This window comes from Bidens hawaiensis, unplaced genomic scaffold, assembly GCF_021521415.1.
Source record: "Bidens hawaiensis isolate Kalapana, Puna unplaced genomic scaffold, B.hawaiensis_p1.1 tig00047699_1, whole genome shotgun sequence".
Taxonomy (NCBI): Eukaryota; Viridiplantae; Streptophyta; class Magnoliopsida; order Asterales; family Asteraceae; genus Bidens; species Bidens hawaiensis.
Window position 1 is genome coordinate 3,948 of NW_027498543.1, and position 72,089 is coordinate 76,036.

Genomic DNA, 72,089 nt, shown 5'->3' on the forward strand with positions numbered 1-72,089 from the left:
TAAAACGATTTAAGTTGAACGCTTTATTTGGTATTATTTTAAATTTATACATATTTTCATTTTATTTTAAAATGCTTACTTAAAATGTTTAAGTAACAAATACAACATTCTAAAATTTTTAAAATGGTTATTTAATTCAGTTCCTTTTTATATAAGGAGAACACTTTATTTGGGTAAAGTCATTTTAAAACGATTTAAGTTGAACGCTTTATTTGGTATTATTTTAAATTTACACATATTTTATTATATTTTAACATGCTTATTTAAAACGGTTAAGTTGGATCGTTTTATTTGTTACTAGCTTTTAGCCCGTGTGTTACACATGTTTATTTAGTTTTTTTCTTTAATATTATTGTGAATATATATTTATTTATATTAGTGAGATTGCATATTTCAACAAAAAAATCTCTTTGTATACGACTTGTTTAACTGATGCTAACAGTTCTACCCTTTCAAAGTTTAACGGTCGATCGAAAAAAAAATACTACTTGAGAAAATAGCAGGGAGGTTCCTTACAATTAATTATACACATTTGAGTAAGGTTAACATCTACCTTCGGAAGTCGTCAAATGCATTCCAGAATGATAAGTTGTCGTTGACCGAAACAACAAGGGTAATACAAAACCGTGTAATATACACCAGATAAAGTACAAAGGGACAAATATGTAAGTTTATTAACTAAACAAACTTCCGTACAAACAATACTGCACTTGGTTTTAGGTGTTACAGTTATTCAAGTACACTCAAATACACTGTTAGACTTGTTTGTCATTGTAGACCTTAAAAAAACTAACCATGCAGAATGTTAACAGTTTTTGACCACATCACTTTCTTTATGCGACTCCTCATCCTCTGCTTTAGCGTCATCATCCTCACCCTGAAACACATGATTCAATATTATAAATAACTTAAATATGAAGGGTAAAATAGTAATGTTGATGTCACTGATGATGTAGCTTTGGCTGCTCAAAATGTTACCTTCTCGCTATAAAATACGAAAATAACTAAATATAAACTAAGTTCTATAATAATAATACTATCAAAATTAAATACTTTCCTTTCTCAAATTTAAAAGCATTTACTTGTCATATACCACAGGTAATCCGAATTCCAAAGAATCTGTAGTGACATTAAGTGGGTCCGTATAGTTTTATAGCTCTATGCAGATCTTTCAGATGTTGCCGCTTAGCTTCGATTTTTATTCCTATAATAAGCATTCCATTAAACCTTAAATTTGTTCAAACTTAGTAACAAAATTCAAATATTAAAATTTCTAGTCTTGGAAACAGAATATCAAATGTCTTCTATCAAACTTACACTTCAAAATTTCAAGTTTACCCTTAGAATGATATGAGTTGTTTTCAGTAAGTTGAGTATTTGCATCTGTTAATAAACGTAATTTGTTTTAATAAGTAATCCAAACAGTCCCTAGATGTTTTTTCTCTAAGTTGTGGTCATGTTGATGACAGCTAAAGGTTTTCCTATGTGAAATGTCCAAAATACCCTTTTTATCAAGAGTATCAAAAAGTATCTTAGCCCATAACATACCAGATTCATGAAGGGGAGCAACATAATCGTAGCTTGTAGCAACAAACGGGATATCCACGGTCCATCCAAAATTAGTTCCTCCATGATACTGTCAAAATACAAAGTATATTAACTTTTATGCAATATTAATTAACTTAGCAATTGAATACAAAGTTTTTAAATATCTATAAACAACTGCATCTCCATACTTAGTGAACCATTAAACTTGATTCATTCTTTCTTTTTAAACATAAATCAACCAAATAAAAACAAAAATAGATAAAATTTGGGGTGACAATCTTGACCCAAACCCTTTCAAATGAGTCAATTTGAGCTGTTTTAAAAATTAAATGAGTTGGTTTGGGTAAAAGATTTTAACTAAATGGGTCAAAATGAGTCATTTGAAATTATATCCTTTTTATTTTCAGGTCAAAATGGGTCGACAAGTTCAAAAAAATGGGTCAATGTGGGTTAGTGTCCTAAGGAATATGACACGTTTTGGATCAGAACGGGTTTTTGTACAACACAGGTTTCGACACGAAACGGGTTCGGTTCAGGTTTCAAGCCAACACGAGTTTTCACACGGGACGAGTTGGGTTTTGGTTTCTTTTGATTTTTTTTGGTCGATTCCGGACTCGTTTTTGTCCATTTTTCAGTTTCGTTTTTGTTCGGTTTGAATTCTTTTAGTTTCGTTTTTAATTGATTTTTTCGATTTCGATTGATGTGGTTCGGTTTTGGCTTTTTGTTTCATTTTCATCGATTTTTTCGATTTCGGACCGATTCTTGGTGGGTCTTTTTTTTTTTTTATGAAACGAGGACAACGTAAGAAACATTTTAGTGTTTTTACTTTTTTTGTTTATGATTTATATTTTGAGTTATAATTTTTTTATTATTATTTTTGATTATTTATTTGAGGGTTTTTGTTCTTAATAGAAAACCCCTAAAAAAATTCAAAAAAAATAATAAAAAAATCATAACTTAAAATATAAATAGAAAACAAAAAATCTAAAAAAACTAAAATGTTTCCGCCTTTATTCTCGTTCACAAAAAAAAAATCAAAACCCGGTCCGACCCTAACCTATTCCGACCCAAACCAAAACAACCCTTTTTTTAATTGCCTGTTCTGACCCAAACTCGTTTTGACCTTTTTTAATCTTGTACACAGCCGCACACAACTTGACCTTTTTTAATCTTGTCTCCAATCTGGAAAATACTTCTCTGTCACCTGTTAAACAAACCCCTGGCCCTCTTGTCAGTGATAAAACTTATTCCTATAGTTGCACCATCTTTTTCCTGTTGCACTTATCATTGATAAACCTCCAAATCCAATCAAGTTCAACCATAAGTTTAGAAACATAATCCACCAAAAGAAAAGGAATTATAGTTTTTATCGTTGAATATGAGAGGTCATTATTTGTAATTAGATGAGTAAGGCATCTTTAGTGAGCTTATACACAAAAATAAGAAAATTCTCAAAAACACTATAATACGATGCAAATACCTATATAGTTGATTGTTAAACCGATATTACACAAATAGAAAAGAAGAACATCCGAGGTTGCAAACGTTAAAATGATAACATTATTACATAACAAATGACATATAACAACACGACCCTTAAACGGCAACCTAGACACATCAATTAACAATCGAGAGCCATCAATTAACATAAAATTATTTCGGCCACAATAGTCACACATATATACAACAAACCTTAAACGGTAACCTATACACCATAACAGTAGACTGTAGACAGAATGATCAGGACTTCCTAATGCACAAAGCCACTAACTAACTAATTACCAAAACAGAGACAAACATTGACCTATATTAAGAAACATAGGCTGCGATCAAACCTCAACAAATAAAAATGCCCCTTACAGCAAAAAAAAATTATATATGAAACAATCAAGCGCTTATTATAACAATCATAGTACCTTAGTAATTGTCCTGCTGTCTACCTTAATCGCAACACCTGCAACAACAATTGAAAGGCAAGAGACAATTAACATAAAACTAATGAAATAGTAATAAATAAATCAGAGACGAACCGGGATCACCAGATTTTACCGTTACATCGGGTAAAGTTACCTCAATTTCATTAACCAACTTCCACGACATAGAGGTGGAGAAGGGACGGACGGAGGTTTTGATGAGAGGGAGTCTGATATAAGATATGATGGGTATTTGATTTTACGGTTTCACAAATAATAAAGAGAGTTATTTGAGATGTTATGACCCGTGTAATAGCCATTCGGGTCAAATCGGGCTAAATCAATGAGAACTCTTTATTTATAAATGAAGTAATCTGGTTAGAATGACACATAGGATTTTATGGTAGGCAATCTACTATTATAATAAACAAAAATATTGATTGAATCACAAACCTCTTAATTGGTCTAATAGTTTGCCAAGTGGCACTCTCATGTATTAACCTATAATTTCTAATTAAATTTATTAATTTATAACTAAAATTTAATTAAGATTTAAAACATTTCTTATATAGTCTTATCATTATCACATCCATTCTTTATCTAGCTTTATCGGGGATTACAACTAAGGGAGTTTGATTCATATTATAAAGTCATGTTCAGGGTACCACCCCTTTTATTGATTATGATTGTCCAAATGACTTATTTACTCTTCTCACAAACCTGAAGTATATTGACTCTTGGTTTATATTTTGTTCCAAGTTGCGTGCAATAGATCCCCTTTGTCAATGACAAATTTGGATGTACCATGATAAAAACATGGTCAGAAACATTTAGTGAGTTGGGTAGAAACCAATTGATCAGATTATTCTAGGTTATTTAGACAAAAAAAAACCTTATTTACAAGATCAAAAACATAAGCGGGTTAGGTAGAAGGTCAAAATGACTAATTTCGTATGGACCGGTTGGAACCAGAACACTCCTTGTCCAGTATTTTGATTAACAATATGGGTGTCATATATGAATACAAAAGCCTTATTATTTTGAAATCGAGCTGAAATGAATTTAGCCAATCTTTCTTTCCTTTTTTTTTCTCTCTTTCGATCTATTTGACTGATTATGAATGTTAAAATCGAACTAAATGAATGAGACAAGTGTTAGGTATTAAATCATGCTTAGTTTGGTTATTTTTTGTTGTGAATTGCATGTAATAGTAGAAGCAATAATTGGGCATCAGATGGCCTCATCAATGGTTAAGAAAACTAACAATTAGTTCAAATAAAAAAATTGTATATGCTTTGTTGCTATACAACGTATGGTTTGTTAATGTTTCAGTAAAACTATATCAATTTATTTGTATATATAAAACTCGCAACTTATTTGTAATTTTAGTGATTTATGAACTTTTCATTTTTCATTATTATATGTAATACGTAAGTTTAATCATATAACGTATTTAAAAAGATTTATCAATTATACCGTTTTTATTGTCCAACCCGTGTAATACACAGGTTCCTAACCTAGTTATATAGATAGTTCGATACTAATTTTTAAACCGGTTTAAGTTTGGGTGTTTTATTTGTATTCAATTCTTGTTAGGGTTTTATGAGTCATCATCAAACACAAACAGCTGGCATAGCCCCCTTCTCTCTGCTTTCCCCTATGGGAACGCCAATATTTCAAAAACAAGAGATAAGACTTTATTTGTTTTGTGTTTTATTATTATGTAATTATGCAAATCTCATATATGAATACTTATAAGAGATGGATAAAACAAACAATCATTATTCTATTTTTATCTTAAAATTGTCCGTCCTTTTTTTTCTGTTTATGATTTATGATCTTAGTTTATTTTTTATTTGTATTGTAATGAAAAATTGAATTAATTGTTTTTTTTTCTTTTTTTAAAATTTTCTAACCGATTTATTGTTGTTCAATTTTAATTTTTCAAACCATTTGAATCTCTTTGGAATTTCAAATTGTTTGTGGTTTCACTAATTTTACGGTTATTTTTAAACATTAATTCCTTCACTTGTATGGAGGAATATGATTGTTGAAATCCAATAGAATGGATGAGGATTTAATTCCAAATGCAATTCATTCATGGAAACCAAATATTGTTTCTATGGGAATTTAATCAAAATGTAATTTTTACTCCGCAACCAAACCACCTTGATATGGTATATTATTATGTTTTTGACCCGGTCCAAAAAGTCTAGTGTTTGGTTGTAAATAATATATGTGTATTTGTAACTGTTTTTTGTTTATGTAAATTTTCAGATGGACCGTAGTCATTGGATGTACAATATCGGACATTTTCACCCTAACTATTTGAGCGGCATGCAAAGTTTTCTTAAGATTGCTGAAGATGACCATGTGACAAAAGGAAATGAATCCATTCCGTGTCCATGTATGGAATGCAAAAATTTTACCGAATTTGAGGAAGTAAAAGTTATCCAGCATCATTTGATTACAAATTACTTTATGTATAATTATACTTGTTGGTTAAAACATGGGGAATCAATTGCTAATCGTAGCACAACGTCGACTAATTTTGTTGGTAATAATAATGAGAGAAAGAATGATCCTTATATTTGTGATGATGATAATGAGAATTCAGATGATGGTGATGATTATGATGATGATGATCGTAATGAAAATTCAGTTGGTGATGATGATAATGAGATTTCAGATTGTGATGATGATAATGAGAATTTAGATGGTGATGAGAATAATGAGATTTTAGATGGTGAAGACGACCATTTAAATGAGAATAATGATAATTTAAAGGACATGCTCGATGATTTGGAAAATAATATTGATCATAATGATCAAGAAAAACTACAAGTATTTGTTGATTCAGAAAAACCAGTATATGCAGGTTGTGAGAACTTTTCTAAACTTGGTGCCGTGTTGAAACTATTTAACTTAAAGGCAAACTACAATGGAGCGATACAAGTTTTACAAGTTTATCAGACTTTTTGCATGCTTTGCTTCTGAAAGACAATGAGTTACATGTTTCCTTATACCAAGCTAAAAAGTTGATGTGTCCAATGGGATTGAAAGTTAAAAGAATACATGCATGTCCAAATGATTGTATGCTATTCAGAAACGAGTATGAGAAAAGTCATAAATGTGTTACATGTGGTGCATCAAGGTACACGTGTAAAAATGAAATCGACAAATACGATGACGATGTTATGAAAAATGGACCACCGGCTAAATTATTATGGTATTTCCCCATTATAGCAAGACTTAAACGTTTATTTGCTAATGCTAAATAATCGAAATTATTGCGTTGGCATGCCGAGGAGCGTAAAAATGATGGAAAGTTAAGGCATGTGGCGGATTCACCTCAGTGGAGAAATATTAATTATAAATTTCAGTATTTTGATGGTGAGATTAGAAATATATGATTTGGTCTTAATTCTGACGGTATAAATCGTTTTGGAACCATTTGTAGTCGTCATAGTACTTGGCCAGTTCTTTTGTGCATCTATAATCTTCCACCATGGTTATGCATGAAACAAAAATACATAATGATGTCGTTGTTAATTCAGGGTCTAAAACAACCCGGTAATGACATTGATGTGTATTTATCGCCTTTGATTGATGACATAAAAACTCTATGGAATACAGGTGTAAATGCTTATGATGCCTATAAAAAGGAGAACTTTAGGTTGAGAGCAATGATTTTTTGCACCATAAGTGATTTTCAGCATATGGAAATTTGTCAGGATATAGTACGAAAGGGTATAAAGCATGCCCAATATGTGAAAATGAAACAAGTTCGATACGGTTAAAAAATTGCAATGAAATTGTGTATATGGGACATCGAAGATTTCTTCTGATCCATCATCGTTATCTAAGAATAACGTTAGGAGAAGTTTTGATGCATGGGAACGAGTTAAAGATATAAATATTATTCTGGGTAAAATAACTCGTACTGAGAAAGAAGTCGGAATTTGGAAAAAGAGATCAATTTTTTGGGATTTACCTTATTGGAGAAGTCTACAGGTTCGACATTGCCTAGATGTTATGCATATTGAAAAAAAATGTTTGTGATAGCTTATTAGGCTTATTATTAAACATTCCCGGGAAAACTAAAGATGGGATTGAAGTCCGAAAAGACTTGAAAGAAATGGGTATACGTGAAGAGCTTGCCCCCGTTGAGAGAAACAATCGTATTTATTTGCCGCGAGCATGTTACTATGTCAAAAGAAGAACAAAGAAAATTTTGTAAGTGTTTACATGATATTAAAGTTCCATCTAGCTATTTTGCAAACAATTAAAGGTTGGTGTCAACTAAAGAATGTAAACTACTTGGTATGAAATCTCAAGATTGTCATGTTTTGATGACCCATATGATTCCTATTGCAATTCGTGGATTATTACCAGAGAACATTCGATATAAAATCACAAAACTTTGCTTGTTTTTTAACAAGATTTACTCAAAGGTTATTGATCCTGAGGAGTATAGAAGGACAATTTATTCAGTGGCCTAGAAAAGCACTAAAGGTATAATTATTTATATAAAAACTATTCATATATTACTTTATGTATTGTTATATTAATAATTTTTAATAATGTATAGCTCTTAAACATTGATTACATCAACAATCAGTCAGCCAACATCAACAATCACCCCATCATTTGGAGTATTATGTGCCAGCACCGATAATTGTTTTCTTTTATTCCTATTTAGTTGAAATAAAAATAACTTTTCGAGAATGTTGCTTGATGAAGGACACATGGAATTTCAAGAAGTAAACGATCAAGGGAGTTTTATGGATTTGGTAATCAAATTTTTCTATAATATATATATATATATATACTAGTAGGTGCCCGCGCGATGCGGCGGAAACGACAATCTACAACATCGTACTTGTTTTCTATTGGTTGATATCGGTTATGTTTTTTACGGTATCGATTGGGTTCTTTCGAATATGTCGAGTTATAAAAAAGAGAAAGGAACTCGCACGTAGCGGCTATGATGCGAGCTATGATATCATACTAAAAACTTGTGTCACCAGCTGTAAATTACATGAGGTTGTTTGTGTAACTTAACGGTAGATAATTAAAACTGAATAGGATAAGAATATATGGTTTTGAGAAAAAAAATTATAACTTGTTCTAATCGCTATCCAACATATAATTATCTAATGCTACTTAGTGCATGGTCTTTCTTAAATTAAATAGAGTATCTCAATTCTCAACATGTAACCAAAGGCAACATGGAAGGAAGGAGGTTGGACATGTAAACAAATGAGATTATATAACTTTTCATATGCTTAATATTAATTATTTTCATTCAGCATCAAATAAACATTTAAAAGTCACTTATTTGACAATGAACAACCTAAACCGAGAAAACAAACTCGAAGAACAAAAAAAAAAGTTTCATTTTTTTAAATCCAAAATCTGATTAACCCATCATAAATGTGGTCTGTATTTGGATAGTATAAAGTTTACATTATATAAAACTTGATTAACCTATCATATTCCAATTTACTAACACCAAAATCTGAACCTGCACTGTCGCATGTCCGTTCGTTCGTCTGAGCTGTCAAAAGTCGGTTTCGCCTCTGCAACCGTCGCCGCAGGTCTCTATATCACCGGAACCCTCGATTACCACTGCTTTAAGCACCAGAAGATATGGAATCTAGCTTGAGCTTGTCACTGTGGATAGAGAGAGAGAGAGAATCAGTGATGATGGTTTTAAGCAGAATGCACAAATCAATGTTTAAATATCTAGAAAAAAAGAATCTTTTTAAGCACTCGTCACATCTTAATAAAAATAAACCGTGTTCTGGTCAATAGTCGTGGATATAACCTACAAGATTGTGATGGGAGGAAAGATTGCCTGATAAATACCCTCCATAAGTTTTCCCCAAAATCCAGCATCCTAGTTAAATTGTACCGTTTGCAGCTTGATGAAAGCCACATTATCTTTCACCATGGTACTGTTTCGGTTAAACTTCCCGTTCTTCCACATTATCTTTCACTCGTCTGTTAGTATATTTAACAAACTTTCATCTAACAATAATAATATAAAATATATATACTCATAGAAGAAATAGATAATACATGAATTCAGATTATTAATGTGCTAGACTATTTAATATGTACAATAGAATCTTAAAAAGAAAGTGGTTTAAGTCACCTAAAGGGTATTTTCAATCTGAACCACCCTTTTAAATTCATCATCTTAAAAACTAAGATTACTATTGTAATAATGTAGGATATTAAATCTTATTCAATGCATTAACTACGTAGCCGTTTATAATAACGAATGAACATAAACGAACCTGACGTTTGTTAAGATAAAAAGTAATCATAAGGTGATAAAATGGCTACTTCAAATGAACCCTCAGCCCAAATAACCATTGGTTAAAATAAGAAATATTTTTTGGTTAAGAACATACGATTTTAGATAAAATAAAAAAAAAGAAACATAAACAAGTGGCACATATATGAATCTTCGTCAATATTTTGATAATAATTTTGACCATACTAAGTTTATACCCAACTTTCCCACCCACCCACTTGGCCACTTCAGAAATGAGTATTTAAAGAAAATTCACCTTTTTAGCTTTCTGTTATTTGCTGGCAGCCTCTTCCTTCACACATCGTCGTCGTTCACAGATGCCTATTACCAAAAGAAAATTAAAAATTTACACTTGTGAACTTTATTTGACAAAAATGTCTTCTTCACTCTTTTTGTTTAAAATAAACTGCATTTTTGCTAAATCTTTATCCAAAACAAATAACCATCTCATACTCCCCCAGTGTCATTCCCATCATGTGTCTGTTCACAAAAATGTAAAAATGTAAATTTAAAAAATAGCCTCGTATTATGTTAAACTTCTTGCACAATAACATTATCCATATAAGAAAAGCATTAAAACAACAGTTTTACATAATAAAAAAAACTAAAGTTGATCAAGTTTCAATTATCAACACACAAATAAACTTGAAAGTCAAAGTTGCAGCTGACTTTTAAAGTTAAAGAAGACCAGTACATAGATGTGATTCAAAGGAACAAGGGCAATAATAGAATTCTTTTATTTCGTGAAGGTTTTTAATCCAATTAATCAATTGTTCAGCAAATTAATTGGTTATGGTTTCGTTTCGGGTTCTATTTTTTCATGTTGGTTTTGTTTACTGATACAAGTTGAATGCATATAGACTCGCCAAAAAATAAGATGAACTTAAAAGCCAATCAAAAACTGTGTCATACCAACAAAAATGTAAATATATAAATAAAAACAATATACCTATACCTTATACGACATATCAGTGAGCTACTCGAAATCAGCCCACTAAAAAATCAAATTGAGCCAAGCATAAAAGAGCTCATACCCAAACTTCTCGTCCAAGTCCAAACCGATTCGCGAGCCTAAACGAGCTTTATATATATATATATATTCTTTAAACATTTATATAATAACTATAATTATATACATACTCGTCAATTGAAGATCCTATAATTTGTAACCCTTTAGTCAGTTTATCCATTTCACCAAGCTAGAATAAAGATTTTGATCCAGCTTAATGTTGGTATCAAGTTTTTTATTTTATATAATTTTTGCTCCAACATGCATGTAAAAACCTTATAATTAACTTAGTATTATCATTTTTGTTTAGTTGACTTATAGATTATAAGGTAAATAATCACATTTTGGGCAACCAATCGCACCCTCTGAAAATCCAATAACTTCGTATGTAAAAAAGAAGAAGATTGCACTGACTTGAATAAGAATAATAATTTCAAGAATTATATCATTAATTAATAGCATTATATCAAAGATCTTAAAAGAAAGATGCATGTTTAGTACAAGTAACATGTTAACAAACCTGATTAATATCTTGTGCCATGGATTTAAGTGTATCTAAATCAATAGCTGAATAATCAGAACATATCTGCTTCATTCTTCTCATTTCTAAACTGGCTTGATTCTTCACTTTGCTGGAAGAATTCATCAAATCATCCGTCTATGAAGTTCATGCATCACAGGAAGTGTATCAACACGCACATACCACAGTTTCATAACATCTGCAACATATTAAATCCAAATCCCAAATCTAGAACATCATAGAACATAAAAAAAAGTAAATAAAACTAAAGAACTTAGAACACAAACCATAAATCAGATATTTAGCCATCAAATTTTTCTATACATTTTACTCCCTTTTTCACTACAATCTTTGCAACAGCAAACTGTAACGGACCTTCCCAGAGGATGAGATACTTTTCTGCATCCCCTATTAGAGATACATCCTACCAAGTGTTGAAATCACAATAATCAATATACAGAAAATGTATTCGGCTATATGTTCTACTTGCATCCAATGACAACACTAATATCAATACAATAATCAACTACAAAACTTGAAAAACTATAACAAAAGGTTATGGTACCTGCCGAAAAAGGATGTCATTAATAATTGAAGAAACGTGGATCGGCTCACTGGTAGACGATCAACTTTCCTCGGGTATGAGTATGCTATATCACCGATGGTTCTCCGGAGTATGAATTCTTCCACCTACAAAACGAGCAGCACCGTGAACTTACCCTCAGAAAGGGACAGAGGGGTCCTCTTTGGGGTAACCCTCCGGTGTGAGAATAAGAGATTGTAGGAGAAGATAATAATAATCTGAGAGTGAGTAAGGATTTAGAGTGTATTTTCTTGCTTACCTCCCCTTGTGGAGGTGGTGTGGTATTTATAGTGCTAGGGTTTCCAATGATTGGGCTCAGATCCCATTAGGGCCTTTTTGGCCTCCTCCTATTGCTTCGCGCCACGTGTCCTTAGGACACCTGGTGCTTTTTCATTGATTATTCTCTGACCAAGGTATTTCACCTGACCCATGTGCAATCACGTGGTAGCACATGGGCTTTGCTGAGTAGTCCACCTTTCATTGGCAGCTGTCAACATCAGCATATTCTTTATTCCTTAAAGGATACCTTCTGGAAGGTTGTTTGATGAGCACAATCAGGGTTGTCCTTATCCTGATTTGGATAAGGACGAGGTTGATTATGTGCATGTGTGATATGCGCCTATCCTGAGGATGCGCGAGGTCTTCTCTTTATTCTCACGCGCAGATGTTTCATGCGCAGATGTGATATGCGCAAGCATATGTAATATGCGTGAGCATACGCGCAGATGTGATATGCGTGAGCATATATGATGCGTGAGCATGTGATATGCGCCACGCGCAGATGCGCCACGCGCAGATGTGATATGCGTGAGCATATATGGTGCGTGAGCATGTGATACGCGTGAGCATATGTGATGCGTGAGCATATGTGATGCGTGAGCATATGTGATATGCGTGAGCATATGTGATATGCGCCATGCGCATAGGTTTTGGCTTTGTGCCTTCATGACGTCTTGATTTCAAGCCTCTTGTCTATATTTTGTGGGTTGACCCGCCCCGCTCGATGTTAAGGCGGGTGCATACCTCTTCAAGCCCTCCCAGTCTAATGTGTGTCTTGTCTCGCGCGAGCGAGGGAAGATAGATATTAGACTTAATAGTTTGCTCTTTTAATAGGGTTTGTCCTTTCTTTTTTATTTCTCATCGTTGCGCGAAATTCTATCCTTTTGGTTGAAATGAATCGTCCATGTACGTGGTTGGTTGGTGCTGACATGCGTCAAAGATGGAGACATGTGTCAGACTTTTCGTGTGCTCGAGGTGCTACAGTTGCCTTTCATGTCCCCTCACACAGTGTCAGGAACACGTGTCGCGCTCGTGTTGGCCTGCACCTGCGAGTGGGGGCGCGTGAACTCTGATCAGTACCTGTTTCGTTCCCTTTCATGTCCCCTCACACAGTGTCAGGAACACGTGTCGCGCTCGTGTTGGCCTGCACCTGCGAGTGGGGGCGCGTGAACTCTGATCAGTACCTGTTTCTTTCTCTCTCCTGGGCCTATAAAAGCAAGCCTTTTGAGTTGTTATTCTTCATCTTCATTGTTATTTCAGAGCTTTTTCCTTCCTTCCATTTTCATTCCGATTAAGAGCCTGTCTTTTGCTTCCAGATTTCCGTTCTTGAAGTAACCGCTATTTGATTCACAGTTGTATGTCTGATAACCCAGACACCACAATTTCCCCCAGCAAACGCCGTGTAAAATCATTAGTCATGTCCACTTTGAAGAAGACCGGCAAGGGAAAACGGGCTGCCGAGGCCTCGTCGGAGGAGGTGGGGAAGGGCAAAACAGTGAAAAGATGGAATGAGATTCCCTGCAAACTGAAACAGTCTGATTTCGACAGTCTCATCGCCTCTCAGGGTTTTCTCCCTGAGTACGGCTGTATGCTCCCGGCGGCCGGGCAAACGGCGGCAGATCCGCCCACCGGCTATATCTCCTTATACTGCCATTTTTTCACTCACTGTAAACTTCGTCTCCCGATGACAAGGTTTATGGGTGCGCTGCTTCAATTTCATGGGATTCACATATCCCAAGTCCATCCTTTTGGACTTGTGCGCATGACTCATTTTGAGTTCATGTGCAAAGCTCAGCGCGAGGAGCCCACCCCTCGGCACTTTCAATATTTTTATAAGCCAAAAATCCAAGATTCTTGGTTCTCATTCATTCCTCGCAGTCAGAAGGTCAAGTGCTGCACTGTTTCCTTCAAAAGCCTTCATGACTGGTCTGAGAAATTTTTTTATATTAAGGTTGGTGTGGTTCCCATCCGCATGACCATGCGCGCGATCACTTCTGCGCCCGCGGATGAGAATGTTCTTAAAAACCCAACTGGCGCATGGGTTAATAAGTTGACTGCTGAACCATCCCCCGCCAAGAATATTTGCGAGGAGGCGCTGGCGGGGGTTGGTATGAGCAGGAGGTGGACCGACAGCGCGACTGAGCCTGTTATCCAAGTTGATGGCTTATGTGAGTTATTAGCTCATTGCATTATTTCTGCGCGAATATAATTCGTTTTGCTGATATCATTTGTCTTGTATTATGCAGTCAGCAAGGAATACGTCCACGCCGCCTATGATGAGTATATGGAGGGTGGCTCTGTCGCGCTGGGCGCTGGGGAAGTTGGTTTCCCCGATCGCTTCGATGATATGTTCATCCTTGTTGATTTGGGATTTTGCTTTGACAGCGATGCGCCTGGTAAGCCTTTGTACTTATGCTTATGCCTTTAGAATACCAAATTTGGTTAACATTTCTGTTGCACGTATTGTAGATGCGCTCGAGAACTATGAGCTGGAGCTCGCGGAAGAAGAGGTGGAGGAAGAAGCTGAGGCGCCACAACTCAAGCGCAAAGCTAAAGGCAAAACTGGCGCAGGGGCCAGTAAAAAACAGAAGAAAAATGATGCCCCTGTTGCTCAGGATCCTCCTACTCAAGCGAAGGGACTTGAGAAAACCAAGGAGTTTACCTCCAAGTTTTCCTTGTCTTCTTTGCCTCGAGGTGTGGGCAGTCCTCCTGTCCACACGAGGTATGGTGCCGCCACCTCATCTCTTCGCGCGGCAGACAAGGGAAGCGGCGCTGCGCCTGCTGTTTCCTCTTCTCCAACAGGTATACTTTGTTTATATTTTGTAGTTTTATGAGCGTGATTCCGATAGAATTATTAATGAATCTTTGCTCGCTCAAATGTTTGTAGAGCCGGCGACCTTGGTGGATCAACCTCAAGCGCAGCAAGGTACCGAGGCTGCGCCGAAGGTTGCTTTGAAGTCCCCTGTTTTACCCTCGAAAAGGGGGAAAATGGACTTCATGGCGATGTTCAACTCGCGGACGGCGGTGCGCCAAGGTATATATTGCGCTTTGATTTTCTGACTTTTTTCTTTTAGATCAAGTCATGAATCATTTCTCTTTGTTGGTTTTTTCATAGGAATTATAGCTGGCACACAAGCTGCTGGCGGCACTGCTGGCGCCGGCGCCGACGCCGTTAGCTCTGCTCCTGCTCCGACAAGCACTGAATCTCCTCTTATTGGGATTACTAAGGAGCAGGAGACTATTTTACGCGCTGATCTCGCAGCGTCGAGACCTCCCTCACCTCCTCCTGCGCGCAGCCCTCCTCGCGAGACTGGTTTTGATTTTTCAAAGTCGCAGGAGAAAAGACTTGTTACAGAGGATGATGAGGAGGTCAATTTTGAAGACTCCGATGGCGGCCCCGCAAGCCCTGTAGCGCCACGAGATTTCGTGGCGCAGCCTTCTCGTGGGGCTGGCGCTGACTTTTCTGCTTGCTCTCCGCAGGTATAAGTTCGTTTTGCTCCGCTGTGCGGACTTCCATATTAGTGTTTAGATGACTAAAACGTTGCTTTGTGTTTGCAGGAAGCCGATCACATATACCGCCCGAGATGGAATATTACTGAGGATAGCTCATTTCAATCCATGGGCGTGTGTGAAGACTTCTGGGCTCACTCTGTGCCTCCAGCTGAAAGGAGGTTTCAGGAGGACCGCGCCCGCGTGGACTTGCTCAACGACCATCTTTTTGCTGGGTCTGCGTTCTTTGCTGCCTCCCAAGAGCTTCGCAATGATTATATAAAAGTGCGTGATGCTCTTGTGGAGGCCAAGCAAGAGGCTAAGGTTTCTGCTTGGAATCTTTCTGACGCTCGAGAGAGAGCTGAGAAACTCCAAGCAGAGCTCAGCGAGAATCGAGCAAGTGCCAACGCTGCCTTTGTGAAGCGCGGGCATGAGCTGCAGGCTGCGCGGGAGAAGCTGCAGGCGGCAGAGGCGGATGCAGCCATGTACGCGCGGCGAGCGCGCGATTTGGAGCTAGAGGCAGAGGCGCGTGATCAAACTCTTGTGCAGGCTATCACTGACAAATCTTTATTAGAGAGTGAGGTTGCGTGCCTGAAGAAAGAGCTTGAGGCCGGGCGGGCAGAGAAGGATGAAGCCCTGGCGGCAGCAACGTCTGGCCAAGAAGAGCTCGATGCTGCGCGAGCGGAAAGGAATGAGGCCTTGGCGGCAGCAGCGTCCGACAGAGAAGAGCTAAAACAGACCAAGGAAACTGTTGAGTTGTTAAACTCTCAGATTCCTGCTCTTGAGACGTCTGTTTCCTCCCTCGCGCAGGATCGCCAATGGCTAGTCTCACAGGGTATGACTCGTTGCGCTTATGCGATGAAATACTCAGACGAGTTTCAGACCCTTGTGATGGATTGCAACGCTGCGTCGCGCTTGGTGGGTCGAGCTGAGGGGTTTAAGGATGGCTGTGAATATAGCATGCTGAAGAAGAACCCATCCGACTACCCTTATCAGCTCGACGTTGTCTGCGCTGACATGGCCGAGGTGGGGGAGAAGTATTTGAATACTCCCATTCCCATCCTTGAGCAGGTATTTTAACCTTAATGAGTTTACCTTGACTTATTTTCCTAGTCTTTTGTACTCATACTTTTCCTTATGACTTGCAGATAGCCTCGCTTGCTGACCAGCCCGATCTCGGCGCGCTAAAGAAATTACTTGACGAGTGTGAAGGGGCTGGTGGCAGCGATGATGGCGCGGGCAATGCTGCCTCTGCTAGCGGCTCTGGCGTGGCCAAAGGACCCGCTCCTGACACTATCGTGATAGAAGACGACTCCATTCAAGACGAACAGCTTGATTATGGTAAGTTTGGAGATGCGAGGAGCGGGCTGCGCCAGATGCTGAGGGAGGGGGTAATGATGAGGACAATGAAGAGGCTGATGTTGATATAGAGACTTGAGAAGCCCTTCATGTTTTTTTTTTGTTTGTAGTTTTTATCTCATCATTTTGTAAATTTGTAAACTTCTATGTTTTGGAATGAAATTTTATTTTTTCCTTATTCGCATCTTGTGCATTCCCAATTCATCTCTTTATATTGCATGTGTTTGCTTGTTTAATATAAGATATGCTTGCACGTTGAAGTTTGAACAAGGTTGTAAGGAAATTATTTTACTTAATCCTTGTCATATTTCAAGTGATTTTGCAATATCCTGACTATGCTGACACGTGCCTTGGTGTTTCATTATTCCTTTTTTGCGCGACGTTATCGCGCATTTGTTATAGGGAATTATGAATGAGTTTTTTAGCCTTTACGTGTCAGTATGTGTTACTCTGATATCCATTACAATCCCATGCGCGACCTCGACCTGAGACCTTAACAACTATGTTTTGGCATGTGCTTTGCCTTAGCTGTGCTTAGGTATTTCTATGGTCTAGCTGCGCAGCATGTAGGATGGATGTTGTGAGTAATTTGAGCTAAGGCTCATATTATTGGGCTAAGGCCCTGAGCTAAGGCTCATATTATTGGGCTAAGGCCCTGACGTTTTAGAGTTAAGACTCGTTAACGCGTTTGAGCTTGGAGCTCGCACATGTATGTTTTACTTCGTTTTATTTTTAGTTTTTGATGTCAATACAATGTTGTCATATTGCTCAAAATTAATAAAGGGAAGTGTGAAACATGTATGCAAAAGGTAATAGAACACACATTAAGAGAAAATAGCGCGTATCATTATTCATAATGGCTTAAAAAGCCTTAATTACAAACTTGACAATTTTTACATGAAACATTTTCTAAGCTGTGCTGCGTTCCATGCGCGTGGGATCTTCTTTCCATTCAAATCTTTTAAAGCGTATGCGCCTTTTCCCAATTCTTCCGAGACTTGATAAGGTCCCTCCCAATTGGGGGACATCTTTCCCGAGGGTATCGCGCGGCTAGCTTCATTGTTCTGAAGGACAAAATCATTCTTCTTGAAGTGGCATTCTTTTACGCGCTGATTGTAATATTTTTCTAGTTTTTTCTTGTATTTGGCTTCACTGATGATAGCCGCCTCTCTGCGCCCTTCAAGTAAGTTGAGATCCAACCTCCTTTCGCGCTCGTTATCTATCTTACTCATCATGAGCACTCTATGGGATGAGCATCCAATTTCTGCTGGAATCATAGCTTCCGTTCCATAGGTTAGGCTGAACGGGGATTCGCCATTGCTGGTTTTCCTTAATGTCCTGTGCGCCCACAGGACATTAGGTAGCTCCTCAACCCATGAATGGGATTCTCCCTCCAACCTTTTCTTCAGCCCATTCAGCAAGCTTTGGTTCGCGCGCTCCACTTGGCCATTCCCTTGAGGGTGGTATACTGAAGTGAAGACTTGGTTGATGCACAATTCTTTGAGCCAACTGATTATCTTCCTGTCAGTGAATTGTTTGCCATTGTCGCTCACAATTTCCATTGGCAGGCCAAAACGGCATATGATGTGGCTCCAGATAAATTGCTTCCTTGCCTCGGCCGTGATTTTTGCTAGTGGCTTGGCTTCAACCCATTTTGTGAAATAGTCTACTGCCACTACCAAAAACTTTACTCGCCCCTGCGCTTGTGGTAAGGGACCCACAATATCGATTGCCCATTTGTGGAAAGGCCATGCGGAGGTCACTGGAATCAAGTTGTTTTTTGGCCGCATGGTGTTTGGCGCATAGCTCTGACACGCTTTGCATTTTTGGATCTCTTTTAACGCGTCCAAGTACATGCCTGGCCAATAGTAACATGCGTTCATTGCCTTGGCAACCACCATGCGCGGGCCAGCATGTATTCCACAGATTCCTTCGTGTATCTCTCTGATCACATAGCTTGCCTCCTCGGCATCTAGGCATTTCATGAGCGGTCCAAGATAAGAGCGTCGATATAACGTACCATCAAGCAGTTCGTAGTTCTGCGACTTGTGTCTTATCTTCCTCGCCTGTGCGCGATCGTCCGGTACCTTTCCCTCCTTCAAGAATTCCATTAATGGAGTTATCCATGATGAAGGTGTCGTATGAATTACAAGGACAGACTTCGCTCCCACCGACGGGTTGCTCATTACTTCCACCCTGACATCTTTGCCAAAGTGATCGAAGCTAGTTGATGCCATCTTGCTCAGCGCGTCGGCAGACTTGTTTTCACTGCGCGGAATATGTATGATTCTGAAGAAGTCAAATTGCTCGGTGAGTTTCTTCGCCTGCTCTAAATACAGAGGCATAGTGTTCTCCTTGGCATCATAAAGGCCATTGACCTGTGCTGCTACCAAGTATGAATCAACATGGGCCTCTAGCTTTTTAATTCCGAACTTGTGCGCGATGCGCAGACCAGCCAGCAGGGCTTCATACTCAGCTTCATTGTTGGTGCTCTTGAAATCCAACCTGATTGCGTAAGTATACTCATGATTTTTTGGATCCACCAGTTTGAGGCCTGCGCCAGACCCTTCGTTGTTTGAAGCTCCATCAGTGAATAATCTCCAAACATTTTCTTCATTATTTGCTTGCGGAGGGTCTATCTCGTGCTGAGCCTCTTCAATTTTTCCTTCACGGATTTCTGCGATGAAATCGGCTAAGACTTGTCCCTTGATTGCTGGACGAGGCTTATAGGCGATCGTGTGCTCTCCTAATTCCAGCGCACATTTTGTCAGCCTTCCTGAGAGCGCGGGACGCCGCAAGACTTGCTGGATGTTGTAATCAGTCAGGACTTCAATGGGATGACCATTGAAATATCTATGAAGCTTGCGCGACGCGTGTGTTAGTGATAAAACTAACTTTTCCATGATGGAGTAGCGCGTCTCAGGATCTGTCAGCACCCGACTCACATTATAGATTGGTGTTTGGATTCCCTTGCGATCCACCAACAACACTGCGCCAATGGCGCGCTCTCCTGCTGACAGGTACAACGTTAAAGTTTCACCGGGAAGTGGAGCTGTGAGCGCAGGCAGATTTATCAGACATTCTTTTATCTCACTGAAAGCTTGCTTGGCCTCGGGCGTCCACTTGAATTGGCTTTTCTTTAGGCAATTTCTCAATGTGTTGACGAATGGGGTAGATTTGCTTGCATGGTTCGCTAGGAACCTGTTAATTGATACCAATCTACCATTCAACTTTTGAACTTCCTTCATGGTGGATGGTGAGGGCATGTCAAGGATAGCCTCCACCTTTTCTGGGTTCACCTTGAAACCATCCTTGGTGACCATTACACCAAGAAATTTCCCTTCTTCTACGCCGAATGTGCATTTGCTCGGGTTGAGCTTCATGTTTACTTCCTTTAGGCGCCAAAGGGTTTCTTCGATGTCTTTGAGCATTTGTTTTTCCTCCCTGCTTTTAATCACCAAATCATCCACGTAGACTTCTAAGTTTCTTCCAATTTGCTCGTTGAAAACCGCATCCATGAGTCTTTGGTAAGTGGCTCCTGCATTCTTCAAACCAAAGGGCATTTTTGTGTAACAGAAAACACCCTTGTCAGTTCTGAAGGCAGTCTTGTCCTCATCTTGTGGTGCCATTTGAATTTGGTGATAGCCCTTATAGGCGTCCAGGAAACATTTGAGCTTAAATGGCGCCACAGAGTCCACCTTCGCGTCAATGTTTGGGAGGGGGTAACAATCTTTTGGACATGCTTTGTTGAGGTCCTTGAAATCAATGCACATCCTCCATGACCCGTTGCTCTTCTTTACCATCACAGGATTGGCTACCCATGTTTGGTATCGTATTGGGCGGATGATATTTGCGCGCAGTAGATCTTCTACTTGCTCATTCATGGCCTTTGCCTTCTCATCCCCCATGACTCTCTTCTTTTGAGCAATTGGCTCTACAGACTTGAACGTGTTGAGAGAATGTTGCGCCAGGTCTCGCGGAACCCCAGTCATATCAGAATATTGCCACGCGAAGACCGACATATACGTTGTGAGCAATCTTTTCATTCTCAACCTTGTGTCGTCTGATATCGTAGCTCCAATTGTGATTGTTTGCTCTGGGAATTTTGGGTTGAGAATCCATTCCTCTGGCGCGTTGTTTGCCATTGGAAGTTTCATTCTCCCTTCCCGCGGTATACTTGTCACTGCGCACAAATGATCTCGGTATACAAATGTTACACCTGTTGGTGTTGGGAACCCCAACGCGCCGTGCGCTGGTGACGGTATGGCATTGAATTGGGCAATCGTCCCTCTACCCAAGATCATATTATGGCATGAAGTGGTGGGCAAGACCAAGAAGTTGACAATTTCACCTCGCTTGTGTTTCTCATCCCCCATAGTTAGTTCAAATTGTATCTGACCTAGGGGGTGAATAATTTCATTTGAGACACCCGAGATTGGTGCATTCACAATTTCAAGCCTTGCTTGGTCTGCTGGATCCAACTTTCTGAAACATTGCTCATACATGATGTCTGATTCACTTCCGGTGTCCACCAGGACTTTTGACACCTCATAATGAGCAATGTGTGTAGTGATGACTAGAGGACTGCTGATAGACGGGCCTCCTCTGATTCTTGGGAAGATTACCTGTTGCTCGCGCCAATCTCCTAGGACTTGCGCGCTTCTCTTTTTCGATCTTTGCCCTTGCCTTCCTCCCTCGGCTACACAGATTCTTTTGAACTTTTTGCTGGCTGAGGCTCCATCTGGTTGTTCATTCTCTGGTCTTGGGTTTTTCACCAGGTGTGCCAACTTGCCTGATTTCACATCTCTTTCAATCGCATCCTTCAAATGGTGGCATGCATCGGTGTTGTGCCCTGTGGACTTGTGAAACTCACAATACTTGCCACTGTTTGGTGGTCCCTTATGGAGTAATGGCTTGGGGCTTTTAAACTGGACATTCTCCGTGCTTAACACTTGCGAAGGCGTTTTGGTGAGGGGAGTCCATATTCTTGGTAGAGGTCTGTTAGGCTCTCTGCCGCCTTCCCTCTTGTCACCCTCTCCGCGATTACGAATGTCTTTTTGGGGCTGGGGTGAACTTGGTTGCGCTTGCTTTTCTGCGGGAGAATAGCTGGTTTGTTGCAACCTGGACCATACGGAGTTTTGTTTGCCCCTCCGTTCATTGTTGCGTGGTGCTTATGTTTGATGCCCTCTATCTCTTGCTCTATCTTGGGCAATTTGTTTTTCATTTCGCGCGAAGACTCGCGATGCTTCCATTAGCTTAGCCCAAGTGGTTGGCATGCCATCTCTGCTCACGAGAGCTCTGCGGAGTTGATCACTGCGCGCACCTTGTATAAAGGCCACGCGCAAGAGTTGCTCAGTGATACCCCCAATTGCAAGAGATTCTTGATTGAAACGGGTTATGTAGTCTTCAATGGTTTCATCATTCCTGCGTACGCAGTGCATGATGTCATCGGGGTCGCGCGTGTGTCTGCGCTGCTGTACAAAGTGAGCCTGGAACTTCTCCAATAGCTCTTCGAACCCATCGATTTGTCCAGTCGGCAAGCTTTCGAACCAGACACGCGCCGCGCCCGTGAGGCAGCGAGCAAACATGTGACACCATGTTGGCATCGTCCAGCTTTCTAGGTTTCCAGTGTTGTAAAAACCTTGTAAAAATCGTCTGGATCTGTTGTGCCATCGTATTTGCCGAAACCACTTGGCATCTTGGTTTTATGTTGAATGGGAGCCTTCGCGATGCGCTCAGTGAATTTTGAATGCTTCACCAAGATGGCTGACCTGTATGGTGTGGTTACGTCCACTTGCCCTCTCACCGGTGGGTTGTACGGTGTGTATAGATCCATATCGGCTTTGGCTCCAGGCGCTATGTTCATGTGCGCGCGGAGCTGTGAGCCTCCGGCATGAGTATCTCGCGTCTTCCTCATGCTGTGCACTTCTTCATCACTAAAATCAGCGTGTTCAGTGTGAACAGAGTGACCATCTTCCGGCGCGCGCGCCCTTTTTGTTGTTCATTGAATGGTTTGCTTATCAAATGCGAGCCTTTGTGTTAAGTCGGCTAACTTTTTGTGTTTGACCAGCTCATTGTATTTGTCCATTAAACGTCGTTGTTCGTTTATGAGCCATTCTTTAGGGTCATTGGTTTCAACTTCTGGACCCATTGGTCCTTTTTGTTTTGCACCAGTCAGATTTTGGAACGTGAGATCGTCTGGAGGAGTTTCAGTCTGGCTATGAGGAGTTGTGATGAAGGGATGGTTACTGGTGGTGCGCGCAGAATCACGCGGCACCCTCAGAAACTGCTGTCCCTCATTAACATCCTCAAGCTCATTATCCTCCAGAACTTGATCGCTGTTTCGAACACCAGAAACCATGGTGAAGATTTTCAGAGAGAACTGATGAGATAGTGGTTTTGTTGCCGTTGTAACAGGTGATGGCGCCAATGAAGAAACGTGGATCGGCTCACTGGTAGACGATCAACTTTCCTCGGGTATGAGTATGCTATATCACCGATGGTTCTCCGGAGTATGAATTCTTCCACCTACAAAACGAGCAGCACCGTGAACTTACCCCTCAGAAAGGGACAGAGGGGTCCTCTTTGGGGTAACCCTCCGGTGTGAGAATAAGAGATTGTAGGAGAAGATAATAATAATCTGAGAGTGAGTAAGGATTTAGAGTGTATTTTCTTGCTTACCTCCCCTTGTGGAGGTGGTGTGGTATTTATAGTGCTAGGGTTTCCAATGATTGGGCTCAGATCCCATTAGGGCCTTTTTGGCCTCCTCCTATTGCTTCGCGCCACGTGTCCTTAGGACACCTGGTGCTTTTTCATTGATTATTCTCTGACCAAGGTATTTCACCTGACCCATGTGCAATCACGTGGTAGCACATGGGTTTTGCTGAGTTGTCCACCTTTCATTGGCAGCTGTCAACATCAGCATATTCTTTATTCCTTAAAGGATACCTTCTGGAAGGTTGTTTGATGAGCACAATCAGGGTTGTCCTTATCCTGATTTGGATAAGGACGAGGTTGATTATGTGCATGTGTGATATGCGCCTATCCTGAGGATGCGCGAGGTCTTCTCTTTATTCTCACGCGCAGATGTTTCATGCGCAGATGTGATATGCGCAAGCATATGTAATATGCGTGAGCATATGTGATATGCGCCACGCGCAGATGCGCCACGCGCAGATGTGATATGCGTGAGCATGTGATATGCGCCACGCGCAGATGCGCCACGCGCAGATGTGATATGCGTGAGCATATATGGTGCGTGAGCATGTGATACGCGTGAGCATATGTGATATGCGTGAGCATATGTGATATGCGCCATGCGCATAGGTTTTGGCTTTGTGCCTTCATGACGTCTTGATTTCAAGCCTCTTGTCTATATTTTGTGGGTTGACCCGCCCCGCTCGATGTTAAGGCGGGTGCATACCTCTTCAATAATTAAGTACATTAACTCCTCTTGTCTTTACCACAAAAAAACTAATAATTTAGTTTTTATCAAATGTTTAAATCACATGTTATAATGGCCATATATGTTTTAGAAGTCTTACCTTCCATTTGCTGTTTTAAGACATGAGCAATCTCCATTACATCCGCAATCTAGCACAATTTATTCATATTATTATAATGTATAAATAAATGAAAATAACCAATAGCCCTAACCTCATTTTTAAACTTCTAAAGCAGTGTGGATTATAAACTCTCTCGGTACTTGAAACCCTAGCAATAAACTTTTCAGGACTTCCAACAAAACGGATGAGATCTAGCAATTTAGGGCTAAAAATCATCATACATAGACAACAAAAGATTACATGAGAGGGATGACTTGCAACGTGCCTATTTAACTCTCAGCCTCATCGGGTTTTTCGCCTGGATACTATTAATTATATCACCATGTAATGCCAGAACCACCATCGCGATTGCTTACCTCGCCGGTATTTTACCAGTTGTCGTCAACCTCCCGACATAGAATTAGCCTATCAATTTCTTCTCTAGATCTACTTTACCTTTTATCTAGAAAGAGAGTGCATTTGAATTTTCGCCTCAGATGAGATACAGAAAAAAAAGAAGGATGTTTGGTTTAAATTTTTAATTGGATCAGGGTTGATCAACAGAAGGCAGGTGTTTTGGAAGGGGATTCAAGGCTTTATGGCTTGCACACTGTGTTATAAGTGTTGTAAAACTCTTATTTTTAAGAGTTTTGGTCAAATGACTGTTTTGCCCTTCTTATATGTATTTTAATATAGTATATATGGTCTGTTAATGTTACTTGTTATTGTAGTTGACTAAGGAGTGCCCGATATAAATGACTCATGAGCATGTTATTAATCCTAAAGCTACTAAGTCTCTTTCTGATTCTAAAGCTAGTGAGGCTATTTTTGACCATGAAGCTAGTGAGTTTGTTTCTCATTCTAAAGCCACTGAAAATGTGTCGGATCCTGAAGATAATGATGTTGTGCCTTGTTTTAAAAGAATGGCTACACTTTTGGAAATGACAAAGTCAAGAACTCCAAAAATATATGGGTAGTAGAAAAGTTGATGAATTTATCTAACCAAGACATCTAAAAAAAATCACTTCACCTAGTGGGATGTATATGGAAAGTTATACTGAGGATGTTGAAGTAGAGTCAATGATGCAATTCTGTGCCAATGATTGGGTAGAATTGAGTGTTATGAGTTGGTATACTATGTAAGTTTGATTTTTTCATTTTGTCAATTATAATTATTTTTTTGATAAATGAGTGGTATTAACCTTACATAAAATTTTTTCCTTTTTTTAATTTCAGGTTTTTATTTGCAATCAAAGGACATAAAACACCATACTTCAATCCCTGGATAATCTAATTTGGTGTCTGCCATAGTAATGGTAACTATGTCATCGATTATATTAAAAAGATCATGAATCATCATAAGGATTGACGCTATTTTATGGAATCGTATTTTGCCGGGCACTATACTTTTTATTTGTTAATGATCTTGTTTTGTTCATTTATTTTAATACTAAAACATGATTTTTCATCAAAACTTTTATTTATGCGGGGGTCATTGGACGTTAATTGTGATCTTTCACAATCCCAAAAATCATAAATTCTATGGATACATTATTGACTCAATTAAAAAAGGGAAAAATGTTGAGTCTTACTATATTACTAAATTAATTGAAAAGGCTACGGGAGAGAGCATTAAATGGAAAATGGTTGATGTATGTTTACGATTTATCTTTCTTGTGGTATTTGTTTCTTTCTATATTTTATTTAAATAACTATTTGTTAATTCAATGTTTTTAGTGGCATCAACTATCTGACGGGTGGGAATGTGGATACTATGTAATGAAGGCCATGCATGATATTGTAATTCGTTGCAAAGAGAAATCGTGAGTATATTTTATAAACTTCTATCACATACACACACACACACATTCTCTCTCTTCTATACTAATAATAAGCTAACTTTTGTCTATTTTAGATAATGCATACTACAAGGGCCCTAAGTCAATATGAAATTGACCAATTTGCTGAAGATACATTAGAGAAATTTATGAAACTATTAACCTCGATTGATTTTGGCTATACTTTTGTCAAGGTTTTGAGCATGAAAGGGTAAGCTTCTTTCTTTATTCTTTATTTGTTCGCAATCAATATTATTAGTATAGTAGTTGTCTTTGGTACATTTATATTTAACAAAAGAAAAGATTGAGAATTTATGTGTAATTTGTATATAACGAAGGAAAAGATTGAGAATTTATGTGTAATTTGGAAGATAAAAAAATGTAACATTTGACTTTCAAAAGTCAAAGTGAACTTCATTTATGTAAGCTTTTATTAACATATGTAATGGTTTATTTTTGAGTTGATTATAGTGTTAATAAAGTATGTTCATGTTTCTATTTTTATTTTCAGGAATAGGTATATAATGGGCTCCACATCAGGTCAGTTATTTAAAGTTTAACTTTAAGCTTTTATTATTTTTAAGTATTAATGTTAAAAATGTTTCTCTTTTTTTTTTAACTTTCATTTTGTGTAGTTATGGTTGGGATTTTACATTCATTCAAGGATAGAAGTGTCTTCATTGATTCAGCTATTAGCAATTCTTACCGGTTCATATGGTCTCACCAAAGCTGCTCTTGTTTGTGATCACAATGTTGAACTATGAACTATGTAGAAACATTAGATGGTTAATGATGTTTAATGTTTTGGTTATGGATTGTTTTCTTGATGTAGAAACATCATATGGTTACTGATGTATGAATTTTGGTTACTGCTTTATAATATATTGGTTTAAATATTCTGCTGTAGACGTTGTATTTGTTAATTGTAGATTGTAGGACTGGCCGACGTATTTGATAAGTGTGTTGTTTATATACAAACCGATGTATTTGTTGATATTAAGAAAGCGCTGTATTTGATAACATTAGACCCGTTGTATTTGATAACATTGATAATAATTAAGCCGCAACGAATAAATGTTGTTTGGTTGGATATCTGAATAACTGTGCAGAATGACCATTTTACCCATATGAACTATTAGTAAATAGTCGATTTGAACATGCAATCTTCCGAATATTCGACGGCCTATAAAACTTCTTTTTAGCAATCTAAGAATTATAAACTTTAGGATAATATTAATAAATAATAAAATACACTACATTAAATAAATTTAACAGTGTATATAAATTCTTTTTATCGATCCAACCCATATTATATAATTAGAACAATATCAAATAGTAATAGTATAATAGAAGATTTATTAAAATTTAGTCTAAATTAAAAATAATAAAAATAAACTTGTAAAATGATATAAAAAAATTTAATGTTCTTTTATTAATAAAAATCAAATTGCCGTTTAAAAAGAGTTAACACACATCAAATACCAATGCTTGATGCAATCCATCAAATACTAGGTTGTCCATCACCTCCTCCTTCATATTATAATTGTTATACCTAATTAAAAAAGAATTGCTTCGTTTCTTCATCGCCAGAGAAATAAAGAAACCTTCATATGATCTCATATCGTTGACAGCGTGCGACGGTGGTTGATATGTGGTGGTTGATGACGTGCGACAGTGGTGTTCGACGACATGCGACAGTTGTGGATATTTGGTGGCGGTCGACAGTGTGAAGCTTGGTGAAAAACAACAACAAAGAATGAGAGGGGAAATGTATATTAGCGTAAAGGGAATGTGTGTACACTGAACAATTCAGTAACATTTTGGAGCTGAACCATTAGAGGGGTGCTGAACCATTAAGATGTGGTGTGTAAGTCAACCAAATAATCTGGATCAGACCGAATCAGACCCTGACCTCTGAATGATTTCATTCAGACCCAAACAAACAACCCCTTAAAATGGTGGAAAGGGCTAAGATAGTTGTCCTAGACAACATACTCATGAAGGTGTGAGTGTTATGAGAGAGGAAGAAGTTTAGTGGTTAAATAATTTGTTTAATATTATCTTTAAAATCGAAAAAATGCCATATTAGTGAAAGACTAGTTTCGTAGTTCCCCTCTGTAATAACAAGGAAAAGATGCCCAATGTCGTTGGAACTCTAAGGGTATTAAGTTGCTAAGTTATACTATAAAATTATTGGAAAGAGTAAACGACATTAGAATTGCACAAAGTCGTCAAAAGCAATTCTGTGATGCATTTAGGATCATTTGCATAGAGCGATGGGGACATAAATGAGATGTAGTCCACTGAATTCAAAAAGACTGGTATAGGTGATAAAAAACATCAAGGGTATTGTGAGGTAGGAGTTATAGAGATAAGGACCCTAAGGTGGAAGTGTGGTGAAGAAACACTAAGTGACCCTGGGCAGATTACGGATAATCTGGGGGTTAAGTAATGTTTCCCACGAGGATGAGGTCCAGCAAAGAAAGTTGTTCTTCAGGTGACCTGCAAAATAGACACCGTAAGCTCGTCACTGAGAAGGGGGGGTTCCTCCTTGTGACCACCCTCCGGCGTGAGAATCAGACTAGATTGCTCTGAATATAAGTGTATATTAAGAGATTGCTAGAGAAGATAAGATAATGAGATATCAGATGATGTCCTTACCATTCCAAGGTGTTGGAGTATTTATAGCCGAAGGTAGGTTTCCTAGAAGGTACAGCCGGCTGAATAGTATTCCTGTTCTACCAACAATGGGCTACGCACAAGCCATGCTGGTTGGTGGATAGGCTGCGGCCGACAGTGACAAGGTCGGCTGTATGCTGTTCCTTTACTGCCGGCTATGCACTGTTCCACCAACTGTAGGCTGCGCACGTCCCATAGTAAGGGTTGGTGAGTAGGCAGCGGCTAATAGTGACAAACAGTACTAGAGGGTGCTCCTCCTCGTACTGTTGTCGGTGAGCTGTCACCCTGTGATTGGTTCATGGGCTGTTCTGGTCAGATCGTCTGTTTTGCCCATACCTTGGTAGGTATAGTACAAAAGATCTTCCAGAAGCATACGTACTGGCTCGTTTGGCCGGGAGTATTCCCGCCTTGCTCATTCCTTCAGGTGACTACTGAAGTAGCAAGAGTTAGCGCCTTGTGCGTGTAGCCTTGCTATCAGTGCGGGTAGCCTTCCCTGATGGCTTGTATCCGCAACTGCGGGAACAGGCGGGGTACTTCACCATTGGGAGGCTTTCCCTGCGGGTACAGCTGGCGTACTGCGCGTAAGGTCTTCTCTGAGCATGGTGGGTCATGCGGAAGCAGTTGTTCGTTGCGCAGACGTCCCTGTTCAAGGTGAGTCTTGCGGGTCCAACTGGGCTCTGCTGGGACCTACCTCTTCAAGTCCCCCCAGTCCAATGTTCTTCTCATGAATTATTAATAAGTGAGGTGAACTTTTGGACTAGCAAGGGGTTTTGAAAAGGGCTTTTAGTTTTAAGGTTTTCCGTGGGGATTCTTCCCGCGGTTTTCCTAATGTCACGCAGAAATTCCCGACTTTTCTGCTTGATCTTTGGGTATGAAGCGGGTAGGTCTGTAACCTCCTCGCAAATCAGGAGCGTTGAGTCCCACTTGTGTGGATTCTCTATGGGGTTTTGGTAGTTTTCAACATAGTGATCAATTATGTTAAAACCACCAATTCCATCTTGGAGTTTCAAACAATATAGTTCTCGACGTTCCCGCCATGCGGGGATGTTATTCCCGTTTCCGCAAGCATGGCCCAGAAAATCCTTCTTGGTTTGAATTCCCTGCGGAGTGCTAAGTATGTGAAGGGTTTTGCCTTGACACTGTACCCGCACTCGTCTTACGGTTACTTTACTTCCAAGGTATTCCTGGCGTCAATTCCCTGCGGGTGCTAAGTATGTGAAGGGTTTTGCCTTAACACTTTACTCACACCTGTCTTATAGTTACTTGGTTGCCAAGGTAAGGGGTATTTTCCCGCTTTTGAATCTTTTTGAAATTTTGAAATTCGAAGAGTTGGTGAAAGGATAAGAACAGTCCAAACTATTGAAACGTCGTCCGACGGTTTCTTCTGACAGTGTCAGGACGTGCAGGAAGTTATAGCGACGTGACAGTATATGGTCATTCCAGGCGCTTTTTCAGGCGCGTGGGCGCGAATTTTCGGGCGCGTGGCCGCGAAATTACTGGCACGCGTCCTTTCAACAGCTGTTGCCAGCTTGCTTTTTGCCACGTGTCATAGTTTCATTGCACCTGCGATTTCTCTCTCTTCCGCATTAAATTCACCGCATTAATTGCGATTAGTATATAAAGGGGGAGAGGGTCCTTTGCAATCCACACTTTCACTTTTCTCTTCATCTTCAAAATGATTTCCGGCGAATACTCTCCTTTTCCGTCGAGGATTCTCTTGAAATCGTTCTCCTTTTCATACCTACAAGATGTCTTCTGCTTACGACCTTGGGGCTACAGCCCAGGAGGCTGGGGTGCACGCCGAGCACCCGTCATCCACGTCCGACAAGGATGACAAGAGTACTGCTGGCGTGTGCCAGTGTGCTCTGCCTGTCGATCTATATCAGTACATCGTCCGGAAGTTCATGCTCGAGTCTCTCGAGCCTGAGTTTCCTGAACCTCATCAGACAGTGTATGATGCCCCCAGAGGCAAGATCGGGGTATATGCCGCATTCTTTGTCTATGGGAATCTTAGGTTCCCTTTGACAAAGTTTGTGTACCATGTCCTGGAGAGGCACGGTGTACACCTGACCGAGGTGCACCCTATGGCGATCGCGAAGATTCGCCACTTCGAGTGGGTGTGCCGGATTCTGGGCGTTGAGCCCTTCGTCGACCGCCTGATGACCTTCTACTCTTGGAGGTGCATCCAGGGGTGGTATACTCTGATAACCCGGATAAAGGGTTTGAAGATTTGCGCAACCGAGCGCAGTCTTCGTTCATGGAAGCGGGAGTTCTTTTTTATCTCCGCTCGCGCCATCCCCCTTGCCATGAAGTTCAAGAATGGGCAAGCACTCCCCAGCCTTCACGCCTCCAACTATCAGGAGGCGGAATGGTTCTCGAAGATATCCCGAGTCCAATCTCCGGTTTACCGCTTTGCGGAGTCCGGGATGGTGATGCTCGGGATGAGCCGGGTGTGGAAGGATGCGGATGCGCAAAAGATCCCGATCGTCCTTGAATACGGTTTGAACTCTGTCCCTTACGGTACGCTCTTTCTTCTTTGTTTATATATGTTTGTCTTCTAACTGTTTCTTTTATTTCAGAGGGGAACGACTTGCAGTCGCTCCTGTATCCGCGGGAGGCTGATAGTCCCGCTCGGATGGGTACTCGTGCTCTAGATGAGAACGAGTTGCCCATCCTTGCACAGACGGCGGATCGGTTCGTGGAGGTCTACCCGCCAGGCCACGAGATCCTGAGCGCCAGGCGGCCAGGTAAGGCGTTATTCAACCCTCGACCCCTCAATGTTGAAACCTCTGCTGGAATTCCTCTAATCCTGTGTTCTGATGAGGAATCCGCAGATGGTCCTTCGTTGGTGCGGAAGAAGAAGGCTGCCGGCGGGAAGGGGAAGGCGAAGGTGGCCTCCACTGCCGATCCGGTGCCTCGGTCTGATTCAGAGACCGAGAGCGAGGAGGTGGCGGGGAACCCCGGTGGTGATAAGACCACTGCTCCGGAGGCTGCGACGACTGTCACCTCCGGAGAGCTCAGGAAGACGACGGTGAGCGGCGTGAAGAGGCCGGCTCCATCGGGTTCATCCCCGCCTGTCCGCACTTTCAGGCTCAAGAAAACCCGTAAGTACAAACTTTATTTTTAACTTCATAGCATTCCATCATTAATACTTATCTTCTTTGTGTAGGCGTGGATGCTACCGCATTCCAGGGTGAAGCGGGGAGGAGTACCTCCGGACCCATGACGGTAGGCTTGGTCAGCCTACCTGAGGCGACGACCCATGCGGCTGCGCCTGCGCCTGCTTCCGCTGGTTCAGTTGCTCACTCCGTTGAGCCAACAGTTCCAGCTGTGATGACATCACCGCCGGCTGTCAGTGCCATATTTACCGCATCTTTCACTGAGCCGGCGGTTACTTTTTCTGCGGACTCCGCAGCGGCGACCACGGTTGTGAGTTCACCTACGGTGAGTTCACCTCCGTTGGTTTCTACTCCCGCGGCGGCCTTCACCATGCCTCCTCCGTCATCGGCAACGACAGCCGATCCTTCAGGTATGCATGGGGCTTCTCGCCAACCTTTGCCTCCTTCCCATCTACCTGACCTCTTGGACGGATTTCCCTTGGGTTCAGGTGATGGGTTTGGCGGCTATCGGCCTGTTGTTGACCCTACATGTGCGTAGGGTTCTTTTGGCCTTTTTTTTATCATCTTTTCCTAACTGCTTTTTGTTATTTGCAGTGTCGGATTCCAATGAAGTGTATGTTCCACGATGGAACATCCGCCGAGGAACAACCCTTCGCACACCTGTGGAATGCGTGGAGTGGGCTCGTCACGCAGCTCCCAGTGGTGGGGTTGGGGGAAGCCATGGCTAGCTACCAGGAGGGTAGGCTAACCAATGAGCTTCGGGTTCTCCTGGCCCGGATGCAGCCGCGCGTCGAGCTGCTTTGTCGTGAAAACGACAAGTTAAAAGCAGCTCGAATCCAAGAAGTAGCTCAGGCGCGGGCTGTCCGGGAGGAGAATAGGAGGCTCTCCGCGGCTGCTGCGGAGAAGGAGAAGGCGTTCAAGGCCCTTGAAGTTGAAGTTCAGGCCCGTCTCGAGGCCCGTTCCAAGGCTGCCCAAGCTGTTAACGAACAGCTTCGGCTGGCTAAGGAAACTGCTAGGAACGCAACTGAAAGGGCCACCAAGGCTGAAGCTGTTGCTGAGCCTCTACGCCTCGAGAATGAGGAACTTAAAGCTAAACTAGAGGCGCTCCAACAGGCTCATGATGCCTTGGCGATGGAAGACGCGAAGAAGCTTCAAGAGATCCTGGACCAGAGGGGGGTGCTTGACCAGACTGAGCGGAAGCTAAAGGGCGTTGAAGAGGCTGCGGCTAAAGAAGTGTTGCTTGCCAACCTCAACCAAAGTGAAGCCGAACGCGCCCGTAACCAAGCTCAAGCTGCCCTCCAGGAAGCTCTGGTTACCAAGGAATGGCTTCTTCGAGAAGCGTTGTCTCAGGTAAGCTTAACTTCATAATGTCTTTACGCTTTTCTTTGTAAATAGAAAAGGTTTTGATACTTGTATTTTTTCTTTTTTGTAGGTTGTGCATCGGGTCTTCACAGAGACGTCTTATGACGATGCTATGAGCACAGCCCTCAACGCTTCTCATGAGGATGGGGAAAAGGCCGGCTTCCTGCTTGGTCTAGGGTTTGTTGAGAAAGGCATCCCGCCTTCCAACTTCCCTTTGTATGATGTGGATACTGAAGCTGTTTATGACCAAGTAGTGAATCAGCATGCCGCCTTCCCACATCCGGTGGTGGAGAAGGTAAACGAAGTCGCTGCTGCTGATGATGGGCTAGCTATTCTTAAAGCTTTCCTTGAACCGCCACGCTCTACTGATTGTGCGGGTCCAAGTGGAAGTGGTCCTGAAGCATGATCCTGAAGATCCCTTTCCACCATTAGCGTAGATTTTTGTTTTTGTATAGCTTCTTTTGTATGCGGGTATGCACCCAGCAATCTTTGTAATATTTGAATTTTGATGGAATAAAGATTGTGTTAATTCCTTGCCTTGTTTATTTTACGCATGTTTTGATTTAACTTAGCAATTTCTTTAGTACTTAGATAAGTTAACTTTTTAACGTGGCAAATTATAAGTTTGTTTCGCTTCCTCTTTCATGATTGTGCGGGTATGACCGTCACTTACACTTAGTAGGATGGCTTAACTTTACTTATATCTGACCTGCGTGGAAGTTTTCCTCATCTTTTCCTTTGAAATTTTCTAAGTGTTCAGAATAAGTTAACCTTTGAACGTGGTAGATAATAGGTTGAAGTTTTGCCTCCTTGTTCGTGATTGTGCGGGTAAGACCGTCACTTGCACTTAGAAGGATGGCTAAACTTTACTTACATCTGACCTGCGTGGAGGTTTTCCTTAAAACTTGAAATTTTTACCGTTGTGTTTATGCGGGTTTTGCCGCCTTCCACACGTAACGACTTACTTCTTCCCCTATTTATGCGGTGAATACCGGCACATCAGTGTGGGAAGTTCATAAGTATAAAGGTAAGGCTATCAACACATTGTGAAAGGAGAATCATTTCCATTAGAAGTGGCTCTAGGCCTTTTCTTTACAAGTTTGGAATTGATCTACATATAACATTTGCGTAATTGAGCTCCATTCCATGTTCTTGGGATGGGAGTGCCATCGAGCCTTTCGAGCCGGTATGCGCCCTTTCCCAGAACTTCTTTGATAATGTATGGCCCTTCCCAGACCGGGGCCAGCTTTCCTGGGCGTTCTTGGTTCGAAGCCTCGTTGTTACGCAGTATGTAGTCTCCTACATTGAAGTTGCAGAGTTTTACCCGCGTGTTGTAGTACTTTTGCATTTGTCGCTTGTAGTTCTCTTCACGCACTGCGGCTAAGTCTCTGCGTTCCTCGGTTAGCATAAGGTCTAACCGTCTTTCCGCATCATTGTCTTCTGGCTGAATCAAGACCCTTGGTGAGGGTAAACCAATTTCGACCGGGACCATGGCTTCAGTGCCATAAGTGAGATTGAACGGGGTTTCTCCCGTACTGGCCTTCTTCAGCGTTCTGTTTGCCCAAAGGACGTGCGGAAGCTCGTCCACCCAGCCGGATCTGTGTTCCAAGAGTCTTTTCTTTATGCCTTCGACGATGCTCTTATTTACTCTTTCCACCTCACCATTACCTTGCGGGTGTGCCACTGAGGTAAAGGTGTGGGTGATTTGAAGTTCTTTCAGCCACTGTTGTAGCTTCTTGTCAGCAAAGTTGGTGCCGTTATCGCTCACCAAATTCTGTGGAAGTCCAAAACGACAAATAATAAATTCCCAAATAATTTTTTTGATATGTTTCGTGGTTGTTTGGGCTAAGGGTTTTGCTTCTATCCACTTGGTGAAGTAGTCGATGGCTACCACTAGGAACTGAACATTTCCTGCTGATGTAGGAAATGGGCCTGTCACATCGATGGCCCACTTCTGAAATGGCCATGCAGAGGTGACTGGAACAAGTTCATTCTTCGGGCGATGCGTGTTGGGTGCGTAGAGCTGACAAGACCTGCACTTTCTGATGTATGCCAGCGCATCTGTATGCATCCCCGGCCAAAAGTATCCCGTGTTATTTAGCTTAGCTACAACAGCGCGTGGACCTGCGTGTACCCCACAGATGCCTTCGTGTACTTCCCTTAGGAGGTAGTCATGTAGGACCGGTGACGATCCGAGCAGGTTCGGGACGGAAGGTTTCAACCACAGATCAAAGATAAAAACAAACACTTTATTGATAAACGCGAACGGTTACATGCTTGTTTAAACAGAGAAATCACGATCTATGGCAGGGGGAGGTCGAGCATGGCCTCCCCCCTCATCCGGACAGCACCTGGGCTCCGGGCACGCAAAAACCTCGAAAACCTTACCTGTTCACGACTGAAAGCTGGTATTTATACCCGCTGCCATTCGGTCAGGACTCATTCGATCGAATGAGTCCTATTCGATCGAATGGCAGACTCATTCGATCGAATGAGTCCTATTCGATCGAATGGCAGACTCATTCGATCGAATCAGAAACTGGTTCGATCGAATGAGTATCCATTTGAAAATGCTCTTTCAAATGGATCACTTTCAGCGTGAACCACTACCTAGGTGTACAGCATACAACATAAACATTCTAAACTATTCGCCAAGCGACGGCCACAAAATGTGCACCAACAAATTCCCCCTTGGACGTTGCTTGCGAATTGCTGTAGACACCTCTTGCAATCTTCAGTCAAATCTTCTGCTTTATCTTGATAATCACGTTGAAGAATACCATCATTGCAGCAAGATTCCCCCTTAGACTGAACTCTCGGTTAATGATGCAAAGTGTTCTCCATTGCTGACATCTTCAGACTAAATAATCTGTTTAAAACAACCAACTGTAGAAATTCCCCCTCAGACGTTGACGTGTATCCCAATATATAGACATGACAATACATGCACGCTTCCGCTGCGCGACTTACTATCGGCGAATCTTCACCCACACGGTTACTTCACCAACATGTATTGGACAAATGACAGAGGCTTCCAATCCACAGCTACTCCCCCTAAACAGATTAGTTTGTATGCAGATTCATCATCGGAGACAAAGACACATCATTAACTTCGTGATTGCGAATCACCAATTTTCAACAGAATTCCCTCCACAAAGCGGAATTCTCACATGCGGAAAATAAATATTTAACATGATTGGCCCATAAATAGTCAGATGCTCCTGACTACCCCACAATAACTCAAACTCAGATTCTCTCCACAAAGCAGAATCTTCAGAATGCGGACAATAAATTAAACTTGGTTGGCCCATAAATAGTCAGATGCTCCTGACTACCCCACAATAACATCATATCTCATCAGTAATCACTTTTCTCTGTTCTTCTGTGTTCTTATAACAATCACCACTGTAGAAGCTCAATGAACAAGGGGTTATCCATTAAACTTGTAGACGATAATTCCTTCAGGTAATTGTGCTTTGTTCATCTTCAAATTTGCCGCTTTAACCGTTAAACATTTAAACGCTCTGACTTTGCCGGCAAATATCAGTGAAAATTTCACTGTCACCAAACTTTTTCTGGAATGTGATCAACATGTATAGGATGTCCAGAAAAATCTTCATCACTGACCCGACAATTAACCGAAAATTTCCCGGAAATTTTGTCGAAAAAATTTTATTTTCGCCAAACTTTTTCAGAAGACTTCCCGACTGATAAAAATGGCTTGGGCAAATTTTCGTGTAAGCAGGCGTTCCAGACTTTTTTTTTTTTTTTTTTTTTTTTTTTTTTTTTTTTTTTTTGGTCTGGAACATGTTCGATCGAATGAGAACTGGTTCGGTCGAATGAACCACAGATTCGATCGGATGAAGCACATATTCGATCGGATGAAGAACTGGTTCGATCAGCTATTTGAATTTGACACTTTGAGCGGGAAAACCAGTTCGATCGAATACAAACTGATTCGATCGAATGAAGACATCTGGTTCGATCGAATGAACAGGCTGTCTGGGCGGGAAAACTTGCGTTTGAATTTGACACTTTTGAGCGGGAAGACTGATTCGATCGAATCAGTCAATCGAATAGGCCTATTCGATCGAATGGGGAACTCGTTCGATCGAATGTACTGATTCGACTCCTTCAACGCCAGCCCAGAAAACGCGAAGAACACGAAGAACACACCAACAGTTTAACGTCCAGAACGCAGAAAATCAAGAGCTCGGCTTGCTAGATCGGTTGTTAGACCTTTCTAGCGGTAACCGTGGCTCTGATACCAATTGTAGGACCGGTGACGATCCGAGCAGGTTCGGGACGGAAGGTTTCAACCACAGATCAAAGATAAAAACAAACACTTTATTGATAAACGCGAACGGTTACATGCTTGTTTAAACAGAGAAATCACGATCTATGGCAGGGGGAGGTCGAGCATGGCCTCCCCCCTCATCCGGACAGCACCTGGGCTCCGGGCACGCAAAAACCTCGAAAACCTTACCTGTTCACGACTGAAAGCTGGTATTTATACCCGCTGCCATTCGGTCAGGACTCATTCGATCGAATGAGTCCTATTCGATCGAATGGCAGACTCATTCGATCGAATGAGTCCTATTCGATCGAATGGCAGACTCATTCGATCGAATCAGAAACTGGTTCGATCGAATGAGTATCCATTTGAAAATGCTCTTTCAAATGGATCACTTTCAGCGTGAACCACTACCTAGGTGTACAGCATACAACATAAACATTCTAAACTATTCGCCAAGCGACGGCCACAAAATGTGCACCAACAAGTCAGCATCTTGGTTGTCCACACATCTTAAGAGTGGGCCAAGAAAGTTACGTCTGTAAAGGATGTCATCGATGAGTTGATAATTCAGTGCTTTACAGCGTAGTTTTCTTGCCTGTGTTTTTGACTCTGGTAGTGTACCTGCCGCGAGGTATTTTATTATTGGTGTCATCCACGTTTCTGTGCCGGTTTGGATGACACAAATTTCCTTGTGCGGGACCGAAGGTGCCTCGAGGAGTTCAATGCGGATGTCCTTTCCCAAGTGGGTGAAGGCTAATGATGCAAGCTTGCTTAACGCATCCGCAGATTTGTTTTCACTACGCTTGACGTGTATGACTTTGCAATCGTTAAAATCGCGCATAAGGGTTTTTGCTTGTGCGAGGTACAGGGCCATTGTGTCGTTCACGGCCGTGTACGTCCCGTTGATTTGATTGGCTACTAACATGGAATCCACGTGGGCTTCCAAGTGTTTCACTCCCATCTTACGCGCAATTCTCAGCCCGACCAAGAATGCTTCATACTCGGCTTCGTTATTCGTACTTGGAAAATCCAGTCGAATAGCGTAAGTGTATTCTTGGCCTGCTGGGTTGGTTAGTTTCAGCCCTGCGCCTGAACCCTCGTTACTGGCTGCTCCATCAGTGTAGAGTCGCCAGACATCATTGATGTCTTGTGCTGGAGAGGGTTGAGCCTCTTCCTGGCACTCTTTTTCCCGCGATGCAGGCACTTCCGCAATAAAGTCGGCCAAAACCTGGCCTTTTATGGCTGGTCTTGGCTTATACTTTATCGCGTATTCCCCCAACTCAATTGCCCATTTGGCTAGGCGTCCCGATAACTCGGGTTTGCGTAGAACGTTTGCAAGTTTGAAGTTGGAGAGAATGGTGATTGGGTGACCCAGGAAATATCGTCTTAACCTGCGTGAAGCATGTATAAGTGCTAAGACTAATTTTTCGAGGGTAGAGTACCGAGTTTCTACGTCTGTTAGGATACGGCTGACATAATAGATTGGCATCTGGATGCCTTTTCGCTCTACTAGCAGGACTGCCCCGGTTGCTCTATCTGTTGCGGAAAGGTATAGGATTAACTCCTCTCCCGCTTTTGGTGCTGTGAGCGTTGGGAGTTCGATCAAGCGTGACCGAATCTCCTGAAAAGCTGCTTCCGCTTCTGGTGTCCAGCGGAAGTGCGTTTTCTTCAAACAGTTTCTCAACGTTGACACGAAAGGAAACGACTTATCCGCGTGGTTTGCCAAAAAGCGATTAAGTGCCACTAGTCGTCCATTCAGTGTCTGAGCCTGTTTGATGGTAGTAGGTGATTCCATTTTGATAATGGCTTCGACCTTTTCAGGGTTCGCTCTGAAGCCATCTTTAGTGACGATGACCCCCAAGAACTTCCCTTCTTCCATTCCAAAGGCACACTTGCTCGGGTTGAGTTTCATGTTTATCTTCCTAAGCGTGTTGAAAGTTTCTTCGATGTCTTTCAACATCGCTTCTGCGTCAGGGCTTTTGATGACCAAGTCATCCATGTAGACTTCCAAGTTCCTCCCAATTTGGGCATGAAACTGGTTGTCCATCAGGCGTTGGTATGTGGACCCGGCATTCTTAAGTCCAAATGGCATCATTTGGTAACAAAATGTGCCATCGGGCGTCCGAAAAGCGGTTTTGTCCTGATCATCAACGGCCATGTGGATTTGATGGTACCCCTTATACGCATCCAGGAAGCATTTAAGGCGAAACGGTGCTAACGAATCCACCTTAAGATCAATTTCGGGTAACGGATAACAATCTTTGGGGCATGCTTTGTTTAAGTCCTTGAAATCTATGCACATGCGCCATTGTTTGTTATTCTTCAGTACCATAACGGGATTTGCAACCCATGTTTGATATCTACTAACGCGTACGATGCCTGCGTCAAGGAGTTCCTTGACTTGGGTTCTACACGCGTTAGTTTGTTCTGGCCCCATTACTCTACGCTTTTGTACGACTGGCGTAACAGCCGGATCGCACTTGAGCTTATGCTCTGCCTTACTTCGGGGTACACCAGTCATGTCAGCTGGTGTCCACGCGAAGATGTCAGCGTTTTTCTGTAATAAGCGTTTGAGTAAGGTGCGTGTGGGATCAACAACTGTTGGGCCAATGGAAACGGCCTGGTCAGGGTATTTGCCGTTGAAGGCCCATCTTTCCGGTTCGGTGATGGTTGGTTTAGCCATCTTTGGTTTGGGTTTAGATGAGACAGATGCGATGCATACCTGGGGAATGCCGGTGATCATCGCTACACCCTCAGCTGTTGGCCATCCCATCATGCCGTGGACTGAAGATACCACGGCGTTGAATCTTGCCATCCCGTCTCTTCCGAAGAGAATGTCGTATGTGTGGTGTGGCTTCCTCATTACGACAAAATCCACGTCTTCTGTGCGTGAGTGATTCCCGTCCGTAAGAGTGACGGGGAAAGATAGGATACCCAGGGGGGTGTTTGTGCTGCCGTCGAACCCTTCCATCGAGGCGTAGATCGTTTCCAGGCGTTCCTTGTCTTCGTCATCTAGCTTGTCGAAGAACTGCCTGTACATCACCGTTGACGAGGCGCCGTTGTCAGCAAGAGTGCGAGAAGTGATGTAGTGCCCCAGCTGGCTTTTGATGACGATAGGGCCTTCTTTGCTGGGTCCTCCTGGCACTCGCGGGAAGCGCACCTCAGCTTCCTTCCACGTGCATGGTTCTGTCGCTCGCCTTTTTATTCCTCTGATCTTACCATGAACCATGTTGATGCTGATGTCAACGGGCTTTCGTCCGTTGCCTCTGTACCGGTTATCATTCCTTCCTCCCTTCTTGATTGATGCCACAAGGTGTGCAAGTCTTCCATCCTTGACGAATGTTTCAACAATATCCTTCAAGGATGTACACTCCTCCGTACTATGACCTTTTGTCCAGTGGAAGTCACAGGATTTGCTTTGATCCGCATTAGGTCGCTGCCGGATCATTGGAGCTTTTGGCCATGGTAGTTTTTCGGTGGCAAATATCTCCGTGACGCTTTTGGTGAGTGGCGTCCACCGGTGTTTTCGGTTTGAAGGGTGTGTGTTATCTCTTCCGCCAACAAGAGGGTGAGAGCTGGATGAGGTGTCAAAGTTTACCCTTGACTGCCAAATACCTAGCTTCCTCTTTTTGTTCTGCCGGGCGATCCGAACATTGTTTTCTCTAGTCCTTTGCGTGTAGAGGTGTGTACTCTGGGGAAGATCCCTTCCCAGTTGCTTCTCCGTCTCGGCAAAACGCTTGGCAGCCGTCATGATGGCATCCCATGTGGATGGCATGCCGTCCTTACCCGTCAATGTGCGGATAAGCTCTGGGTATTCGGCGCCCTGGATGAAAGCGACGTGAACAAGATCTTCACTTATGTTGCCCAGACTTAGCTTTTTGGAGTTGAAGCGAGTGATGAAGTCTAGTAAAGATTCATCCTCCTCTCTAACGCAGTTGAGGATCGTCCACTGTTCTTCAGTATATTTCCTTTGTTGGCTGAAGTGTTGGCTGAACTTGTTCTGAAAGTCCGCCCAATCATAGATGTGGTGGACTGGTAAACGATCGAACCATGCCCTGGCCGCTCCAACCAGAGTCATCTGGAACATATAACACCACGTGGGTTCCGTCCAGTTACTGACGGTTGCCCCCGCAATGAATCTGTTCAAGTGGTCGTTTGGGTCGGATAGGCCATCATAAGTGCTGATGTTGGACATTTGTTTGGCACTTCTCGGGGCGATTGCTTCCGCAATGTCCCTTGCAAACTTAGACTTTCCTGCATTTGCAGCAGTTGGTCTAAAGGTTTTGGAGAAGTCACGCGGGTTTCTCCCCGCGTTCGTTGGTTTAAAAGTTTCTCCGAAATTCCTTGTCGGTTGGAAGTCCGTTTCCTTACGCTTCCCTTTTGCCTTATGGCGAGGGTTTGCGTCGGTATCGGATTCTTCCCGCTCATCGTCTGAGTACTCGCACTCACTGTTCATGTTGAGATGTTGGCGAGTACTGCCGAATTCGTCAGCCTGTTGAAGTGAACGCAAGCGTTCATCCAACTCAGCTTGGAACTCTTTCTGACGTGCTTCGGCCCACGCCTTAACTTGATCTAGTGTTTGGCGAGGGACCCTCGTCCGTTTCTCCAACTGGGCATCAGTGAACCCCAGTGAAATATTGTTTACTGCACTTGTCCCGGCTTGGGTAACCGGGGTAGTGTTCGTAAAATTTGTATAACCGCCGGTGTTCCTAGTTGCTGGGGTTGTGGTCACCGGGGTTTCTTGGTCACTTACTGGCCTTGGGACCGGAGTAACGTTAACCATTTCTTCAGAAATTTTGAAAAAACTAAGAATTAGTTCTAGCTTTTATGCACGGATGGCGCCAATGAAGAAACACTAAGTGACTTGTTTTGGGAGATATTAGGTGTGACTAATATATCGGATAAGATAATAGAGGGAAGATTGAGATGGTTTGAGCATGTGAAAGTGAGACAAACAATAATGTCGGTTATAGTTGTGGAAACCCTCGTTATGGAGGGACGAAGGAGTAAAGACACCCAAACTAGCTTGGATACAACGGATTAAGCATGATTTGATGGATTTGCACCTATGACTTTGTAAAGACATATAATTAAGATTAATGACTTTCAAGAGAGGATACATATTTGTCTTAGGGGTTTAATTTTCTTTTAATGCTTTTGATGGCCTTCTCATGTTACCTTCTTCTAGAGAGGACACCTATTTGTTTCTTTTAGCATACATTTACAAAGCCTGTTGAATGCAAATGATTTAGCATACAAATTATGTTAAGAGATATCCCATTTCGTATCTTTATCACCCCCAAAAACACAAAAAAGAAAGTGAAAAGCACCACCATCCGTCTTTTGACATTCATTTAGTGAAAATGTGTTCTTCATGTCTCATTCTCATTTGACACAACTCTTTCTTTCACAAAAAACAAAAAAATAAAGTATAAATAAATAATAAACACCCAGTTACCAATTTGTCCACAAATTCCCCCAATTTCCTTCACCACACTGAGACAGTTGACCTAATTCCCAATTCCACAAGTTAAACCCTTACCAATTTCCAATTCAAAATGGGCAACTCTTTCGGCTGCTCGGCCTCCGGCGAACGGCTGGTGTCGGCGGCCAGAGACGGAGACTTCGTGGAGGCTAAGATGCTGCTTGATTGTAACCCTGGTCTTGCCAAATACTCCACTTTTGGTGGCTTGAATTCGCCTCTTCACTTTGCTGCTGCTAAAGGCCACAACGATGTATGCTTTCTTATTTCCATTGTGGGTTTCATTTCATTATTAATTTATTTATTATATGGGTTTTGTTTCAGATTGTTGCATTGTTGCTTGATAATGGAGCTGATGTTAATTCTAGAAATTATTGTGGTCAGGTAACTAACTGGTAACAAATTTGATTTGATTTTGAAATTTATGGATCTGTATGAATTTATGTTATTATTAAATTGCCATGTACTTGTGTTGATTTGAAGACTGCCTTGATGCAAGCGTGTCGATACGGACACTGGGAAGTAGTTCAAACACTTCTTCTCTTTAAATGCAATGTAAGTTGTCATTTTTAGTTCTTTTTGAGCTTGAAAATGTTATTAAAGTGACTAAATTTTGCAATTTTTTTTTTGTGTTTTTAGGTTATGAGGGCGGACTATCTTAGTGGAAGAACTGCTCTCCATTTTGCATCTGTGAACGGGCACGTTCGTTGCATACGTCTTGTTGTAGCTGATTTTGTGCCTAGTGCTCCTTTTGAAGCTATTGATGCGCACGCAAATGGTGATGGAAGCAACAGTCACGGCCCCAAAAACAAGTTTGACCAAAGGTTTAGACTTTAGATTTAGTTACACTATTCTTTATAGTTGTTTTGTTATCTTTCAGTGATTAAGTAATATCATGTGTATGATCATTGTAGTGCATTGGTGAAATTTGTAAATAAATCTGCTGATGGAGGTATAACTGCTCTTCACATGGCTGCGTTGAACGGGTATGCTGATTGTGTACAGTTGCTTCTAGATCTGAATGCAAATACATCAGCTGTTACCTTTCATTATGGAACATCAATGGATTTGATAGGTATGTCCGTTGTTTTGAGATTCAAATAATATTGTTTGTCACTAGACGTTACAGTTAAACCTGATTACATAGAAAAATGGGCTAATCTAGATTTTAGATTGTGTTTTATCACAAATGGATTGAGTAAAATACTTCACTTAAAAGAGGATCGTGTCAAGGGTCGAAAGTAGGCCTGTAAATAAACCAAATTTTCAGTGAGCAGTTCGTGAACCGTTTGGCGAGAAGTTCATTTGTTTAATTAATGAACGAACATAATAAAAATGTTTTATTCATTAAGTTAAAGGAACAAACATGAATACATGTATTTTTCATACATCTATGTTCATGAACGTTCATTTACATTCACTTATTTAAATTTGTTTATGTTTATTCGTTTACGTTCATCTATGTTTGTTAGTTTAAGTTTGTTCGCTTATGTCCCGTAATGTATTTTATTAAACATTCATTACAACTTAGTTTAGTTTTAATAACTTTTAGGCCCAACACCTTGTCACATTACTTTTAATTGGTTTTAGCTTAACTTTGTTCGTGCGTTCGTTTATACTGTTAACGAACAAAACATAAACGAACAAGAACATGCTAAATTTCCTAAAGAACGAACACAAACAAGAAAACGTGTTCGTTATTTGTTTGTGTCCGTTCCTGAGTTCGTTAAAATTAAACGAATGAACACGAACATGCTACATTCATGTTCATTTGGTTCATTTACAAGCCTAGTTGAAAGTGCCCCAAAGTCTAATTTTAGTGAAAGGTGATCAGTACACTGTACATCTGAAATTGTATCCGAATTATCCGAAAATCCAAATTCGAATTATCCGAAGTACACTGTACATCACACAAATCATAACCTCCTACATTGTTTTTATTTAAAGACGTAGATTATTATTGTTAATCGTAATAATATTGTTTGTATTCAACCTTGTTTACATTATAAGTTATTGACAATAAGTTTTAACATGCATTGTTTTGTAGGAGCTGGAAGTACTCCTTTGCATTATGCTGCTTGTGGTGGAAATTTAAAATGCTGTCAGGTAATCTTTACTATATCCTTCATCTTAATAACATTACTCTAAAAATATCATATTTTTTTGTATATTAATTTTTTAGATTCTACTCGCAAGAGGTGCTAGTCGATTGACATTAAACTGCAACGGGTACAACAGTCATCTTTTCTTGTTTTGAGTTTTTCTAGTTATTATTTGCTAGTTGGTCATGAAATGATGAAAACTTTTATGTTGTTTCAGGTGGCTTCCTCTTGATGTAGCAAGAATGTGGGGCCGGCACTGGCTTGAACCGCTATTGGCCCCAAATTCTGACCTGGCAATACCTGTTTTCCCCCCTTCTAATTATTTATCATTGCCCCTCATGAGTGTACTTAACATTGCCAGGTAGGATTATATGTTTTTACTTCTTTTGTGGTTGCAATATTCGTGATATTTGGTCTATTTTTATTAATTAAAACATGGATTAACATTTGAAAATTATATGCAGAGAGTGCGGTTTGCAGTCCCCGGGAACCCTTTCTGATGATACTGATATTTGTGCTGTTTGCCTTGAAAGATCTTGCACAGTAGCTGCTGAAGGTTTGCTATTTTCACATGTTATTGTCTAGACATACACACGTGCAAACGAACTGAACGTTTAGTGGACCGTTCGGTGGGAAGTTCTTTTATTTGATAAATGAACGGACATGAACAAGAAATTTTCTTCGTTTAACTAAACGCATGAGCATTAACATGAACAGACGTCTCACTTGTTTATTTATGTTCGTGAACATCAGTTTATCTGAATTCGTTTATGTTTGATGTTCGTTCATCTGAATTCGTTTATGTTCGATGTTCCGTTCATTTATGTTTGACGATTGTTCGTTTATATTCATTTATGTTTGTTATCTTACGTTTATTAAAGTTCGTTCGTTCATATTTAGTTAAATTTTTTTGGCCCATTACAACTTAGTAATAACTTTTTAGATCCAACACACTGTTCTTTACATTACGTTTAATTGGTTTTAGCTTAGTTATGATTGTTCATCTATGTTCAATTATGTTCATTTATATACGTTCGTGAACTGTTTTTATACTGTTAACAGACGAACATAAACGAACACGAACAAGAAAACTTTGTTTAATTGTGCGTGTTCGATCGCTTGTTTGGTTAAAGTTAAAAGCAGGGTTACGACATGCTCCGTATGGGCTCGTATTCGTTCAGTAAACACTAAACAGCTAAATAAATATATCTGGTTAATATCATATATGAAGTAATGAAAACCTTCAACATAAATTTTTATATTCATATCTGACATATTAGTTATTGTTTAAAAAAGTCTTCAACCAAAAGTGTTTTGGGTCAACCAAATACAACCCGAATCGTTTGACTGAAACCTGTATTTGTTTTAATTTTTCAGGTTGCAGACACGAACTATGTGTGAGATGTGCTCTCTACCTATGCTCAACAAATAATAACCCGTCTGAATCAATGGGCCCACCCGGATCAATCCCATGCCCGTTATGCCGACATGGCATCATCTCATTTGCCAGATTACCCGGTTCACCTGCAAAAGAAATCAAACTACACCTTTCCCTCGGCTTCTGCACCCCGTGCATGCTTCACCCCCGTGAACCAACCGAGTCCACACCCGCAAGCACCCCTGAGGTCAGCAAGAATCGTGTTGCTTCGGTCTCACCCGAGTTATTCTGCCCGGTTACTTGCAGTCCGTTTCCGTCTGTAGCCATCCCTTTATGCACTTGCAATGACGGCTCATGCCCGTCTTCTCAATCAAGAGACGGTGAGCCTCGAGGTGGTTCGGATGGTTCACCGTCTCACCGAACCGCATCTGAGGATGGGAAACTGGGCTCGCTCAGGCTCGATAAAACTAGTTGCTCGAGTATGTTTTGGGGTCGGAGGAGTTGCAGTAGGGAACAACAGTGTAATTCAGAGATCAATGCTTGATTCATGATGCTATTGTGAAAGCAATAATGGCGGTTTTGCTGGAATAGTTTGTGATGTATAATGATGGGTGTGGGTGGTGTGTTATGGGATTGGTGTTAGGATGTTTTAGGGGCAAAAGGTTTGTAAAAAATAAGGATAAGTGTGTTTGTTGGGGTATATTGTTATTGTTGTAGGACACTCATTGTTCTACCTGATTACTAACATGACATTGTTGTTGAATATTAGCCATTCTAGGTTTTAATTGTCTTTGTTCTCATTTTGACTTGTATTTCAATGTGGGTTTTATGATTCGGTTATATAATTATATTTATATATAACAATTACCAAGTTTGTTTTATAATTTGGTTATATTATTATACTTATATATAACAATTACAAAGTTTGATGTTGCTAATTGCCAATTTGGTTATTTGGCGCTACCATATTGGTCCTTAAATTATGTATTTTTCGTTTAATATTTGATATTATGACGAATGTAATGGAACTTACCGAATTCGTGTAGACTCAACTCTAACGTTCGGGTTTTACCAATGCTTAATTTTACCAACCAAAGCTACCTAATTAGTCCACGTCTTTCCTGTTTTTTAGCTCTGCTATCGTAACTAAAGTGTAATCGAAACCGACCAAACTCGTGTCAAGCTACCTCAATGCCTGGTATCGGTAATGCTTGGGATTTACCACAGCCCTGGTTTACTGACCAAATAAACGGCGAAAATATATGTCTTTATATATATATATATATATTATCATGAGAGAACTCTTTATTAGGGAGAGAACTAGAGAACTCCTAATTAAAGGGTTATTTTTGTAAATTACCCAAATAATAACAATTTATGTTGACATCCCCTGTACAACCTTTCCCTTCGCGATGGACTTCCCCAAAACACCTACAGATCAATCAACTCAACTTGGTGATTATGAACCCTAAATCATTGAATATATTGTATATCGATCATCTGTAATAGTGTAGTTACGCAATTACATTCGTTAATCGTGTCCCCAGCATTGATTTCAACCATTGAACATTACAATTGAAGGTATCTTTGATTTCAGACTTATATCTTCCTTAATAATGTGTGTATTTACTGATTTTCATATGATTTCCTATTAAATCGATTGAATATTGATGTATTTTCAAGTTCTACAATCAATTTCAATTATTATACTCTAATATAGAGTTTGGTGATTCTAGGTAAAAAACATACATAATTTTCAGATTCTATGTCAAAAACGGTTATTACTCATGGAAAAAAACGTAATTCGTTTCCATCATGTATTGATTAGAAGGTTTAATTAATTAATCACGAGTTAATAGATTATTAGAAAATAACTAACTATTACAAATGGGTAAGAATGTGTCATACAAAGTATTGCACATGTGTATTACTATTAGTATTGCATATGTGTAATACTGTTAGTATTACATATTATCTAATAAGTATAATTGAGAGGGTTTGGTGCCTCAAATCTGTTTTGTTATTTTGGCTTGTTTTAGGCCTTTACCAAGAAATGGTTGGACCGTAGGAACCACCTATGGTTGTTGAAACGTTGAAACAGAGTTTTGGTGCTTCAATTGCATACTTGGTTAGATGGGTAAGTTTCTAGGCTTCTTTAGATTTAATACACACGTAAAAACTTACATCACTAAAAAGAACCTTTGTATGCTAGAGCATTTACTCAACTACACAATTGAACAAATCTCATATACTGTTGCACATACTACTAAAAATTGTATTTGCCTAAATCACTTGCAGGTATAAGGAGCTAGGGTACATAACCCCTCCAAATCTCTACATCATCCAACCGCTCTTGGCAAAAGAGCATGAGTTATCCCTAGCTGAAGTAATGGAGTTATTCAACAACCAGACCATGGTATGCACAACAAAACTTAATTACATTCACAAAAATCCGTTAATAAGAATTATAACAATCTAAGTGAACCACTTTGGATCCGCGTTAAACAAATAACCGACTAGACCTTTGATGTACTAAACATGTTTCAACCCATTGGAAAACATTTTTATATAAAGTGTTGATTTGGGTTGTCTTTTTTTTTTTCAAGTTAGTCATATATATAACCCACTTAGTGAATAATGTTATGAGTAAATTCAACTTTTAAACTAAATCATCAAATAAATTTTTCATTCTTAACTGTTAGTTCAAATCACTCTGCAATTTATATGATTTGTTATAATGAAAGTTGTCTTTGGAGTATTCATAAAATCATTATTTTCAAGACTACTCATGCTTTTAAAGCAATATAAAGAAACAATAAGCCGAGTATATGAAACATACAAAACCAAAGTGATACAATCAAACAATTTTGTTTAGAACCATAGCCGACCGAAGTCACACACTTTCATTTTTATTTATGGTAAAACACATTTGAATTTTGAGCATTTTAGTAATAATTAATATATAGTATGATTTTAGCATTGCTAGATACTTAAATTTAGATTAGTTTTAGTAAAGTTAAAATGTATGCGTGTTTTTCGTTTGTAGATGCTATTTAAAAAAAAAATAATACCCATTTTTTAACTAAAACAGAGACAACGGGCCACTTGCATTGGAACAAGATGCAAACTAGAAGTAAGCACCGCCATCAACAAGACGTGGTATTACACGTCATGCAACCAGTGCACGAATAAAGCATTCAGAACAGAGGGTGATACATCAGGCAAAGGAAAGCACATAAGCATAAGGAAATATTTGGAGGTACAAATGGAGGATAATTCTTTCCGAGACAAACGCTCCCAGAAATCAAACACCGGAGAAAAAAACATACTAGCTTGACGAAATAAGCAAGATATAGACGTGGTTGATTTGCCGGCGCTGACTACTTTTGTTTGTTTAAGTATTTGTAAATTGTAATAGACTGATACATTGGATTATGAATGTTCTGGTCATTATGTTTGTACTACATATATGTATTGTATGTTTGTATTACGTATGTATATCGATTGTTTATCTGCAGTCCAAACACTAATTACGTGCATTTCATAATATACACAATTTTTTCAATTTTATATGGTTTTATTACATATATGCAATATATGTTTGTATCGCATATATGTATTTTGGGTTTGCATCACATACATGTACCGGTTGTTTTTTTTTTGCGTTTTAAACATTGTATGCGTGTACTCCATAATATACAAAATTTCTTCAACATTATATGTATGTATTACATATATGTACTGGATGTTTTGTATTAAAGGCATCTTAAACATTCTATTGCCATTTCATATACCAAATCATACAACATGTGTTCAACATTATATGTTTGTATTGTATATTTGTATGCTTGTATTATATGTGACGTATGAATGTATTGCATATAAGTATCACTTGCATTTATGCACATGTGATACGAGTTTTAACCGTAATAGTCGACTACAAAATTCATACATTAATTACAAACCCAAGTAAACATTCATATTCAAATTCAAATACATGTTCTTACAACTGATGCAAAAATTCCATCACACACAACTATAATATAAACTACCAAAAAATACACCCTTATAACTAATCCCACAGTTGGATTTTTCCACTGCACTGTTTTCTTGCGTATTCTATCACCCATTGCTTCCATACCTTGACATTTGAAATCAAAATACTCGCGGCATAGAATATTCTAAGAAGATTTAATTGTTCAGTCTTTCTAATATCTTCATCAATGAAACCAAACTCGCAAACTTCATTCTTACACTTGAAACATTCCATGGGCCTCACATCATACACATCGCTTATGTGAAAATGTCATTTGCCTATTAAAATAAAGTAATGCATATATGTAATACATCAGGCAATAGCATTGCATATATGTAATACAACAGTCTATATGTATTTAGTAACTGATAACTGCATATATGTAATACAATACCTTGGAGCATTCCATGTGCATCATAGCAATCAAACTACATTATGTGAAAATGTCATTTTCCTATTGAAAAAAAGTAATGCATATATGTAATACAACATACTCCATATGAATTTAGTAGCTAATAAGTGCACATATGTAATACAATACCTTTAAACATTACATATGCCTCTTAGCAAACACACCACGATTCATGAAGTTGTTAATTGCCTATCAAAGAAAAGTACAGATAACTATTGCATATATGTAATATAACAGATAACATATACACGTAACAAACAAATGGCGCATATATGTAATACAACATACCACATATGAATTTAATATACACACATTGTATACATGTATTACAATAGACTATATGTATGCATATAATAGATAAGTGTTGCATATATGTAATATAACCAACTATATGTGTACTTGATAGATAAGTGATGCATCAATTATGCACCGCATATATGTAATACTTGACAAATCATGTAAATATGACTAAATGATTTTGATAATGCGCAAACTAGATACAGTCAGGTTCGTGCATTCCCATTGTTCAATGATGCACATTTAGGCCATAGTACCAATTTTCGCTTTCTCACAAGCAATTCATCGAACACTTGATGTGCAAGCTTAAAAATGTAGAAAACTTACTTAAATTGTGTTGTTTATAACAGGCCAGCTCATTGTGATGGTATATTGTTATTCGATTAGACAAAACAACACAAATAGAGCCTATCGAAAGCAATACCCTCTGTTTACGCTTGATTAGTGTATAATACACCAAATCGACACTGTTAATATGTAAAATTAACAATTACAGCCGCTTACCTGTTAGTATTCCTCGTACATGAGCATCACATTCTTAACCTGGGCTTTTTGACCTTCGTAGTTCTCATATCTGTGCCACATAAGTAATATAGTCGATTCAAGTATACGTGATCAAAATACAAAATTCATGAAATGTATCAGAATATATAACCATACCTTCAACACTCCTAAATTCGTCATTGTTGTCCGAAACAACTTCAATTTTGTTGTTAGTAAATTTCCCCTATTTTGTAGCATCAAAACTTCCCCTGTTTTTAGTAAATTTCCTCTGTTTTGTTGTTAGTCTAGACATTATTATCTTTAAATGTATCACCTATATGTATTATACCTAAACAAATGCTTTAACATTATCGTCACAGTTGAACATTATTATCATAATATGTATTGCATATATGCATTAACATTACTACCTTAACATTATCATCACATATGGGCATTATCATCACAACTAAACTACACAAATGATCTAATATTCTTATTGCATTTTTACAGATGCATTACGTATATGCAGTACAAAGAAACATGCTAAAAACCATTACCATTACTATGTTTAATAGTACATATGTGTATTATAATTAAAAATTACACTGTAGATACATCATTCATGAGACTAACCAGCACCTAATTGACACCACACATACAATTGTTCAGATTTGACGCCACATACACCTAACCAGCACCTATAATACTCCTAATCAACAATATGTACACAAATAATTCGGAATCGACACAATATATGCCTAATCGACCTTTATTATGAGACTAATCGACACGATTGTTCTTCGATTAACCATAAAAAGCAAAAACATAGACGTTTGAACAAGATTTCAGTGTAATACGCCTAATTGATGGTGATATTGTGTGAAACTGATTAGTATTATTGCTTACTTGATGGTGTTCTTCGTTGTTCTGTTTGATTTCGTGCTCAATTGGATGAAATAGATGATCGATTTGAAGAGTGTCAAAACCATAGAGTGTTGGTCTGCGAGATGAGCAAAGGATGAGAAAAGAATGACTGATTGTGTTTTTGTGCATCTTCCAAATTTACCCTTCTTCATTAAAAAAACCCAACTTATTTTTCTTTTTGTCCCCTTCTTTCTTTTAGCCATTGATCTAGTGAAATCAATGGTTTTAATAGAGTTCTCTAGTTCTCTCTTTAAAAGGAGTTCTCTATTGATCCCACCCCTATATATATATATATAGGGTGGTTACTGTACACTAATAGACTATTGTACATTAGGTACGCGAGGATCTAGAACGTACAATAAAACACAGTGACAAACTTGTAATTAAAAGGAAATTGACAATATACCGGTTATCAAAAGGGCAATTCCGTCCAAATAATATTTCAATTTATCCTCCCCTTTCACGAATCAGTTTCCCAAATTCCCCCAAATCAGTTTCCAAAAACCCCCAATTCCGTTTGTCAATACGTTTTTGCAGTAAATGAAGTACCTCGAAACACCATTAAAACAAATGGAGTTGAATGCGAGCTCGGCCGGAAATCCTAATTCAACGAAGCTTATTTTTAAGGATAAAGAACGAAGGTCGAAAGCGATCAACGGCAGACATCAAAACGTATAAAAGTCAGGTAATAAATTTCTAATTTGTTAACCTAGAACGTATATTGTATTAGACTTGAAGTTGTTAGTTGTTTGTTATATGTAACAACAAACAAATTAGCATAAGCTGTTACTAAGACCTTTTTTGATTTGAAATAGAACGTGTTGATGTTCAATTTTGTTTAGTAAAAGTGGTTATGTTAATAAAAATTATCGACAGAACGTGTTAGAACGTTTAAAACTTCTTAGGTGTTTTTAAGTTGGAATAATAGAGGTAGAACTCATGAGAACGTATTAAAAATTGTATTAGACAACACTGATCATATTTTTTGGTATGAAGATGTTGAAAAGAAAAAAAGAAATGCAGAACCAACTGAGGAAAAAGAGCATGAACCTGTAAATAAGAAAGTTAAATCAAAACAAGCTGAAGAAAGAAATTCCGACTCTGACTTTGGAACACCAATCAAATCACTAAAATTCAAAAAGAAAAACGTGGAACATAAGCAACATGATAATAAGAATAAAAAGGGAAAAGCAGAAGCCGAGTTACACAATTCTGATTCAGACTATGAAACACCGAAGAAAAAAAACCAAAAGGCTAAACCCTCAAACAACACGTTGTAGAAAACCTTTCAAGAATATATAGATACAAAGCTTTGGATGAGGTGTACACCAGGTAATATTTTTGAAGCAATTAAAGTGATGAATGAAAACAAAATGGGTTGAAGAAATGGGATTTGGGTCATTGTTAACAATGAAGATTACCACAATACCTAGTCGATTGGCATATTAGTTGGTATAAACTATAATCCTGATTTGAATGAATCAAATATGGGAAACCATATTGTTAAGATAACACCACAATTAGTTCAGGAGACTTTTGGGATACCAATTGGTGGAGAAACAATGGTAAAAATAAACAGACCAAGATTAGGCTCAAGCATTTGTACATATATGTTTAGAAATCAATTTGAACATTCAAGGATAAGCATTCTAAACGTGTTGGATAGAATGAAAAAACATAATGGAAAAAGAGAAGAGTTTAAACTGAATTATCTTGTGTTGTTCAACACATGCATTGGGTTGATAACAAAATCTACAACAGTCAATTTAATGTTCGTCACATCGATTGATGACTTTTCAAAAATCTCAAAAATGAGTGCAGCTACATGATTCATAATTTGAAGAGATCAAAAAATGACAGGAAAGGTATAAAATAAAATGGAAAACATGAACAATTCAATGGTCCGACAACATTGCTTGCAGTAATTTACACACATGAGTATCAGAAACGTCATGGAGCATTTGAGAAGCCAATCAGAACCCTAGCAATTAGCTACATAACCTCAGCAACTCTTGTGAGCATGGATAGCTACTTTTATAATAATGGTCCATTAACTGATACCGAGGAGGAAAACGAAGACTCAAGTAAGTAACTATTACTTTCTAATGTTAAAAATATGACTACTAATGCTATAATAATTTTATCTTTGAAAATACCTAAAAAGTGAATGATGGTCCTTCAAATATTGAGCCAACTGAAAAGGTAAGGTTCTGATGATCACTGGATCTTGCAATGAAAAAGAAATAAACAATGAACAAGTGAGTTAACATAGAACAAGCCATGTTCAATTAGAGGAATAAAATGTGACTGAAGTGGATAATGCTATGTTGAACACTACTGCTGGAAAGGAGAATGAAATAGTGAAAAATGATCATGGTAAGTAACTATTACTTTATAATGTTAAAATATGACTACTGATGCTATATTAATTTCATTATTGAAAATACCAAAAATAGTGGATGTGGTCCTTCAAATATTAAACCAACTGAAGAATGTAAGGTTCTAATGATCACTGGAGCTTACAATGAAAAATAAATAAACAATGATCAAGTGAGTGAATATGCAACAAGCAGTGTTCAAATAGGGGAAAAAGATGTGACTGAAGAGGATAATGCAATGTTGAACACTACTGATGGCAAGGATAATGAAAAAGTGGAAATTCATCATGGTGGAGAAGGAAAAAATGAAATTGCCAAAGAAAAAGAACCAAATGACAAAATTTTGAAGATAATTTCCAGATGCCTATAGGGACATCAACTCAAGAAATAATAGACTACTACACTACCCAACCAGAGTTGTCTGGAATGTTTGCATATCTGCCAAAAGAACCTTTCACCAAAGAGGAACATGTAACAGTTCTAAACATACAAAACATTTTATTGTAAAAATATTAATAAAAATATTTATTGCAGAATTGGAATAAAGAAATGGACAACAAATTAGAGGAATTTGATAAAACTGTCTCTGAAATCAATGAGTTGGTAAAGAGAGGTAAAGAAAACCATGGAACAAACATATGGTTATCTGAGAGGTGTTGTGCTTGGGAAGCTAAATTCAATCTAAAAGATTGTTCAAAAGAAACACCATTTGGATCTCAATCTGAAGGAGGAGGTCTAAATGAATTAGGTAAACAACATTTGTTTATTTTATTGTATAATATGATACCTAACCAACCCCCTGTATAAAATTATAGTTGCAGCAGTTGATCTTTCAATAAATCAAAACAACTCTGATGTGGATTCATGGTATGCTAACAAGGAAGACAATGAAGGTAAAACTAGCACGTTCTCATACATTCTAATACAAATGTAAAATTATAACACGTTCTAATACATTCTAATAAAAAGGATGATATGAAAGAAGACCATGAGAAACAGAAAGATGTGGAGAATCAATGGGAAGAAAAAAATGAGAAAGAGCAAAATAAAGGTAAAACATCTGTTATATACGTTCTAATACGTTTTAGACCTTTAAATTTTAATTGTTTTTATTTATTATGTAATTATATCAAAAAGATAATGTAAGAAAAGATGATGTAAGAAAAGATGATAAAGATGTTGAGAATCAAGGGAGAGTAACAAATGAAAAAGAAAAAAACCATGGTAAAAAATATGCTTTAAATTTTCTTATACATTCTACACCTCTACGGTTTAATTTTTTTTTTATTTATTAAGTATTTTAAATGACAAAGATGATGTGAGTAAAGAATATGTGAGCCAAGAACATGAGAATCCAAGAACCTTAGCCAATGAGGTAGAAAAAGATGTTGAGAATCAAGTTGGAGTAACCAAGGAGCATGGAATAATTCAATGGTAAAAACCATCTCCTTTATACGTTCTTATACATTCTACTCCTCTACATTTTAAATTTTGTATTTATTATGTATGTAAATGACAAAGATGATGTGAGTAAAGAAGATATGAGCCAAGACCATGAGAATCCAAAAGATGTTGAGAATCAAGTTGGAGTCACCAAGGAGCAAGGAATATATCAAGATAAAAACCATCTCATTTATATGTTCTTATACATTATACTCCTCTATATCTTAAATTTTTTTATATATTATGTATTTAAATGACAAAGATAATATGAGCAAAGAAGATGTGAGCCAAGAACATGAGAATCCAAAAAGCTTAACAAAGGAAGTAGAAAAGGATGTCGAGAATCAAGTGGGAGTAACCAATGAGCAAGGAAAAAAAATCATCTCCTTTATACGTTCTAAGAAGTTTTAATATAGTAATTTTATTTTGTTAGATTATTATATCTTGTTTCATTTAATATTAGAAAATCTTTCAGACACAAAAAAATTGTTTGAAGTTGATGTGAACCAAAAAGTTGAAAAAAATGATGAGACTCACGAGGGATTTGAAGATGGGAAAGATCAAAGTCAAGGTAAACTTCTAAAACGTTCCAATATGTTCTCCCATAATAATAAGGTCTATTATTATCAGTTTTCTAATATTGTGTTTCTTGAATTGATTGAAGATGATATCAAAAAAGATACATTGTCTGATGAAATAAAAAGGGCAGATCCCAGGATCATTGTTTTGATGGGACATGGATTATAGTTTGACAAATTGGCTATGTTGACTGATGAAGAACTGGATTCTCTGTTTGAAAATAAAAGAGAAGAGATAATAAAGCTGATAGAGAAAAGAGAAAAACTTACACAAACGTATCGTAAATATCTCAGGGTGAACAACTTCTCTGAGAAACAACTGAATCACATGAACTTTGAAGAGCTGGAAAACATGTACAAGACTACACAAGAACATATTCAAGAAAAAGAGAAGCAGAGGATGAAATTAAAGTTTGCTGATGATCAGGAAAGAACCACTGAATTATATAAAAGATTTGGTGGGAAGTGTGGCTTCTTGATTGATCATGGAGTAAACTATGAGATTGTTGATTCCATGAGCAAAAAGGAAGTGGAAGAGAATTTCAAGAAAATTTCAAAGAAAATACTATGTGGTAAAATGTTATAAGATTATCTCCTAATTTTTAATTGATTTTTTTATCAAAAAAAGCTAAAACGTTTTTATGCGTTGTAATATAAAACCAATATTTCAATTGTAGAAAAAGATCCATTGACTGATGTAGTTGACAAGGGATTTGAGAATGACGATGGTATAAGACAAACAACAGATATAATTTAAGGTAATTTTGTTAAAAAGCTATTGATTATAGTACACTAAAAGTAAAAAAATCTTATTAAAAAAAATTACAGTGACAGAAGTTGAAGAAATGAATGAAGAAAAGAGATGTAATCAAGGTACACAAATTTTCTTTATGACTTAATAGCAATATTTGTTTATAAATATGTAAAACGTTCAAAATTTTGATAATATTTATTGAAGGAGATGAGAAAGTAGGTAATGATACACTTGTTTTTGAGAATAGTGTGATGGTCGGTTAATTTGTATATGTTTTAGTTCGTTTATTGTTTAGTTTTAACTGTTTATTTTATAACTATCGATACTTCATACGTGTATTATTGGATTTCAGGTCACATGTGTTAAAGTATTCAATATGGACCTGTTGTGACACGGAATGAAGACCCGGGATGTCCAGCACGCAAAACGATGACATTTGTTGAAGGTTGCTGTAGCAGAACCCATCGCGGTACGCGATGGGTGTGTTGAGGATCCCATCGCGGTACGCGATGGGAGATAAATGAAGTTTGACTATGGTCAATCGCGATACGCGATCGACCCATAGAAGGCCCCGTCGCGTACCGCGACTGGTGTGCAGACGGGATTTTTTGGTTTATATTATCTTTTTCATCAAAAGAAAACCCTAACTCCGTTTTGACGAACCATAGGCAATTCCAGCAGCTCCAAGAGGCGATTTCCACCATTATAGCTTGTGCCAAGACCTTCCGCATGATCCATATAATTCGTATCGAAGATTTGATGATGTCACGGCTCGGCTAATCTCCTAGAATCGCACCCGAGATGTATAGTTTGTAACCTTTTACAGTTTTTCTCATGTGATTAAGAATACTTGTGTATTGTTATTGATATTGATATATGATTATTGATGTTTAGTATTTCTGTGTGTTCGGTCGATTTAGGTTTACGTTGGTTTGAATGATCTGTTACTAGTTGCTAGATAATTAGTTATATAACTGTTTGGTTAGATTGAATACGATAAAACGTAAAATTACCCTTAACTGACACACTGGCAAGGACTGTTTGATAACCAGTGCCGTGTGTAAAGTAATTGTTGATGTTAAGGTTTTGTCTGATTGATCAGTTTTTAGTTAATCGGTAATAATCAATCTGTTAGGTTGCATGAGATACTGTTGGTTGCTTACTTGAATTCCCGGGTGTGATTTGCTTTGTTAACTGTTTACAACTCGTTTATTTGTTCGTTGCTTAGTTCTCTACTTTCACTAAATTTGCTTGTGTGATCAGCACTAAAAACCAGTTACTTCATAATAGTAAATCTGTTACACGAATTCATTAACCACATACTCCTTGTGATACGATACCCTACTTGCTCTAACTATTTAGAATAACTGGTTTTTGATTGACTCAAACGACGGTCATCAAAATGGCGCTTTTTGTTTTTCGTGTTACTTGAGTTTTAGTTTTTAGTTTAAATTTTATTTTTCTTTATTTTATTTGTATTTTTTCATTTTACGCGGGTTGTGTTAGTTGTGTAGATTACAGGTTTATGCGCACCCGCCATTCGGCCGATAGTCTCCGTTAATTTACGAGCCCGAAATCGAGAGGTTAGCTCGGCAGAACCGAGTACAAAACATAAATTCTGAGATGGAAGACCAAAACCAACACCAGAACCAAAACGATAACCAGAACCAATACCAAGACCCAATCCCACAGAATAACCAGTTTCACCCAGAAACATGCCTCCACCACCAATTTTCAATAACCAGAACGAGCAAAATAACCAAAACGCCCAAAATAACTCAGCTCGTGCATCCAGAACCCGAAATCAAAACTGAAACCGAAACCTTAACCGAAACTTAAACCTCAACTTTGACCAACCCGGACCATCCGCTCCATACAATAACCCCAACCGTCGAGTTCGGATAAATATTGATGATGTTCAACCAAGTGTTCCTACTGAAGATGAGGATGAGGGTGAAGATAATAATGGAGACTAAGGTTTTTGGGCAGCTGATGATGAGGTAGATCGATGGGTTAGGAGGAATCGGGCGGTTGAGCCCGAGAAAGAGGTTGGTGAACCATAGATTGAGGGTGATAATAATTATGAAGATGAGGTGGAGGAGCCGGTTAATCAAAGACGGGCTGAACCTGTTAACAGAAACAGAAGGGATCGAGAAAGGGTAAATTGGGCGGAATGGCCCGAAAGAGTTCGTGGTATTCCGGTTAACCGGGGCGGTATGGGAAACCCCGAGGGGCTTAGGAGAAATTACATAGCCCCGGCTCATGGTGTTAACAGTCGTTTCAGACCGGCTATCTCAGACGGAGCATCCCCGTTAGTTCCACAGGAACGAGTGCAGGGACAACAAACTTTCAAGTCCCGGCCATCCTACATCAACATCGTTCCTCACTTCAACGGGATCGCTTCGGAAGACCCTTATTCACACTTAACTGATTTTTCAGCTATCTGCGGGACTATTGGTGACTGTACGTTTGATCAAGATGAAATCCGGTTGCGGTTATTCCAGTTCTCGTTAAAAGACAAAGCAAAATTATGGTTTAATTCGCTGCCGATGCATAGTATTAGAAATTGGGCCGAGATGCAACGAGTTTTATTAAACGAGTTTAATTCACAGTTGAAGACTACCGAGGCCCGTTCAGACATTCGTCACTTTTTACAGTTACCTGGTGAGTTATTTCATGAAGCCTTTACCAGGTATAAAGACATGATCAGGAAATACCCACATCACCAGATCGAAATGTGGGAGCTGGTAAAGTGTTTCGTTGATGGTTTGACATAAGAGGACCGAAAGCATCTTAAGGCCTCGTGTAATGGTCAGTTGTTGAATCAGCCTGAGGAAGATGATTGGGAATTTTTAGAGTTTATGTGTGAAGATTCCAAGGCAAAAGCAGCAGCTGAAAGACGAAGACGTGGTAATTCATCAAAATCCGTTAAGTCAGTAGCGAGTGAGTCCGCGAGAATTACTGAGTTGGAACGTGAACTGGCTGAGTTTAATAAGGGTAAGAAGAAAGAGGTCGGGAAAGTTGGTGTTAAATTCCCGGTTTGTGAAGATTGTGGTGAACTCGGGCATAAGGCCGAAAATTTCCCCGAGTTTTATGATGACGAGGAAGATGATACCGAGGAATTCAACTATGCTTACAGGGATTCCAAAGGCCAAGGGTTCAATTCGATCACATATCACCCGAGCCTGAGGAACCACCCGAATTTTCGTTACGGGAACGCATCTTCTCAGTTAAACCCGAACTTTCAAGGATCGAGCCAGAACAGATCGCAGGGTAATTACCGCCAGAGCGGTTATCAGCAGGGTTCGAGTAATCAGAATCGGGGGTATAACAGAGACGGTAACCGGGGCGGATATTCTTCAGGTAATTAGGAACAGCAGAAAGGGTCCTCGGGTAATTCGGATGAGTCAGTACACTCGAAGTTGGACGCGTTGTTGAAAGTCATGACTGAACATAAAACCGAAACGAAACAACAGTTCGAGTTACGGGATAAATCGTCAGATGCAATGATGAAGCAAATTGGTCAGCTCGCTTCAGACATGTCGAAATTACAAAAGAATGCGGGCCAACTTCCAAGCGACACCACAGTCAACCCGAATCATCACAGTTCAAGTTCGAAAAAGCACGTCCACCAGGTAAGTATTTTACGCAATGGTAAGAAATATGATAACAAGGTTGGGGATTCACCACCATTGGTTGATGGGGTGGTGGAAGAAATTGATGAGACTCTCGTCAGTGACGACGAGCTGGAACCGATTGAATTAAATAAACCTAACAAAAGTGAAACTAAAAATAACAAATCGATTCCGAAGGATGACACCAACAAATCTAAGGATAAGGAAAAGGTGAAAACCGTTCCATATCCCGATGCTTTGTTGGCGCCATCAAAGGCGAAGATGGCATCAAAACTAGGCCCGCAACAAGAAGAAATGTGGGAAACGTTTAAACAAGTCAAAATTAACATTCCTCTTTTAGATGCCATAAAACAAATTCCCGCCTATGCTAAGTATTTGAAGGAATTATGCACACAGAAAAGGAGTCATAAGTTACCTAAACAGATTGATTTATCCATAATGTGAGTGCAATTCTTTCGGGAGCTCTTCCACCCAAGCTACAAGATCCGGGAACGTCCATTATACCCATTCAAGTGGGTGATTTTAAAATGACTCGGGCGCTTCTAGATCTTGGAGTTAGCATCAGTATTCTCCCGGGCTGTTTATACGACCAGTACGATTTTGGCCCGCTTCTTGCGGCTGCCACCACGATTGTCTTGGCTGACCAGACTCCGAAACTGCCCCGAGGAATATTGATTGATGTTATTGTCAAGGTGGAAGACTTTTACTTTCCAGTTGACTTTTTGGTCCTCGATTATGTTTCGGGTGAAAGGACCATATAGCCCACGGTTATCCTCGGTAGACCATTTTTGGCTACCGCAATTGCCAACATTAATTGTAGAAATGGTATTGTTGATATGGCATTCGGTAACCGTAAGCTGAGAATTAATGTTTTCACACGTGGAAATAATTCTCTGGTCGATGACGAGTGCTTCATGGCTAATGTCATTGACGAGTGAATCCCGCTAACGACTCTGTCGTCAGCTCAGATGGCACAGCGGAGATGTATTTTTTGTTTGACAGGTTACAGGTGGAGACAGACGAGTTGCTGGACGAGGAGGAAAGACAAATGCAGATCGCAGCTGTGCGAGGAGACCGTCCACCATGGTCAGTTCAGGTGGAACCGCTTCCCGAGAAGATTGATACCGGGTTGAAACCGTCAATGCTGGAAGCACCGAAAGTTGAGCTGAAAGAGCTCCCAAAGCATTTAAAATATGCTTTTCTTGATAAGAATAATACGTTGCCTGTTATTATAGCTTCTAACTTATCTCTTGAACATGAAAAATGCTTTGATGGTGGTGTTGGTTGCGAATAAAGAAGCAATCGGGTGGACGATAGCAGATTTGAAGGGAATCAGTCCCTCAATTGTGATGCACAAAATTTTAACAGATCCGGATGTCAAACCCGCACACGATGCTCAGCGGAGGTTGAACCCGAACATGAGGGAAGTGGTGAAGAAGGAAGTGCTGAAGTGATTTGATGCTGGCATTATCTTCGCCATATCAGACAGCACGTGGGTGTGCCCGACACAGACAGTACCGAAAAAGGCTGGCATCCAAGTCGTCAAGGATGACTCAGGTAACGAGGTCGCCACCCGGCCGGTAACCGGGTGGCGCATTTGTATTGATTATCGTAAATTGAACGCGGCAACATCAAAGATCACTTTCCGCTTCCGTTTATCGTTCAAATTGTCGAAAAGCTATATGGTCAAAAGTTTTATTACTTTTTAGATGGGTATTCCGGTTACAACTAGATAGCTATTCATCATGAGGATCAGGAAAAGACCACGTTTACGTGCCCGTATGGCACATTCGCATTTAGGCGAATGCCATTTGGGTTATGTAATGCCCCCGCCACCTTTCAAAGGTGCGTGATGAGTATCTTTTCAGATATGGTGGGGGAGTCTTTGGAAATCTTTATGGATGATTTTTCGATTTTCGGCACATCTTTAGAGTCATGTTTAAACCAACTCGAAACAGTTTTGAAAAGATGTGTCAAAACGAACTTGGTTTTTAGTTGGGAAAAGAGCCATTTCATGGTCCAAGAGGGAATTGTATTGGGCCATGTTGTTTCGAGTCGAGGGATCGAGGTGGACCTGGCTAAGGTCCAAGTCATTTCCACTTTACCTCATCCCACCAATGTCAAAGGCATTATATCATTTCTGGGGCACGCCGGGTTTTATAGACGGTTTATTAAGGGTTTTAGTGACATTACCAAACCCTTATGTAATTTATTGCTTAAGGATGCTCCATTTAACTTTAATGGTGAATGTGCTAAGGCTTTTGACATTTTGAAATTAAAACTAGTTGAAGCCCCGATCTTGCAATCACCTGATTGAAGTTTACCTTTTGAAATAATGTGTGATGCAAGTGATTACGCGGTCGGGGCTGTTTTGGGTCAATGGGTTGACAAGAAACCCGTTGCTATATACTATGCAAGTAAAACCCTCTCGGATGCTCAATTAAATTATACCACAATCGATAAGGAGTTACTAGCAGTAGTATATGCTCTAGATAAATTCCGGTCTTATATTTGGGGTAGTAAAGTTATTATATATTCTGACCATTCTGCTGTCAGGTACCTCATGGATAAAAAGGATGCAAAACCGAGGCTTATCAGATGGGTTTTGTTGTTGTAGGAATTTGATTTAGGGATTGGGACAAGAAAGGGAGTGAAAATGTTGTTGCAGATCACTTGTCCCGAATTATGGTGCAAAATGGGAACACTGATGGGCCCATTAACGAGTCCTTCCCCGACAAGCATATTCTGGCAGTTTCACAAAATCCCTGGTTTGCTCATATTGTTAATTTTAAAGTTGCAGGTGATTTACCATAGCACTGGCCAAGGAGAAAGAAGAAACAGTTGATGTCCCAAGCTAAACAGTACATCTGGGACGATCCGGATTTGTTTAAAAATTGGTGCAGATCAGATGATCAGACGATGCATACCCGAGGAGGATGTCAGATCAGTGTTGGAACACGCGCACTAGTCTGCGTGTGGTGGTCGTTTCAGTGGCCAGAAAACCGCTCGAAAAGTTTTAACGAGTGGTTTCTTTTGGCCTTCATTGTTTAAGGATGCTCACGAGTTCGCGACACACTGTTTAAAGTGTCAACAACTCGGGAGTATTTCTAAGCGGGACGAGATGCCCTTGAACCCGATCCTAGTTGTTGACATTTTGATGTCTGGGGGATCGATTTCATGGGCCCGTTTCCGAATTCACACCGTAATTTGTATATCCTAGTGGCTGTCGATTACGTTTCTAAATGGGTTGAAGCGATAGCCACTAGGACAAATGATCACACAGCCGTTTGCAATTTTGTTCAAATTAATATTTTTTCGAGATTTGGAGTTCCCCGAACCATCATAAGTGATGGGGGATCTCATTTTAAGAATTTTAAATTCGAAAAATTGCTTAAACGATACGGTGTTGATCATAGGATTGCAACTCCTTACTATCCACAAACGAGTGGACAAGTTGAGGTTTCCAATAGGCAAATAAAACAGATTTTACAGAAAACTGTTCGGACGAACTGAAAGGATTGGTAAACCAAGTTGACCGATGCCTTATGGGCCTACCGAACCGCTTATAAAACGCCAATTGGAACCACTCCTTATAGACTTGTGTATGGAAAGGATTGCCATTTACCGGTTGAAATTGCACAAAGAGCGTTTTGGGCTACTAAACAGGTTAACATGGATAATGATGATGTAGGTAAAGCAAGAAAATTGGCTTTATGCGAGATTGAGGAGTTGAGAGACGAGGCATACGACTGCGCGTCCGCTTACAAGGCGAAAATGAAGAAAGTTCATGATGCTAATATCCGGTTGAAGAATTTTGAAGTTGGTCAACGAGTGTGGTTGTACAACACGAGGATGAAACTCTTCCCGGGTAAGTTGAAAAGTAAGTGGACAGGCTCGTATTTGATTGTAAGGGTCGGAAATCATGGTCAGTACGAGATTAAAGATTTTGATGATCATTTGAGGCAAGTGGTAAATGGCTATAGACTGAAGCCATATTTGGAGATGAAGGACATACACGAACTGGATAAGGAATCGGTGAATTTTATTTTGACTTCACCGGTTCATGAAGATAACTGAGTTCGAAGCATTTTCGAGCTGTAGACTTTAAATTCAGCGCTTACGGGAGGCAACCCGGGGGTTTGTAAGTGTCTGTCCAGTTTGTTTTTATTCTATTGAGTCTTGTACTTAGTGTCGTCTCTAGTTTTTTAAAGTAAACGTCAAGTATGGGGAAGCTCGTTGAAGATTCAGAAAATAGAGAAGTTCGGTAAGCATTGTTTATGCACACGTCATTCTAGGTATGTAATAGTATTTTGAGTTTTGCACGTGTCCAGGGTGATGTCGGGATGCCAAAAAGCTGTATTTTCATAAATTTTTTGATTCTGTCAGAATACCCATCGCGATACGCGATGGGATTTTTATTATCTCCCATCGCGATACGCGATGGAGGATGGCATGCCCGGCATGTGACGTCATCGCGTACCGTGATAAGCCTTGGAGCTCCCAATCTACGCGATGGGGCACGAACCCTAATTTCTGGAATTTGGGCGGTGGTACGCTCCCAATCTATTTTTGACCCATCGCGTATCGCGATAAGCCTTGGAGCTCCGCCAACCCGGGTCCTTTATAACATCTTCTTCTTCTTCTTTCTTTCTTTCTTCTTCGTCTTCCCTGCTCTCTCTCTCTTCCCGTCTTCCCTTCTTCTCCGGTGAACATAATCACCATCACCCTTCACCTCCGACCACCGTACTCACTCACCACCATCTCCGTCTCCCACATACCATCTCCATCTGTCCACCCGCACCACCGTTCACCCATCACAGCCACCACTACCACCACCATCTCGCCTTCTACCTACCATCGCTGTACCCCCTTCCGGCCACCACCACCTCCAGCCACTTCCGTCTATCCACCACCAACCGCCGCCCACTGTTATTATTATTCTTCAGTTAACCGACGTTAAGGTATGTTAATTTTATATTCTTATTTTATTTCGGCGTATTTATGGTTGTCGGGTTCTTATTGGGTTCATTCGGGTTGGATAGTCGGGATGCTAGGTTTGTTAGGTTCATTGGGTGTGTCGGGACATTAGTTGGGGCTATTAATAGTTGCTTCGGGTTTGTGGTTACCGGGTTGTCGGTTTGGGTTAGTTTTACCGTTTTAGCGGGATGTCGGTTTTGTTTAAATGCGATTTTATGGCGAATCGGTTTTAAAAGTTCAAAACTTAAAAATCATTATTTTATTTAAAAATAAATAAATAAATAAATAAACAATTAAATTCATGACAACGACGGCTTCATATGAAACGTTTATTTGTGAACTTCACTTATTAATATTATATTCATAAAAAACCGATTTGTCATATCTTCTTTGTTACCGACAGTTTCGTTGGTTTGTTGCACGTTTTTCGAGACAGTATGTCATGTGTCAGTTTGTTTATTTTGTCATGTCAGTGTGTCACCTTGTGTGTTAACTACTTCGAGTCACTTAGTTTATGTTTTGTTTTGTTTGGTTGTTTGTGGTTAATCGAGTAGTGTCGTGTCGCGTTTGCTTTTGAATTGTTAAGCGAGTCTCGGGGCCATTTTGTTAGTTTGGAAAATGATAGGTTTGAAATTTTAATGGATTACTCGCCCGTACTTAATCTCCATTCGGGCGGGTTAATCTGATTTTGAGAAATACGCACATGGTGTCCCCGAATTTTTCGTCTTTGTTTATTTTTATTTAATATTTTATTAATATTTTAATATTATTTTATTATGTGGGATAACCGCGACCGAAATGCTATACGGTTGTCGCCACATCACCTGTTGACATATCTAATTTGCTTGATTGATTTTGCAGATATGTCTGATGCACCAGAGTCTTCACGCGCCGCGGGCCGCAAGAGGCGGAGGGATGATCCTCGTGTCATCCGCTATGACAGTGATGAGGTGCAGATTGTCGAGGGCATCGAGCCAGCAGATATTATGGGTGATGGACGTATTCCTCATCAGGTTCTTCGATTTTATTTCACATCAGAGGAGTACACCAGATTTCAGCGGATCCGACAGATGTAGCTTCTTCACCACCGTTCATTTGATTGGACATTGATGCGTCAGTTGGAGATTGACACCCAGGTATAGGCACTATTGACTGCTCCGTGGGCAGATGTGCTTGCGTGTGACTCGATTCCGTATGTCGAGCTCACACGTGAGTTTTATTCGACTTTTGACTTTACGCACACGGAGTTCAGTGAGCCACGCGCGGTTTCATTCTCACTGGGACGGCAGTTGTACGAGATGTCCGTCCCAGATTTTGCGGTGGCCACTGGATTTTATACGGCCGAGCAGGTTCAGGCGCCTGCCTTCCTCCAGAGTATACGTGGTTACACGACACATACTCAGGACCCCCGTGAGCACTGGCTCACGGAGGCCCAGCTCGGCCAGTATTAGGCGAGATCGCCGATGGGGCCCACTCCAGTGCTGTTGTGGATTCGTCTATTCGGGATCCCGTCCATCGCTACATTCACAGGATCGTTTCCTGTACTATCGTCGGCCGACATTCGGGCCATGAGAAGTGCAACAACTTAGATCTACTGTGCTTATATTCCATCCTTGGCCAGCGACCGGCCAATGTGGCGATGCTCCTACTCAAGTCATTCGCTCGGGGTAGCAGACTTCAGGGATCCTCGGCACGCTTACCTTTAGAGCCTTATATTACGAGGATCTCCAGCTTGGGGTTTTTGAGTGTTATCCGACTAGATATTTTACGCGGGGGCCAGATATAGGCGTTTTTGGGATATTGGAGGCCCGTCGGGCCGGGATCGTTGAGGAGCATGATCCACCAGCTTTAGTTCCGGCCCGACAGGGTCCACAGGCACCACCACCAGAGGGATCAGATGCTGCAGTTTCTCTTCAGAGGGTTATTCCGACACGCCAGCAGCGTCGTCCGACTCCACATATCTTGCTACCGCAGCAGCAGCATCCACTCTGAGAGGCGTCAGCATGTTCCTCACGTCAGCCGCAGCAGCCAGTCACATTGGATATGATTTATCAGCGGAAGTCGGAGATTCAGCAGGAGCAGCTGGCACAGCGAGAGGAGACACAGGCCCAATGGGCCCGTTATGATGACTACTTTTGTTTATTATTTGTTGCTTCACAGGTACCCCTTCCACAGTCATTGATCATTTCAGTGGAGCAGCCAGTGGATCCGCAGGACGAGGCAGATGATGATCCGCCAATACAGTAGCTTTTTGGTTACCCTTTTTCACTTTATTTTGTTTTTATTACTATCATGGTCTGTATTATATTATATTATATTTTGGGGATTCATGTATGGGTAACTGGTTGGGCTTATATGTTCATATATCTTTTGATTGCTGCAGTGCTTGATTTTACTTGTATATTTTGTTGCAATCGAACTTTGTGGGTGTAATTCACTATAAACCCTCACGAGACCCCACTCGTCCTCCCGGGCCACCGGGGGGTTTACAGGGCTTGTTGCATACGCAAAATGAAATCGTGATTCCTACGAAAGTGAGTTAGGTCTTTTAACGTTTTTAACAAATTTAACATAATTTATTATGAAACGAATTAATTTGGCTCGGTAGTTGTTTTAATAAAATTAACAAATATTCATTTTCATAACTCTTAAAAGACCTATGTCTTACACTTGTGAGAAGCTTGCTTCTGCACATCTGAGATTTTGCAGGTTCGATTGTCAGTTTGGTAATTGGATGAGACGAGAGTATACGAGTGTTATGAGAGTTCACGAGCCAACTGGTCCTACTCCAGTCACGTTGATATCAGGTGATTTCAGTTTCATAATTTCATTTTGTTTATTAATTTAAACGTTGAAAGTGTAATTGTATGATTGTTAGTAGAACCGCCACACATGAGCCCCGGAATTTTAAAATTGCTTAATAGTCAAAAAGTCAATTTCAACCCCGTCCCTCAAATGTTTATTAATCATTCTATCATTTTTAACTTTGAGGACAATATTAAGTGTTCTTACATTCAGGACAATGTAAACCTCAAGTGTGGGGATGGGGGAAATTTGAAAAATTTTAGCCCGATAGTACCTCGAAGAGTGTTCAGAAACCAAAGTTGTTAACTGTTAATTATTGCCATTAATGCCAAGTCATAGGATTCTGGTCATGGTTGGTTTTTAAGCGTCTCATTAGTCTTACTCACAAATGTTTTTATTACGAGAAGTTGAAAATGGGGTCGTTTAGGCGGGGATAACGAGTCATGGGGACAAGTACACATGTTTATATCGTCAACCCTATTCCTCCGGTATGTGTGTGAGTTGACCCAAATATATATAATACACATATAATATATAGTACACACATGTCATTTGAGTGCTTTCACTGATGTTCATGGATTACGGGATCACAGTTGGCAAAACGCAATAGTGATAGAGGCAACTAGGTTAAGCCTCGTCTGGATGAGCGTGAGTGTGGGTACGGGGTTGGGGCCTCATACATTATACATATGAGGATGGTTAATGTGAGGGGCGGGGGATTGTGTCCCTTAGAAAACATTTCTTGGACTAATTTTTCGTTTGTTTAACCCCGACATTATGTTACGAGACGATCCGGCTTACTAGGTTTATTTGTAACTGTAATTGTATTTGTTTTTGTTTTGTATTTGTATTTGTCCCATTGTTAAGCATCACGTTATTATGCTTAAAAAAATTTGAGAAAAAAGGACAAAAAGATGTCTGTTTATATTCAGTTATGTATTCTGCAGTTCGTTTAAAAAAAATTGTGACATCAGTATGATTGTTAGTTTGCTTATTTAGATGTATATAATTAGTCAGTTAGTTGTACAGTAGTTTCGTTTATTTAGATGTTTTCTAATAAGCCGGGTCAGATCGTTTGAGCTACTTATATATTTCCCTTCCATACCCTTACACCTGGCCCCATTACAACCCTTTAAAGACCTCTTGATTTGCATTTGTGTCAAAGCAGCTTGATGGATTAATATGTACTTATGAGTGATATTGAGATCAGAGCGATACTGGCACATCTTTTGCTAGTCCATATATTAAACCGAGAGGAGAGATGTTATATTACGAGTGGTATGAGCATGTGTGCCTTAACTGGAAACAAAGTACACTTGTATGGGCGGCTCTATTGTTTTTATTATAGCATTTAACCGTATTTGTGAGATGTCAATCTAAAAATAGTGTTAGTTTGGGAAACTGGGTATGACCTTAAACCTTACTAGTATTAATTACGATAATCTACATACCTATGATGGAGGTTGATGTTTGCTTTAGAGTTTTGCTTGAGGGCAAGCAAAAGATAAGTGTGGGGATGTGATGGTCGGTTAATTTGTGTATGTTTTAGTTCGTTTATTGTTTAATTTTAACTGTTTATTTTATAACTATCGATACTTCATACGTGTATTATTGGATTTCAGGTCACAGGCGTTAAAGTATTCAATATGGAGCTGTTGTGACACGGAATGAAGACCCAGGATGTCCAGCACGCAAAACGATGACATTCGTTGAAGGTTGCTGTAGCAGAACCCATCGCTGTACGCGATGGGTGTGTTGAGGATCCCATCGCGGTACGCCATGGGAGATAAATGAAGTTTGACTATGGTCAATCGCGATACGCGATCGACCCATAGAAGGCCCCGTCGCGTACCGCGACGGGTGTGCAGACGGGATTTTTTGGTTTATATTATCTTTTTCATCAAAAGAAAACCCTAACTCCGTTTTGACGAACCATAGGCGATTCCAGCAGCTCCAATAGGCGATTTCCACCATTATAGCTTGTGCCAAGACCTTCCGCATGATCCATATCATCCGTATCGAAGATTTGATGATGTCACGGCTCGGCTAATCTCCTAGAATCGCACCCGGGATGTACAATTTGTAACCTTTTACAGTTTTTCTCATGTGATTAATAATACTTGTGTATTGTTATTGATGATTGATATATGATTATTGATGTTTAGTATTTCTGTGTGTTCAGTCGGTTTAGGTTTACGTTGGTCTGAACGATCTGTTACCAGTTGCTAGATAATTAGTCATATAACTATTTAGTTAGATTGAATACGATAAAACGTACAATTACCCTTAGCTGAGTCACACTAGTAAGGACTGTTTGATAACCAGTGTCGTGTGTAAAGTAATTGTTGATGTTAAGGTTTTGTCTGATTGATCAGTTTTCAGTTAATCGGTAATAATCAATCTGTTAGGTTGCATGAGATACTGTTGGTTGCTTACTTGAATTCCCGGGTGTGATTTTCTTTGTTAACTGTTTACAACTCGTTTATTTGTTCGTTGCTTAGTTCTCTATTTTCACTAAATTTGCTTGTGTGATCAGCA

General features: G+C 39.7%; 1 protein-coding gene and 1 long non-coding RNA gene across 2 annotated transcripts; both read left to right on the forward strand.

The window, feature by feature from the left end:
* The first annotated feature begins 26,342 nt into the window (after nucleotides 1-26,342).
* On the forward strand, nucleotides 26,343-27,404 carry LOC143597177 (uncharacterized). Its single transcript, XR_013146845.1, has 2 exons — nucleotides 26,343-26,947; nucleotides 27,043-27,404. It is a non-coding gene; the product is annotated as an uncharacterized LOC143597177 (long non-coding RNA).
* Nucleotides 27,405-43,344: 15,940 nt separating this feature from the next.
* Nucleotides 43,345-47,671, forward strand: LOC143597179 (E3 ubiquitin-protein ligase XBAT33-like). The gene is made up of 10 exons (XM_077075760.1): nucleotides 43,345-43,599; nucleotides 43,671-43,730; nucleotides 43,830-43,901; nucleotides 43,986-44,170; nucleotides 44,261-44,421; nucleotides 45,394-45,452; nucleotides 45,529-45,575; nucleotides 45,666-45,809; nucleotides 45,913-46,004; nucleotides 46,826-47,671. The coding sequence occupies exons 1-10, from the start codon at nucleotides 43,423-43,425 to the stop codon at nucleotides 47,368-47,370; spliced, it is 1,542 nt and encodes a 513-aa protein (XP_076931875.1). The 5' UTR covers nucleotides 43,345-43,422; the 3' UTR covers nucleotides 47,371-47,671.
* The last annotated feature ends 24,418 nt before the right edge of the window (nucleotides 47,672-72,089 follow it).

Bases quoted from the DNA above. Each gene is read 5' to 3' on its own strand.
- LOC143597179 (XM_077075760.1), top strand. From the start codon at position 43,423: ATGGGCAACTCTTTCGGCTGCTCGGCCTCCGGCGAACGGCTGGTGTCG. The intron at 43,902-43,985 runs GTAAGTTGTCAT...TTGTGTTTTTAG, and splicing joins TTCTTCTCTTTAAATGCAAT to GTTATGAGGGCGGACTATCT. The intron at 45,576-45,665 runs GTACAACAGTCA...ATGTTGTTTCAG, and splicing joins TTGACATTAAACTGCAACGG to GTGGCTTCCTCTTGATGTAG.